Source organism: Polyodon spathula, chromosome 17 (genome assembly GCF_017654505.1).
Source record: "Polyodon spathula isolate WHYD16114869_AA chromosome 17, ASM1765450v1, whole genome shotgun sequence".
NCBI classification, from domain to species: domain Eukaryota; kingdom Metazoa; phylum Chordata; class Actinopteri; order Acipenseriformes; family Polyodontidae; genus Polyodon; species Polyodon spathula.
The window spans coordinates 31,553,799-31,625,887 of NC_054550.1; the positions used below are offsets into that span (position 1 = coordinate 31,553,799).

General features: G+C 34.6%; 1 long non-coding RNA gene across 1 annotated transcript; it reads right to left on the bottom strand.

The window, feature by feature from the left end:
* Positions 1-7,678: 7,678 nt before the first annotated feature.
* LOC121329785 lies at positions 7,679-35,656 on the bottom strand. Its single transcript, XR_005951811.1, has 4 exons — positions 35,591-35,656; positions 13,612-13,847; positions 12,751-12,930; positions 7,679-8,370 (listed from the first exon to the last, which is right to left on the bottom strand). It is a non-coding gene; the product is annotated as an uncharacterized LOC121329785 (long non-coding RNA).
* Positions 35,657-72,089: the final 36,433 nt, after the last annotated feature.

A 72,089-nucleotide genomic window follows, 5' to 3' on the forward strand; every position in this document is an offset into this window, starting at 1 on the left:
CCAGCTGCCCAACGTTTCGATATGTTGTACATATCTTTCTCAAGGGAGCCTGTGTTTGAATCAAAACATTGGAGGTATTTATAGGTGTATGACTAACAACTTGTTATCGTTTATATTCAAATCCATGATTTATTCTTAAATGATGTAATGGTGTTATATAGTGACATCATTTTTATTTAGATCTTTAAATCTATATTAATTCTCATTATCATTTTTTATATAAACTTATATTTATATTATCATGCAATGCTGGCTCTGAGGATCAGCCTTGATTTGGCATCAGCATGCACAACTTTTGAATTAATTTTGTTTATTTAATTATTACTTTTATATATTTATTGGAATTAATTAGTTCATTCTTTTCTGTTGAGTCCTGCTGACATAATCGTGTTCAGTCTTTATCCATTTACTTAATTTTATTCTTCTATATGTCTCATTGTCTAATTTTAGCTGTTCTAGTACTACAAACTTTACATAATTTATGTCATGTCCTTGACTGGTGAAGTGCTGTACTATTGGTTCATTCAGTTCCTTTATATGAAGTTGTTCCAGTCTCTCCAACATATTTTATTTCAACACAATTTTCACAGGCTATTCCATGAACAACATTGCTATTTTTACAGTAGATATTAGTATTTAGTGGACATGTGTTGTTCTTATGTTTAATTATATTTTTACTTTTGTCCATGTATTTACAAACTTTACATTTACTAGTGCAAGTATTTGTAGAATCTATTCTGCCAATTATTCTTTTATGTTTACTGTGAACAAAAATATCACCTAACTTAGCTTCTCTTTTGAGTGCTACAACTGGGGCCTTTTTGAATTTTTCTGAATTGAATTGAACTGTAGAATCCGCAAGTGTTTCCAAACTATCTATACTGAGCAAAAGTTTACACTACCTAAAAATTCTACTTTGTTTCTTGTCCATTGAAGGTCCTCCTTAATATTACTGTGTATTTCATTTGCCATTTTATGAAACTGGAAAAGAAATTCTTCTCCATTTGTCCAAACCCCAAAAATATAATCTACAAACCAAATATATTCTAAAGGTTCTCTTTCTGATTTTCTAAGTAATTGTTCTTCCCATTTCCCCATGTATGTACTGGCAAAATACATTCCTAATTTACATTCTATTGCTGTACCGTAGTTTTGTTTGTAATTCTTATCAACAAATGTAAAATAACTGTTGTCTAAAACTACGCTGATCGTGTTCAGCAACTCTGCTGTTGGTATTGATTTATCTAGTCTATTATCTAATGCTTTTTGACAAGCTTCTAAAGTTTCTTTACGAGGGACACTTGGGTACAAGGATTTTACATCCATGCAAAATAAAATTGTATTCTCTGGAAGGTTGTGCTTTAGTGATTCAAATCTTTTTAAAAATTGTGGTGAATCCTTAACATAGCATTACAACACCCCTATACAAAAAAAATGAAATCCATGGATAGCCAATAAACACCGGAAAACACAGGAAAAATTGGAAATGGTTAATCAATTCACTTTGAACTTACCCTTTAACCATTAAAAAATAAAACCTACTGCCTTCCTGACTTGCATCTATCATTGATTTGTTCTGAATACTTTAAATCCACTCCAACTACTGAGTGACAGCACATTCCTTCATTTCTATTGGAGACTCTGCTTATGAGATTTAAAACGAGATTACAATCAGGATGGAAACATGTTAGCGGGATTTAAAGATGTGTTATAGTTAAGATACGGAGGAATTAAAATAGAATGGTGGCGAAATGTACAAAAATGCCTACACACAAAAACCCCCAGAAGAATGTGCCCGTGACTACAGGGATTTTGTTGTGGAAGACAGCAAAGGAAAGAAGGTACAACTTAAGTGTGCAAGTACTGTTGAGTTACTACTATAAATATATTGACAGAAAAAAAAATACTCAAGTATTTTGAAAAGGAACCACAAATACTAATTTTATACAGCATAAGAAAAACGAAAGAACCCAGAAAAAAAACGATTTACATAAAACTCAAAAATAGGTAAAAATAAGCACCGAAAAATACAATTAATAAACCCCGAAAAACAGAAGCCCTATGTGAGTGTGTGCAAACACCCTAGGGTCTGTCAGTATTATTTTTTTGTTGGACAATATAGTTTTGACATTGGAATTTAGTTTCTTGAAACCAAGTAAACACTAAAAGTCTTGACATTATAGCAGTGCAATGATGCTTAAACAATACCCATGCAGATGCTCTTTATATAAAAATATGATGGCTTACATTATTATGACCTAGGGTACTCCTTTTCATTACATTATATCCAATCCATAAGCATTAACATATTCTTCAACATGCTGCTTCCAAAATAGTCAATTGAACAGTAAAACAGTAGGATTTTACTGTCAGGTGTATTTTCCAGGAATATATTAATACAATCCCACAAATATCATTAGGATGTGTTGACTTTTGTCATTTTGTAAGGTAAGTACTATTACTAAGTACCATGGTAATACTATTGTAAATCCAATACAGACTTCCTTGCACCAACTAAACAATAGTTTTGTTGCCACATGCATGTGTAAAGTTTTGGATAGACCTAGAAAGACCGCTTTAATCTTGGAAGGTAATATAACCTGACATTGATCTTAAGTTAATCTATTCTTTATATTGCTTCCATCTGATATTAGTGAAACCAATGCTTAGTAAGTTGTAACAATTTGCCGTGAACTTTAACAGCTAACATAAATCAACCTGATGTCACCAATACAACAATAATTCAACCACTGCTAATTCAAGAAAGGACAACACCTTCTGTCTTGCAAATATATTCCTTGACAGGCCGGCAAGGTGACAGACGTTTTCCTGTCACAAAGTGTACAGATTATCGCTGTACAGTATGCTGGTTAAACTGTTGAGAGAAACAACATTTTCTATAAACTTTTGTAATATACCTGTTATCCACCAGCCAGAAAGAATAGCCTTCAAATCCTGATCTGACGATAGCTAAGCAAAAGAAGAAAGAGACAGATATATCAGAGAAGCCGTAACCTAAAATCATTTAGGCTCATCCAAAACACACTACACTATTTAAAAATAAAATACATCCTAAAATTTAGTATTGTGATCATGAACTGGCAACAACAGCTCATCTTCCTTTACTCCCTTCAACAAAAACAATGACCATGCTGTATTTGCTTCTATCAAGCAAGTGCTTTGTTCTCATAATAAGCTTTCTCTATAATTACTACAAGTTAACTTGTGCAAGATAAAAACATTATCAGTATGTGCTGATTGTCGTACAACAGACAAAGCGATGACAGGGAACAATACTGATGGATCATTCATATATGACAACTGGGTGTTACCAGCTGATTGTCTAATTATATTTGATTGTCTGGGATTTGTACATTACATTCAAAGCCTTTATTAAGATTTAGAAAACATATTGTATCAGTTATGCAAGAGATGTGCACACTTGATGGTCCCCTTCCAGTTAAACTTTTTTTGTCATCCTCTGCATCTTTCAAAGTAGTCTTGTGTGAGTGACACCTCATGCTATACTGTTTTTTTTCTCATTATTAAATTAAATGAGGTAATCCTTAAACTATGAAGAGATAACAGATGTCCTAGTGGAGCAAAATGTGAGACAGAGGTGAGGGAGACTGTTGTATGATAAGTGATGCTTCTGTTCCTTTGATGACAGGTTGCCAAGATATGCTGTCAGTAGAAAATGTTGTGACATCCTTGCATTGTGTATTAAAAGTGAACAGTGGTTAGCTTGGTCAATCATGTGTTTTGCTTAAAAAGTGACAGGGCCAAAACGAATCAATGTGCATCTCTTTCGGATGAATAAAAGCACGTTTTATTGCTATATATTGAACTCTGTACAAATGTGCTTTAAATGACATCCTGTGTATAATAAAAAATGAAACAACATTTCAGGTATAACCATGGAAGTGATTTGTTGCATTTATTCTGATCGGTGCAGTGGCCACTAGCTCAGACCTCAGAAAGAGGTTCATTGGTCTGCTAGCAGGCATTCATGAGGAATTAAACATGCATTCATGAGCCAAAATATACTGTGTGTGTGTGTGTGTGTGTATATATATATATATATATATATATATATATATATATAATATATATATATATATATATATATTATAATGTCCGTCTGATGTAAAAACACAATACATTATCATAGCAGTGCCTAATATGAGGTGTGCTTCAGTCTGGGCTCAGGCTAGAGCATTATGGGAGAGATGCAGACATTCAGTGTGTGTTCCAAGGCAGGGTACTATTCCATCCTAACAAATTGTTGCCTTGTTTATTCATTTAACTGACTAGCTATCCCTGAACTTCAAATGACTGACAAAATAAACCCGTTTGCTGGTCCTAGCACTACTGTTTACAATTCCTTGCTGATGCTTTTTCTGGTTTGTAAAAGCCTTTCATTTAAAATATGAGCACATTGCATTTGGCCATCAGCAAAAGGTACAGGTACTGTATTGTTATTTTACCTTTTATCACCATCTAAAACATTTAGATTTTGAAAGCAATAACACATATAATGGTGGTCTTATTTTATTTTTTTTTCAATAAATGTAAAATACTGTTCATTGAGTTCTGATACGAGAACGACAAACTGATTTTATTGAACTTAATGATAATGGCAATGTGGCAAAACTAGTAACAAACTACTTGAGGTCTTCTTATCTTCCTAATGTCCTTCCTTGTACTGTAAAATAGTAATTGTACTTAATACTGACAGGCAAAATAATAAGCCATTAAACCACAGATGATTGGAAAAATTGTTTGTATTTCTGGGAGGAGAATCCGCTCACTAATCAACTTGTCATATCCAAGTGCTATAAAAACTCTGTGGCTTTCATTCATGTAGTTTCTTTTGTTTGGCCTCTCAGTCACGCGTGGCGAGGCCAAACAGGGAGACAGCAGTCTTTAGAGCCTGGAGGAAGGGCTACCCTAATCCATGGATTCGGTAAGGTTTCCTCATACCAGTGGTTCATAATAGTTTCTGCAGGGTGCGTGGCAGGCTGGAGAGGCCAGGTTCTCTCAGTGCATTTCGTGCTGTGGGGGCATTCATCATTTTACTATTTTTTGCGCCACTGCGGTTGTTGCGTTAACCATTCATCATCTTCATTTTATCCAGTCATGTTTTGGAGGGTTTGTCTTCTGGGGGGAGATAGCCATATGAGCCACTTCCTATATGTGGCAAAGGACTACATGATGTCTTCGTGTATTCACTAGTCAGCCAGCATTGCAGATAGCTGTCAGCACCCATGGACAAGGTCTTTGGCCAGATTCATCATCCATTACTGTTCAGTTGCAATTTAAATTTAAATTAGATTCTCCGTCCTGAATTCTCATTTCATTTCATGTTTACTTCCAGAGTGAAGGTTGTTTGTTTGCGGTTTTTGTCTCGGCCTGTTTATGCACAGGATTGGGTTGGGTTGGATTAATCACTGTTTGGGGCCTCATAAATAGCCTGTAAAAAGTGCACCTGTACATAACTTCTTCTTGTTTTCTGCTTTTCCACACTTAAATTCACATATATATTTTTAGGGGCAATGCATTTTTTAAATTGTAAGCCGTCCATGAGACGTTATTCAACCCCAATTCCGTCTATTGATGCATGCACATGATTTATCAGTACACACAGTAACCCACTCCAGGGTGTTCAGTAAGACTATTTTAACTATATTATTATTATTATTATTATTGTAGGAGTAAATACAGTAGAACTGAAATAAATATATATTTAGGAATAAGCAAGAAAAGTAATACATTTTAGTTGTAATTCACGAGCTGAATGATTAGTATTTAAGTTTATTAAATGCATTTCTGTTTTGGTTGTATGCATGGTATTTTGGCTAATAAGAGGCGCGATAGAATCAGGAAGTTCGGGCAGTGGTGGCGTTGCTGTTTAAGGGATAGTCACAGGATCAGCCGAATTGATAACCTGAAGGACAATCAACTCATCTCCCTCACCGACGCCCTACATAGGCTTAGGGTTTAGTTGTCTTGCTGGTTGAAGAGAAAGAAACGCATCGATATTAAAGAGTTTAGCCCTTTGACTCTTAGAAACAGCTCCACGCTATATATTATTATTATTATTATTATTATTATTATTATTATTATTATTATTATTATTATTATTATTATTATTATTTTATTTATTTATTTATTTTTTTATTTTTTAAAATCTTTTTTTTTTTTTTTTTTTTGTCGACTTGAGTAATGATAAATCAAACTGTCAGGATATAATTTGATCCAGGGTATAAATAATCAAGTTAGTATGTTATAATATTATTATAATAATAAATAATAATAAATAATAATAATAATAATAATAATTTTAAAATAGCCTAATGTTGAATTTCGACAGTACCAGCATGGCAAAAATTAACTTTCTGACAGGCTAAATGTGGATCACCAATCTGCAGGACCTTTGGGAAACATCTAAAGGAAATTATTTGTGTTAACAATGTGTCAACATTGCAAGTGCACAGTGACCTAGCATGTACAAACTTAAACTGCTGAACCACTTGACCTGAATACCACAGATACTCTTTGAAAGGCCACGGTCTTCAGAATGTATAAAAATGTATTTTCTCTTAGGCTTTCCTCGAGGGAACTTTAGGAAAGACTTGCTGAACAAATCCAATTTCACAAGTATAACAGGATCTTAACAATAAAACAAATCCTGATAAAATTGCATTGATCTGTTCAACAGTCTTTTGCTTCACCTTACTGCCTTAAATGATCTTAGGGAAGACAATAAGCAGAAAATAAATGTTTGCAAATTCAGATAATCAGATAATATTTTATTCAAGAGTCTTCAAGAGATAAACATTGCATCAAATACAGAATTCTAGACACAGCACATCTGGGGACCATTTATATGTGGCCACTTAGGCCTGGGTTAAATAAAATAGCAGGTTTGTAGCCCTTGAATTCCCGAAATGTGTTTATGACGACATTGTTTTCAACATCATGCATGTTTTGACACACATCCGTTAATATGACATTCAATATAACTGAACCTAAAAATATCTAAAATGGCAATGTGCTTTTACTAACGTACTTGCCTTTCGCTTGATCCAAAGAAACCTCTCTTTTATATCTATGTTTTTGGCAGGACCTTCCTTAACACGATCTTATTTAAAATGTTTAGCAGGCAAGCAGCAGACTGTTAATCAACTAATGTACGATTATTTTAATTAGCAATTGCTCCCTCATTTGATTCCTATCACTCGGTAAGTTTATGTGCACATCAATTTGTTTTCTTCTGATGTAGTTAACATTGTATTTGTTATAGTTTAGTGAAAGGCGCATATTGCATAGCTAATTAATGAGATGCTTGTTTAGAATCACTTTATCCCTTTATCTAAATTAGGTTTTAAAATGACACATGTTTGATTAAGATAAAAACAATTACTGGCAAATCATTATGCCCAAATTGTACTAAAAAGGTTATTAAGAGTTTTACAACAACATTACTGTAATTATGCATGGCATCTCTTAAACACAGAACTAACATTGCTGTTGGAATTCTACTCCCCTTATTGTATGTTACTGTAACAGAAACACCAACATCACATGCAGAAATATTTAATATTTTAATATTTGTGACGAATGAAGAGTACATATATTATAAGCAGTCAAAAAATGAGGATGTTTCCTTGTTGAAGAAGCAAAACAAATAAATAAAAAAAGATTTATAGTAACACAAGAAATTAATATGATTTTCTGATCCAACCTTCTTATCTAACGAATTCTTTCTTGTCCTCAAGCCAATTGTTCTCTGAAGAAAAAAATCTTTTTCTTGACTTTTATCCCAACATGTATCCAATGGTATCTCTCCCTAACATCAGTGTTGATGAATTGGATGGGATTTAATATGAATACTGATCTCTAACTGTATATGGAAAAGGCAGCTTTGCTGCTGCGTATGGTACAAATTATATCTGATATTTGTAGTACAGCATTTGTATATGGAGCATGGAAGGGGTACTATAACAATTCCAGATAAGCACCTAACAAGATAAACATGTTATTTTCAGCCATGTTTTTAAACAAATCACTGCACAGTATCCAATTACCTATTTAACCAAATTACCAATTGTTGTATCCTAATCAATCATTTTACTTATCCTACTGACTTTTTCACAATTCTAATCAATGGAACCAAACATATAATATTCATTTCCTCTGCGTCTTTTGTCTGTGTTCAATAGATTTTTTTTGATGGGCCAGGTTTCACAAGTTTGTGATCAGCCTTTAAGATGCAGTAAGCATTAACAGTGTGAAGGGTCATCTGTTTCAGGTTAATGCTTTGTCTCCCCATTGTGTGGAAGGGCTGCAGTCTGGATCAATTTCCACCTAAAACATTACACATGATCAGAAATAGCAAAGGTAGCTTGAGTATGTCAGAAAAGAACAATAAGGTTTTTTTAAAGGGAATGTTTCTAAACTGAGTCGAATCAATCAAAGCCCTCAGCACCTTATTTTCTTTTAGTAAAGGGATCCTATTTAGACAACTTTTTGTAGCTCTGTTTTCTCAGGGTGCTTCCATCTGTGACTCATTCCTCCAGGATTCAATGTTTTGCTTTGGGTAATGGGTTGCCTGACCATGCAAAATATTGAGGGGAAGAAAAAACATCAAATGAAATAAAGATGTAACCTGTATTTCAAAGTATGTGATCAACGCTGCAGCCAATGTGCACGATTAGAAGTGGTGCAAAGAGCACTGGTTTGATCTGCATCTTTATTCATATTAATGAACATTGGGTTGTTTCTGCATCTTTATTCATATTAATGTGCACGCCTCCAATCTTTCACAGTACAGGTTTTAAAAAGCTAATCGGATTGATGTCTTTTTATTTTTCATCATATGTGTTTCTAAATTGTTCTGAAGAAAACTTCATTCCAGGGAGACCTGCGTTGTTAGTGCTTGTTTTTTCTTTATCTAGAATATGTTTCTTCTGAAATGTTAAAAACAAATATTTCTCTTGTCGATTAGGGCCCTACAGTGTATATGTTGACTCAGGAACAGATTTGGTCAATTGCATTAATTGAACCTGTTCTAGAGGTGGCCAAAAATCTTTACCTGAACTTGAAATGTATACACTTTTATGTCATTGTATCACACATCACAAGAAGCTTACTGTATATACAAACTTATGTATTATGTATTGTGTATATCAGGTTTTAATAACTGTATTTACTCAACCCCTCAATGTGATATAAAATAGCCATTCTGAAATGGCCCTCACCATTTAATCTGCCTCATTTTACAGGTTCCCATGGGGTCTATTAGTTGACCTGATTTTTTTTCAGACATAAAAGACTAAGTTTTACATTCAGTTTAATTAACTGTGAATTTTGTCCCCAGGTTTGTTTCATATTATTGCATTTTTGTTCTGTGATGTATGGGTCCACCTGCAGTGAAGCTTAATATAATATTTGTTTGAAATTAAGTTAAAATTAATAATTTACAATGTATACAACCTAGTTTTGTCATAAAATATATTAAGAAAAATATCCTTTGTCTACAGTTTAGTTCTGAATATTGTACTCATTTAATATTGACTTCCCTTTAATTTCCTCCATACTGTGAATCTCCAGAATGTGATCCCACAACCAAATCATTATTAGCAATTCCAGTGTCTTATTGGGAAAGGCAAGAATCCTTTATGAAAGTGTTATATAAATAGTCCCTGCAAAGCTACTGCATATTACGATTCATCCCAAATTAGACAATCATCTCCAACGACATGATAATAAAAATGACTTATTACTTCTGATTTCAAATAAAAAACAGTTAATTCAAAACAGTCAAATTCATTTCTTTAATCTAAATGGCATCATTTCCTGACACCTTATCTGCCTCGTAGCTGTTGTAGCTTCGTTATAATTTTTGGTGACATGCCAGTGCAATTGAATACATAAAGCAGCACTTCCTTGTGTTCATAAAATCAAAAAAATGTAGGTTGTTGTTTTGAAAAGATGCATACTCATCTTAAAAAATGTGATACTTTAATGTTTTATTCAGACAAAAAAAACACTAGGTTTGACACAATCCACTGGAAGAACTATACAGAAGAGTCACTTCTGTCGACGGAGTTGAATTTGGTGTTAATCAGAGTTAGGTGGACATTCTGCCTGACCTACAAAAAGGGTACATTTGAAAAAAAGGGGGAGTGTGGCAGGGCAGGGCCCTGTCTGTAATTAATAATATTGTTGTGTGGTGATTTGGTGGTGGTTGGGAGGGATGGGATTAATTTTTATCCCTGCCAAAATACATGTGAGAATGTGGCTGGAGCTAATTGAGTAATTGATAATTAGGCTCCAGCCACATGCTATAAAAAAGTGGGAAATGCCTTTGTTGGATGGAGGTGTTTTGGGGTGAGTGTTACTAAATTTGTTTGGTGTTACAAAGTTCAGTGAAGGCTCTGCCCAGCCTGAACAGTTTTGATTAAACTTTTGTTTTGGCCCTTGTGCCAGTTATTGTGTAAGTGTTTATTGTGTGCGAGATTTGTTTTTGTTTGACCTTTTATTTTTGTTGATTAAAACAGCACAGCAGCGCTTTCACTGCAGCTTCCTTATCTCTGAGTCTCCTTGCCCTCTGATACCACCTGGGCCCGCAACGCTGTCCTGTCACAGGGAGTTCAAATGCCATTTAAAATCTGTTGATTGTTAGTCCAGCTAGTGATTCTGACAAGGTTGTTAATAGTAGTTATAAACTGTGCACTATACTATTTAAAAAGTATTGCCAGAAAGGACTGACAGTCAACTATAACCCTGTCCTTTATTTCAAATTGCTAACTGATGGCTATGCATAAATCAACTTTACATAAAAGATGCTCGGGTGACATTTTGAACTCTGTACAAGACACATCGACTGCTGTTGTTAATTATCTTTGCTGGCTGGTGGGCCCTGTATTTTGATTGCATCTCTATATTTAATATACCAGTGCAGACTTGAAGGATATGGGGTTCTACAGTGTAAATGAGGACAGCTGGGAGATGGGATATTAGCTTTACCCAACACCTTCTGCCTGGGATTGCTTCCAAGCAGCACAGATGCATTTCAGTAACAATTTTATGCATGTGTTGAATGTGTCAGTTTAGAAATAAGAAATAAAAGGGCATAGGGTATTGCGTGTTCTAACAGCACAAATGAGGCTTTAAAGATTTTGTTGTTTGCCACACTTGATTTTCCACAGCTGTCTCTGGGCAACAGGAAAAATTCTGGATTAACATTTACAAATGGATGATATTTATTTAGCCTTGTGTATAGCAATGGCCAGATGTTTTGCATCACCCTTTTTTAATTATGTCTCAATCCTAAAATTCTAAGTGATGCAAAGCTGTTGGCTGTAGCTGCAGTATCAGATGTCATGTTTGAAAATAAAAACACAGGTTTACTTTAACATGTGTTTCTTTCTCAGCAGCAGATTTGAAACCTGTATAACGAATAGAAGTGCACAACCGTTGAGATTGTTTTAATTATTTTGTTTGCTACAACCACATTAATATCTTATTATGAGCACACAGAGATCAGATTGCATTTTAATCCATGACTCAGCAGCTGTGCAAAACTTTCACAATAAGAAGCATGTATTTCTTATACAAAATACATATTTTGAAATGTTGGTTGGGGTTTTAAAAAGCTACAGGTAATAAGCAACCGCATTATTGACTGATAAATTAAATAATTTATTATACATGTGCCACAAAGGACATATTTTAACACAAAGTTATAGCTAATCTTTCCAACTTGGGGAGAAAAAAAATAGAAGTTTGTTTCAAGACTACGATAAGTAAACTCTGTGGCCGTCTGCCTTCTGTTGTTGTCTACAACAACTACAGAACAAATCTGATCGTCAAGGACTATATGCTCTCAAAAAACTACATTTGTGAGATACAAAAGGTAACCCAGGACTAAAGTAGAGCAATAATTACTTGCACACTAATGCTTAAGAGTTATTTTACACTGAGAACCCTGTAGGTTTGTAAGTTGTAAATACTGAGCTTATCCTAATCAATTTCATTTATAAATATCAGACATCTGTTTCTGTAAACAGGACACAGATCAATATTACAAAAAAAAAAAAAAAAAAAAAAAAAACATTCTGTTAAGTCTCCTTTCACTCACTGCTAAACAGTGTAAAATCAGCTGAAGCACAACCTTTTTCCGCTTGAGTTCCTGTAAATAACTCTCACCTCTGATTAGCCAGACTCCACTAACCCTTGACAAGCTTTAAATCCCACAACCTGATACCATTTAATCAATGACAAGTTGTTAGTGTGAAGAGCAAAGGACTATAATTGTCAGAATTTGGAAAACAACCAAAGAGAATGTTCTTTGGGTGAATAGTCTTAATGTTTTGTTTGTGTGTATTCCAACACTTAGACTTGTATAGCATGTATTCCTGATGGTGAAGGGAATTGTGTTGACCTATCTGTTTGTCTGCATGGCTGCATGAGTATAAGTGTCAACAATCTCAATAGAATGCTGAGTGCTACATATTTTTAATATGACAGCAAGATCTGTGTTATAAAAAAAAAAAATATCTGGAAACAATGGAAATTTCTAGCAAATAAGCAAAGTTTACCAAACCCCTGTTCATGCTACCAGTGGTTATTGCAAATACAAATTCCACATACTAGTAACTTTAAAACTAAAACCTTTAAACGACCCTCAGCTCACAGTCGATAAATACACTAAAATGCTAACATTCCCCCCTATTCCCTTACCCCTAATGGATGTAATAAATGACATATTCCTCTGTGGTATTTACTCTTGGAGGCCTCACGGCGGGCTGAGTGTTGCAGGGGGATATTCATTTTCTTCAGATGACACTGCTTACTGTTAAAGGGCTCATCAAACATGGTTGGACTCATGTAGCCAGGTTTTGTCTACTGTTCTTGTCTCCTCTGGAAAAAGAAAAAAAAGAATAATGAGATTCCTGGCACCCCATGGTGTTGCAGTGATTAAGCATTAGCAGGTATGCAAGTGCATGCAGATTGTAGATTTAGTGACATAGACTGAGAGCAGAACTCTGACAAAATAAAAATACCTGAGTCATTTGAGCCCTGTGGCAGGCATGCAGGGGATTATTATGTTACCCTTGGGACCACGATTCAAAAGTAAATGCTGTCATTTGCCAGGTAGTATATTTGAAGGGATTATTTCTTTCTTTCTTTTAATCAAAAACAGAAAGGTTCAGGTTCAGTTCATGCTTTCATCTATAAGTGAAACAGAGCTACAAAACCCCTGTCTTTGCTCATTTCTAATTTTAATCTTTTCTAGAAAATGAAACACAGGATTTATTCAGCTTCATTTACATTAATATTGAATTTACTGCTTTTATGTCCAGAACAGTGATCAAGGTTTTGGCATTAAATTGGGATTTTGCTTCAAACACCTTGGAACTATAGATCAGCATGATTCACAAAGTGGTGCATTTTATTTTAAGTTAAAAGCAAAGTTGAGTGCTGGTCATAGTGATTGAACACACTTGGATGTAAGTGTGTTGACCTACTTTACTGGAAGGTCAAGAACTACAACCTTTGCATTGATTAGTGAAGAAAGACTCAGATCATTTAATACCTTACCTTGTCAGTCCAATGAGTTGCCATATCCCATTTTATATATAGTGACTTAGTGTGCCCAATTATTTTACCCGTATTTTACTCCCCAATCGAGAATGTCCAGTTATGATCCCTCATTGCTTTAACTCCATACAACAGGAGAACTGAAGTTCGTTGGTCTTCCTCCGATCCCACAACCAAGTCAATTGCCTCTTTTTTTCCAAGAAACTCTACAGCGGAGGTCACAATGCTACCAGCCCCTGGAGGACAAAGGACTTCATGAAGGTGTCTGCTTGAGCTATCCTGGAAATTTCCTGGAAATAAAACTGAATAAAAATGTAGAAGAGCCACAGTCTCTAATTACATTTTAAATGGGTATGACAGTATGCCACATTAAATAAATTGTAAGCCAGATGAGTTAATCATATGGAGGAAAGAAACTACTGACCCTTCGAGCCAAATTAAATGTTTTACATATTTCTTCCCTTAGGATCCTTGTAGAATATGTTCAGTGGTATGAGAAGATAATTAGACCGAGGCTTCCAAAGCTGTCAAGTCAAGAAGAGATTAGTTCATGGAAGTTTTTCCAAGATCAACATTTTAATGCCACCTTTGTATCCAGATCTGTAGTAAATTCTTAAAGTGTGCACTCCTCTCCATTCTTGTAAACTTTGAAAATGTTACATGGACATGTGTTATATATTGGTACATTATAGAGTTTGATGATTGAGTTTTCAGTAACCAGCCTGTAAAAACAAAGTCCTGGAAAGTGAGATCATGTTCTTTGAATGCTGCTGGGTTACCATACTAATGTCAGCACTGGAGGTTTCATTGGGGGTTTCAACAGATTTCTTTGAAGTATGACCTATTTTATCATTGCATTTTTGCTCTGCAGCCTGTTTCTCAGACAGTCGATCAGTTTTTAAGATACATCAATAGATTAAATACATCTTAAAACAGTTGTAATAATAAATAGAGATGTGCATTTTCATTATGCTTCAGTCTCACCCCCCCAACTCCCACTTGTTATTTTCTAGGAACACTTCTAATTAAAACTGAAATACTTCATTTAAAAAAAAGCACACAAACCCAATCGTGTAACATTCAATTATGTAGAATGAAACTGCACCATATTCAAAATGATTACTGTGAGTGCACCCTACATAGACACGTTGGTGTGCTGGGATAGACTACTGTACGCTTGTCAGATGACATTTATTCATCTGCGCTCTGTATGCAGCTACTGTGTACAGCTTGAGTGCCCAGAACACTAGACATATATTGTGTTGTGCATTTGCCAGCTTGAGATACCAGCACTTGGGACATCTGCTGGTGACAGCATACCAATATTAACAGGAAGTTCTTTCATTTTGTTAATGGGTAGATCATTTCAAATGCCAACTGTCTCACTACAGTGCTTGCCAGTTTCTTTTTACAATTCCTGCACATAACTATTGTATAATATTAACGAACATAAGAAACATTTTAGTCTTTTTCCCCCCATGTGCAGGTAAATGTTTTATTGAAACAAACCTACACTTTCCATGTTGGCCAAATGGCACAGGCAGTTAAAGAGCTCTGTCTCATACACAGCACATTTTTTCACAGCCCTGTTTGTATACCTCCCCATAACATGTTACCCCACCTCAACAATCATAAGTCTTTTTTTTTTTTTGTATTATAGGTCAATTTACCCAAGTGTTCATATGTCCAAAAATCAAGTTAAATGATTTGCATCTATGAAGTTGGAATAATATAAACCATTATAGTCATTGGCAGTGGTCCAAGGGTCTGTTGTTAATATAAATAATAGATAAGATAAACGGGAATCTGTGTGTTTTTTATTCCCATAATTATTGTGCTAATGCCCACCATAATGAAAATAATAATGACATATAACAGCGCTCTAGTTAAAACACAGAATGTGTGAGGAGTATGCTTAATTTGCTTTCATTTTCAAAATATATGAAATGCACTGTGTAATCATTCTCAACACTCAGCAGGAATCAACCAATTAACTGCCAACTACTACAATTAATTAATCATATACATTGATATTTGTACTACATACTGAAGTTACAGATTATATATTTATGAATGCAGACAAAAGCATGACAACTATTAACACAAATAACTGGCAAAGTGTGGATCATTATTAATGACACTGGATGGTGCTTGTAACAGCGTGGCCTGTTGTGATCCATAAACTGATAGAGGCACACACAAATACAGCATAACAGATCTTACAAGATAAATTAAGCTTGATACAAGCAAGCAATCTAATAGCCTAAATGCCTACAACTCAATCTCCATAAAACATATTACTATGGAATCCTATCTGTAAATATTTAATTCTAATTCCAGTACTGGGAAATGCTTGTATCCAAATTGTAGAGATAAAAAAGTAAACTCTCTTTGTATTATAAAACCTAAAGCCTTATTTTACTGTTTAGTATGATACAAACAATCTGTTATTTTGTATAACTAGTGGTTCCACTGTTATTGTTTTATTCAGTATAACCTAATATCTATGCCCTGATTTTACACAAAATTGCTGTCAAAAGATATTCTGCTGAGATCCCTTTAGTAATGTCTTATTTGTTTATATTACTATTTTTTTTTTAAATGAGCTTTTTGTGTATTGGATACAGATGCAGCAGATGACAACAAAAAGGTTACAACTCAGCCTATTCAAAGACACAGTAGTATTTATGTTGTAAATCAGGTATAAGGTATATTCTTAATTATTACAAGATCTTACTATACTTTACAATTATGCAAATTGTGTGAACATAGATGACAGGTCTCCATGCAAATATCTGCTTTTAGTACAATATACAGCCTTAGTTAATTTGCAAAAGCCAAAAAATGCCAGTTTTCTGCTTGAATGTATTTTAAAAGTGTTTTTGTAGGCAAAACAGGTACTGTGTATGCATATATTGTGCAAGATTTATAGAATAGACCTATATTCCTTGTTTTCGGGCTAATGGATTTGCACCAGATTTTGAGCGGCTTTCCTCCAGGTTGTCATTTTGAGCTCAGCTCTGAAGTGATAATACGTTAGAAATACAGCACCACCATCAAAACTCACTCCTGTTGGAGAGTTCTACACCTGTCGGAATCCATACTATACAGGTAGTACATATCAAACCAGGTATGCTGCTGGATTCATCTGTAGCCTTGAGTTGAATATTAAACAAAGGTCAAAGGCAACATGTAGAAGTATATATGCCTGACATAGTCTGTGGTTGCTTACTGTATATGTGTTTACTTTCCTGGAGCTGGCAGAGTTTCAGGCCTGTTTGAGCTTGGAGTGCGGCAAATATAAAAGAAAAAATTCAAACTGCTTTCAGCTTGCTCCAAATGGCATGGAAACAAGACTTAACCCTTTGAGTAGTGAGTTCTTGATTATTATGAGTACAGTGTACAAACAAGCCGAAAGCTATATGTTTGTATGTATGTAATGAACACTGACAATTTTTTTTTTACTGTAAATAAATAAAACAAAAACACATTTTGTTTTGTCATAGGGAAAGGTTTTGACTAAAACAACTAATCCTAACCCTATTATACTTTGGCATGTTTAAATATCTAGACTGCTTCATTAAGACGCTATAACACAGTTGCTAAGCATATATTAGATATTTACAAAACATTAATAAGCAGCACCTTAATATAAAGTGTTGCCAACAATGGTATATCATTACTATAAAAATAAAGTTGGCATAAAGCCAGGCATATTTTTATTTCATAATTGTAAACATTACAGAAAATATCAACACTCATATTAAAACACTTAAGGCTTTTCTGAGATGATGACTTCATAAGTTAATGAAGATATGCCCTTCTTATTTCAGAGTGAATGGTAATTAGAGGTGTTCGTGCAAAGACACGCAGTACAGGTTGACAAGATGCAAGGGTTAGCCCTTGGAAACTCTTAATCAGCTTAAAATACCAGGTGTCTAACCTTGATTCCAGAAACATGTACCTCAAGGTGCCCATACTGTTTTCAGACTCGATTAGTAAAATAATGTCATATACAAGCACCAGTGTTTGTGAGCATCTTTAATCATCAGATTGTATTTATTATATAATCTTATGATTATATTTGAAAAATAACAAGTTTACTCAAATGTGTTTACTTTTCTTTCTACACAGTTGAAGAAGAGCTTTTGTCTGAAATGCCCTGAAATACCAAACACATTTGGGCGGAACTTTGTGCCAACCAATCTGCAATCTGACCTAAAATCAGAAATATCAACAAGATCGGTTAATGTTAACCCCTTTTTGAGCTGTGCATGAGAAGCTCATTTTTACCTTAACTATAGTGATGCTACCCCACCACTATAACATACAAACACAAAACAATACACATAGCTGTATAAACCTTGACAACTGCATTTATATTGCATAGTCATTGTCCAATACTTTTGTGAATCAAGTTACAAATTTACAAATCTCACATTTAACACAGAAAAGGAACTGCACCTAGAAAGTAATTACTGGTATGTATTTACCTCTTTTGAAAAAAGGGATTTAAAATGTATTGGAAACAGTCTCTGCCATCTGCATTATATATGTGGTTAAAATGACAACTTATACCTTGAATTGCCAAAATCTGCAGGACGTATCATACATTAAATTCATTAATTTGGTATGCTCTGCTGACACCTCCCCAAATGTGAATGTTGTCAGCCCCATAAATGCTGCCCCTTCCTGTTGTCCTAAGATTTCAATAATTCAGACAGATTAACAAGCTCATATAGAGTGGCCAGTCAGGAAGCGTGTTTACCATTTAGTGGTGGTATAAATCAGTGATTGCATTTATTGAACACTTATTAGCTCAGATAATAAAATGAGTTGCATGCACAACTTTTCACACTGAACTATAAATTACTTTCAATAAATTCACAAATGCACTCTGGACAGCAGCACTGCCCTGAAAGATTTGGAGCTGAATTGTCCTTCCACAGCATGGTGTTAAAAATACTTTATTTTCAATTTATTTCTTTAAAAAATGATTCAATCATATTTAAATTTTAACATATTTTTTAAATATTTGGAATTTTTAGATTATATTGGGGGTATATTTTAGTATGTACATCATGGGTGCACAGTGAGGGTCATTCTAGCCCACGTGTTTGTTCCAGCTAATTAATCCAGTTGGGGTTTCCCTTAAAATTAACCACAAAACCTGGCATAAGGATTCAGAACTTGCAAATGGTATATTTCAATCTTTTATTGGTAGTCTTAAAGTTATATCATGTCATACAGTTTCATGATATAACTTAATGTTTTCTGGCATATGGTTAAAATTGTCATCAGGTGGTCCTATACAATCTGTGAATGATCATTGGTTAAAATGACAATAAACTTCATCACAATCAGGACTGAAATAAAAATTCCACTGAAAATTGAACCTGTCCAAGACTGTATGTTGCTCAGGGCATAATGGTGGCCAGGTTTTTCCTGTTATTCATTTGGTTTGAAAAGCTTGTTGAGATGATTCACTGCATGACTAAGCACTATATAACTGTACAATTAATATTAGCATAGGGAGTATTCTTGTCGATTATTGTTATAATGGCCATTAAATGGCTTATCTTTCTGTTCAATGTCTGCGCTGGTTTTGGTCTGTGTGATTTGCATTGTTTCTGGTTTAGTTTTAAATATCTTACCCTGCAATACTTTTAAGCGATTGTGATGGAAACATACAGTTTAATGTTGGACTAGTCTATGAATCTGGCATGCCATTGTCACATCGACAACATGATGTGACAGAGGAAAAGCCCCACACAATAAAAACATGTTGTAAATGTATACTAGGTGGTATGCGGGATGGGTTTAAAACCCCATGCCTGGGTGCAATGGAAATCCATGTGCAGAATGTGGTTAGGTAAAATTGGTTAATTGTTTGTCAATTTACCTCACTAGATGTATAAAAGCGCCTGACTCAGAGAGCACACTTCAGTTCATGGAGGAACTAGCTGGGCAGAGTATAGTGGCTTGTGTCCTTCGAATAGCTGCTACAAAGAGGTTCTTTATTAAAAAGTACACTCTTTAGGCAACATTCTTTTGAATTTTGAATGTATTTAAAAATGTGTCAAATCCTGTGCTTAAAAGCATATTTAATACCTTGACTCCTGCTTTTACCTGCCTGATATTCATTAGCCCTGTCACACAAGACACTTTTTTATATATTATATTTAAATCTAAATATAATAAGAAGCCAGATCTCATGTTGCTGACCCCTTGATTCATATCAAATGGTAATTGTTTTCTTCTTTTATGTCTTTCTTGGGACTTTGTTCAATATGAAGGACTGCATATGCAAGCATTTTTATTAAGACATTTATGTAAGTTTAGTTTAAAATAACTATAAACATTCAAGTCAAATCCAAAACAGCTTTTCTTTGCGGTAGGTTTCACAGCATGCATTTCCTGCATATATAATAGCATCAAAGAAACTGAGCTGAGTTTATTGCTAAGACTCAGCCAGGGCTAAGATTATCAGAGATGCTTCAGTCCATGTGCTTAGATCCAAGAGTTGGACCTGTATTTCTATGGCTTAGTCCAGATGGCTCTGATTAGTGAAAAAAATCCTTTTCCCACCAGTCACATGACACAGACCGTCTGGATGCAGGATCTATTTGCAGGACTCTTGATAAGACTTCATTTATCACCCAAAAGCCTTTAGGTGTAATTAGATAGTAGTGTAATAACCTTACCTTTTCCCCTCTGTGACTGAATTGTAACCTCTGTTTCTCAAAGTAAAGGTTAAGTGTATCTTAGACGTCTTGTCAACAAATATATTTAAAGAAATCTTTGCTCTAAATGATGTGTGCCTCAGCTCTTTAACCCTTTAAGATATATACCATAAATCACTCTGAAGGTTCCAGTTGCAAAGAGATGTTAGATTAGTAATCTTACTGCCTGCAACATCTTAACTGTAGCCTTCTTTCACACCTGTTAACTTTCAGATTGTTAAAATCCAGGAAGTAAAAAGTTCATAAATAAAATTTTTAACTTAAATCTTAAACAACTTAAACACGATCTCTTATAAAAATTGGTACCTGAATATTGCTGTTTTTTGTTTTTTATTCCAATGTACTGTAGTGAGCAAAAGGGGGGTTGTTTGTAGAGGCTAATTGAGTTTGACTGTTTGATCATGCTTTACTCAGACTCTACTTCCCTTATGCGAGTGAAATCATGGAACACTCATGAAAAATCCCACCCCCCTACCACCCTCTCCCCCCATGAAAACATTGTACCTTATATGCATTTCTGAAATATTATTTGCTACATCTCACACATTCCACATTAAAAGACTGGAGGTTCCTGTAGTATGTTCTGTAAGTTAAAATATCTCTTATAATAGTTTATAGAATAGATTACATTGAAAAATCATGATGAATGAGAAGAAATGGCCCCAACAATAAATAAAATATTTTAGCAATATGTTTTGCATTCTATGCAAGGCCAGATTCCCTTGAAAATCAACAAGGGTCTATTTTTCTGTACAAGGTCTAAAATGCCTTATTTGTCAATTCTGTACTGGATATCACCACGAGCAGACACAGCCTTGAGCAAAAAGACAGGGCATAAAGGTAAATGCAATATAACTAGGCTGTTGCAATAAACATGTGGTACATCATGCACAGTAAAAATAATACAATTATGGTTGATAATTTTCAAATCTTCTTTCAAAGTTTTCAAAGGTAAATGTAACTTCATTTCCCATTGTCCAATGACGAATTTGCATTGATATTGATTGAGTTAAATAAAACAAAAAAGAATAAGAAAAAAAATGAATCAATAATTATTCTTCAAGGACTGTCTCTTCACTTGTGATCTTAATATTGTGTTTTGGACTTTTTGGGGATCAATCAAAAGAGGATTGTTTTACTCATTCTTTACATTTGTCCTTCTCCTCTACTAAAATACTTCAGAGACAATTGGACTAAAGAACATGCTGCTACTGTTACAACAATTAGCTAATTAAATTAGTGAGGTTTAGATAGTGTAAGAATGTATAAACTGTGTTACATAATTTTCCATAAGCCTAACGGTGAATCAGTCCATTTGCTTTTAAAAATTCAATTTGATTCTAGAGAGAAGTATGATCCTTTACATGACACTGAAAAGTATTAACAAGGAACAATATGTTAATGAATGTTTGTTTTTCAGTTTTAAATTTGAAAAATAAATGCAGTTTCACAGATCTACAGTCAACTTTGTTTATGTCATTACTTAACATTAACAACATATATAAGGATTAGTAACAATTCTTGAAAGGTAGTGTTATTGTAATTTGGAGAAAAATGCTGCACGGTTAATATAATTAATCATTATTATTAAATCAAATATGTATTAATTCATTGTATGCAAAATAGTAATGACTGTCATAATTGGCTCAGAAGGTTATATACACAGCATATAATATCTTATCAGCAGAACTATTAGATTGTTTTGTTGTTTTGCTGTAGGTCTGTTTTTTCTTGGCTCCTAATGAAATAGGAGATATGTGCATTGCATGGTTATGATAGTCTGCAATGTTCCTCTGACATTCTAAAAGGACAGGGTGTGAGCCCATAAAGTATAGTGATTCCTCCACTGAAACACAAAGTAGTAACAACCAAAACAGAGTCAATGAAGTACTGTATATCATTCAGAGAATACACGGTCCCCTTCTAAAAGAAGCGTACCAGCAATACATTGTATTTTAAAGGATTATAAAATTAATAATATAGAGAAAACCTGTGCTCTTAGAGAACACATACATATCTTCAAGTGATAAAGTGGCAATTCTACTGGTGATCTCAAAAGCTTTTGTATTCTGTGCTGGTTAAATTCACAGATAATCCATCTTCCTTAAAATAAAAAAAAAGGCTGCAGCGCCGCTATCTTGATGTGCGCATGTCCTAATGTTTAAACAGTAAGCAGTGAGACATTGAGAGAGTGTAGTGTGTAATGAAAACTGTTTTTTTTTTTTTTTTTTTTTACTTTTTAGATGGCATGTTTGGAGGGAGGATGGCTGTAATGTGATCATTCAGTTTTGCTGCATCAACCCTAGATGGAAGACTCTTGTTGCAGCAACAATCTAGTGATTGACTAGTTTATTTCTGTTTTTTTTTTTTTTTTTTTTTTTTTTTTATATTGACCCACGATGTCACAAACCTATATTAGAGTTTGGACGGACAGGCAGCTTCCATATATACCCCTGAATAGGATAAATGAAATAACAAAAGAAGGTCAAATTGTCAGCCTCCATGCCCCCCAGAATATAATACATTTAATAACCTTGATAAAGACGGTTCTTGGCAAGTTTCACCATAATTAGAGAAGCAGCTCTCTAAAAATACATATGTACTCCGAACTCCACTATATCTAGTGGGAATATGCATTTTGATATTATGAATTAGCATCTCAATGAACTGAATGAAAAGGCAAGAGCTGCATGTGAACCACAAACCATGTGGTTCAAAGATGAATGTCTTAGCATTCAACTAAAGAGCAAGCTCTCTAGTCAAGAGGTAAGTATGTGTGGTATGCTGATGTCAGTATGATTAGCTCATCAGCCGCTAGAAGAAGATTCATTACATTCTCCCTCCGCTTAACCAAAGCCCATTCTCCAGGGTATACCCAGGACTCGGAGCAACTCTACAGAATCACAAGTCAAGTCAACTATAACAATGCAAAGAACATGGATATTTAATTACCTGCTTTAACCACAGGGTTCTTCCCATAGGGCACCACTGTACCTGAGTGTTTCCTGCATAATTGAAATTGTAAACTGCCTTCTGTGGATTGTGGCTAAAATACACTTTCCTGTTTCCTTACTGTGCAAATAATGAGAGCATATGTAAAACAGCACTGTATTTATTTGCCTCATGTAATTGCACATGTGATTTTGTGTTTACAATGTATTAAACACGTAATCACACATATGCAATTACAGTGTAAATACATTGTAGTTAGAGACACAATGTAAAGGGCTACCCAAAACGGCTTACAGTTTACAATGTGTTAACGACGAAAATCTACATTAAGATTGATTACACTTTTTTACATTTATCACGGTTAGCAATCTGGGAGCAGGTGTTCGAGGAGCAAGCAATAAGAAACAGATTTTAAAAAGCTTTTATCATAATACTGTTGTAAAAAAAAATAAAAATCAACTTTGATCTCAGAAAACACAATAAAAAGAACAAAGGGATTTATTATTTATTTATTTGTTTTCAAAATGTATATTTCTCAAGTAGAATTATGATGAAATGTTTATTTGAGCTGAAAGAGGGGTCCCACCAGGTAAAAAGAAATATGAATCCAGCTCAGTTGTCCAAAACAAGCTGTCCACAAACCTTTATATAACAATTAACTTATCTCCATTAGAGTTTATGGTAAGAACCAAACATGCTTTGATCAAGAACTGTTCTAAACATTTTGCTTCTGTCATTGACAATTTCCTATAATCTCTGATGGCCTGACAAGCCTTGTAAATCAAAGATCAAAGATATTTATTTTCCATCTCTGCTCTATCCCATCAAAGCTTTATAACAATCTTGTGAACCTGATAAATCTTTAATCTACAATCCTACAGATACATACACTGTTCGAGGACATATCTTTTTTAAGTATTTAAGTATCTTCAGCTACTATTCTTAAAAAGTCTTACATAATCTTTAACAAATGCGTCTCATTGTGCAAGCTAGGCACTGTTTAGCTATGTTCATGAAGATGCAAGTAGGTTATGCATGCATTATGAGCTGCCTGCTCCCGTTGTCAAATATGCTTACAAAAATAAACTAACATGGAATGAATAGAAAGCCACTTAAATTTAAATTAATAAATTAATAAATTATTATTATTATTATTATAATAATAATAATAATAATAATAATAATAATAATAATAATAATAATAATAATAATATTAAAACAACCCCCACGTGAAGACAACACAATGTGCCAGTGGTGGAAGGCCTACCTCATCCATTGACTCTGCCCTGGCCAAATATTTTGTATTACACATTCAACATACATGGCTAAATGTGTGTTTGATTTTAAAATGGTATCATTTAACCATTCAAATTAAAAAAAAAAAAGTTCTTTTTTTTCTCTTTGCTCAGTTAAAAGTTTAATGGATCAATTTACAGATTAATTGGGATGAAGAAGTTGTCACTGTGAATCAATCCTACTTTCATAATATTCTAAGATTATCATTTGTGTTTAGCGTTACAGTTGAAGTTTAACAAAGAAAATATTTTGTACTACTTTGTGTCAAAAGTTTGAATATGTTATAGAAAGATGCTTTAGTTCTACAAAAGACAGACCCTCCCACAGAAAATAAATGCCACAAGGGATCTGTAAATGTCAAAATGACAAATGTTTAAATTTAGTGTATAAAAACGTAGCAGCACTATCATCTGATACAGATTAAGTAGTCAGACTAACATACAAAATAATCTGCCCTTTTTGCTGCATACAAAACTTAATCTGCCCCCTGGGGAAAATCCACATCCTGCTAAAATAACACTTTTTATAAGCACATTTAATATTGCAACACTACCTCCTTTACAAAAACACACTTGACAATGACTGCCATTTTCTGTCACCATTGTACACACTGTAAACTCTGTGTTTGTTTGAGGTTTAGGGTTATACAAAAGGGATTTACTTGACAGGTGTCACCAATGTAACACTGGTAGCACAATTCCATGATGCTCTGCCAACAGCCAAAGAGACATCTATACTAATTTACTCATCTTATCACCATGAACATGTGTATGATAATGCAAGATTTACTGGGGACAGCAGAACAACAGTCCCCTAATTGTTTATTTAATAACTGAATAATGGCTTTAGTGCAACATATATTCCACTATCAGTTTGTCAGTGTCCTTCTGGGAGATATATGTGTGGTTATGATATTGGGTCTCGTGCACTAAACAGCAGCAAAGTGTTTTGCACGCAGAAAGCCCCTTACTGCGTGCTTTGTGCACCTGTTGCATTCACTAAGCAGTGACACAAGATCTTGTGCGTGGAATAAATCGTGCGCAGGTACAGTGTGTGAGTCATTTAAATACAATTACTAATGTTAATTCATGCTTGATATGAAAACCATTTAAAGATGCTAAATTTACCAAGTGCCTCTGCATGTGTTAAGTGTACCGCTCATTGAAACCATGCAGTGTCACAGAACCAGCAGAAGAGCAAGAAGAAGAAGCGAGCAGGAAGAGAGTATTTCGGACCAGGTAGGCATTACTAGGGCTGTGTAAGGAGGCAGTAACATTCACGATATCACGAATTTCACAGAAATCATGTATTTGACATTTCATACTGTTATCAAGTAGAAGCAGCGCTACAGTAGCTGTACATGGTCCGGCATCAATGGCGTGCATTTGGTTACTATGGCAGTGGGGTCAAACAAACACCGGCTTCATGATTGGTGAATTCCTCATACTGTACAATGATGTAGCATGCGAGTCAGAGATGGGAAGTTTAAAATGGTTGTTTAAATGGTGTTGATTTATTAGCCTCCAGACTCGGGTGTTAATATCCATAATAAGGGAAGAGGATATGATGAGGCAGCTTGATACAATGCACAACACAAAAATTCTTTAAGCCACTCTCTAAATAAAATGTGGTGTGTAATTTTTCATGACTTATTTCTTGGGAACCAACAATACTACTCAATATTCCAATTCTTTATTTAGCAGAAGCAGTCATACAAGTCCAGCACAAATGATGGTGCTATATTTGGTATAATGAGATATAAAATAAGCTAACAAAAATGAAAATATCAGTGCATCTCTAATAGCAGGACTGTCTTCATATCACTGTTGTGCAATTCTTGCTGGCGGCTGAGGCAGCTGTTCCCATGCTTCGCTCACCATCAACAGCCACTGATGCCTGAACACCTTACGGTCCTGGCACAGATTGTGCAGGATACAGAAGGCAGTAACTGGGGAGAAAACTTGTGGTTCACTTCAGTATGCTGCAGTAGTATCCACCACCTCCCTTTCAATAGCCCAAATGCCTGTTCAACCACCATTCAGATTTGGCCCAGTTTATTATAAATAATAATAACCCCCCCCATACATGCGGTGTAAAAAACAGTGTGGCCATGCAACACTAAAAACAAATTTTAAAAAAGCAGCCACAATCCATCAGCAAATCAGAGCTTTTTTAACCCTACACATCAAACACAATATCACATGTATTTCCTAGGGAGAGACTCTCGTATAACCTTCTCTACACATGGAAACAATACTGGGTTATTGCAGCTACTTTAAATATTTTTCAGTGGCAGTGCTTGTGGTGAACATTGTCAAGATTAATCTCAGTGAGGTGATGAAAAACAGAAACTAGACAAGAACTGGAAAACAAATAACATGGAATGTTTGCAAGAGAATAATTCATTGTTTTAACCCTTTTCCATTCTACCGTTGAGTTGTACATTACAATTATTAAAATTCAGTAGGTTAACATCAGGGGAGTCCAAGACTATAGTTTGAAGTGGCACAGGAGTGATACGACTCAAGAGATGGACATCAACGATGATCAAGAATTCTCTGGTGGGGTTGTCATCCTAAATCAAGATGTATTTAGTAAAGAAATATGCTGTGATTTTGTATTAATATCAGTTCATTTTAATCTTTTTTTTTTTTTTTTTTTTTTTCTATGAACAATGTGATAAATTGTATTTATTTTAACAGGGTATTTCCTTTTTCTTACAATTGCTCCCATAAATAGCTGCATTGTAAATCACCTGACAGATTCCTGTCCAACTTTATCAACCAAGCACAGATTTCTTTGACTTCCTTATTTTCACAGGAAATTGTTATTGTCTAGATAAAGAATGCGTTACAGCCTATACCTTATAAATTTGCCAGCCAGTCTAGACTGTGCTCATTTGTTACTTACATAAAATAAATACCTACCAATCATTCTATTGTAAAAAAAATAATAATAATTAAATTATTGTATCATACCAACAAAAATCATAAAATTTAAATATGGTAAATGTATTTTACCTTCCTTTACTTTGTGAATATTCTTGCTTTGTAGTGCATATTTGATACATTTGTGAATTTGAGTTTTGTGTAACGATTGGACTCATGCTGTATGAGCATGGTACTTTAAGGCCTCCCCAGGAGTCCGATTTTCCACAGTGGGCAAATTGCCCATGTCATGCTATGGAGTGTGCAGTTTGCCTGCAATTTGTGCATTGTGGAAAAAATGGGACCAGATGTGTTCCGTCATTTATCAACAATCATCTGTAAATGTTCTAAGTTGATTGCATACCAGGGGACCTATTTTTACTGTAACTCCTTTTTTAAAAAAAACTGTGCAGCGACATATCCGGGATTACTAGCTTGCCTCATGGCTACACTCTAGTGCAGAATTCTTTACAAAAAAAATAAAAGTTAGACATCTGGGCCAAAACAACTTATTAAGGGTGCTGCCTTTTAATTGTCTGCCAGCACGTCTCACTTTTACCTCAGCACCCTGGAGGGTGGTTCACTCTGCGCTTATACAAGTTTCTGCCAGCGACTCGCACCTTGCCCCACACCGCGGTTCAGGATTCCCAGTCAGAGTAGATTTAACACACTCTTCGTTGCCTGTGGGACATACTGTATAAAACTAAAAGGCAACCAAGAGCCAGGCGGAGCTAGAGTTGCATTACGCTTAAGGCCACTAGTCAGTTTATTAGCTCTGCATTATCATGCGGTGTGGCCAAATAGCCGGTCCGGCCACAAGTATCTGCTGCATTCTTTTTTTTTAAAGCATAATCATTTTAGGAGTCACATGCAAATGGCAAATGGAATCACATTAACAAAAAAAAAATTAAAAAAACATGCTGAATAAATGGTTTCTAAACCTAAAGCCCCCTCATAGGCTTATTTATTCTTATTTGGTTGAAGAGGCTTGCTACCTTTTAACAGATTTCAGGTGTTAATAAAGTATTGCTTGGTACGGCCTTTTTTGTAGAAATATGCACGAGGATACGTCAGAATTAAGATCTTCTTGAAGTCTTGGGAACATATGGTGCAACTTTCGAACGTACTGCCATGCAAACAATATACATCTCTAACAATAAACCTCTTTAGTGTAGTTTTGTCTTTGAAAGTAGGTCTAAGCAAAAGGGCTCTATTTCAAACGGAGCTAACTAAACCACCATTCCACCACCATTTATATCAATTGAATCGACCCCTTTAGCTTTTCAAATGTTGCGACGATTTAAATATATTGTTTTAAATTAATGGACTCATCTTTTCAAATGTGTTTTCTGTATGGTAGGGCCTATTGTTAAGGTGTGGTTATACAGGTTTTGTTTATGAGGCATGGTGAGAGCTTGGTGTGATTTTCTTTAGATGACAGGCCATCTCCTATAAAAAAAATATGTAAAGCTTCTAAAGGAAACTCCAAAGGGAATAATTACTTTACGCAGTAGGTGTAGCTCATGTGGGTGATCTTTCATTTGATTTTATAAACACCTCAAACAAAACCAAAATGTTTTCTCACAAAAACCAAAACTTGAAGACAAGATTTTTTTTTTTTCATTAGATAGTCGTCATGACAATTCTGTCTAATTTTCAATACTGTATGTGAAGGGAGATTTGCCTCGCAATGGCTATTTATTTTTGTGAACTAGTAATATTTCTATTAAAACCCAACACTATATTATAACTTTTTTTTTTATTTTTTATAACTCAGATATGTACTCTACATCAAAGGTTTCTGAATTCCAATTGGGGTAAATACCTTCTGCTCTCTCTTCAAAGATTTATATTGACATTTTTACAACATACTAACATACCAATTTCTTAATAAAAAAGCATCAGCATAGTGTATGCAATTAAATATCCACATGAGTAAGACTGGTTAAGCGTCTATATTTTCCATATTTAAATATTGGATTTTTTTTGCCAAGCATCAGTAAATGGTGGTAATCCTGCAGTGTTATAGATGATGCAGTATATAAGATTCTGGTCAGTATTTTGTAATCTAAAGTATTCTAGTGTGAGTTTATTCTCTTTGTGACCATCCAAGACCAGCATAGGTAGGTTTTAGTTACTAATATAAGTACACCTTTCACATATTAGTATACCCTCCCTTATCTTTTTTAAATATTTACAGTACCCCTAGGCAGATATTCTTCACATTCTCTCAGTGCCACCATCCATTGTTATGAGACATTTGAAGTGGTTGATTCATGGCAAGGTCAGTAAAGAAACAGAATATCTGAAAAAATTAAAAGTCTGAGCATAATTCAGAGCCAAACCATACCATTTAACTGATTCGTGTACTACACATGGAATTCAACACAAGACAGCAGGGACTTCTTGTGAAGAAGTACTCAATTTGATGTGTCCATTGCGAGTAGTATTAATTACTATAGTTTCCATCATAGTTAAAATTGTGATTCTAATCTCTCTGTTCATTAGCTGCTCATTAAATCTAGGTTATTATAGCCAGTTTGGGTAATCCATTTTAAAGGGTAGCAGTTGAGTAAAGCACCCCACTAATAATATATGTTGATTGCCTATTCTATTTGGGATTACAATCACAATGTTCAATTAATACATAGGGTAGTTAGCACGAGTATCGCCATAGCCGCTTTTTGAACGGCTTTTGCAATTAAAATTTAAATATCTCTGCATATGTAAATATCTCGTGCATGTCCGTTCTTAAGTGTTATTCAATATTTGAATTAAATACCCATACAGTGTTTAAGTTGCAGAATTCTAAAAATGAATAAGCCAGACCCAGAGTTTTTTCTGGCATATTGAAATCAATACAATATAGCCAACAATTTAGTCTGGGCTTTGTAATAAAGTCAAAGTCATTGTGAAAGTAACTATTATAATCCTGTTGAGTGCTTGAAACACTGATGAAAGTCATTCTACTCATCATATATTATTATTATTATTATTTACACTACATTTCTCAGGCAGAATGACTGTGTCACTCTGAGTGTGATGGTGCAAAAAAAAAAAAGTGTGTATTCTATGCTCTCTGCACAGATCAGTGACTATCAGGACTGATGCTAAACGAAAGCCAGAGATTGTTGCATTTTACAGTGCAACGAAGTACGGTGTAGATATACTGGATCAAATGGCACGGCTGTATTCTGTCGATGGTGATACTCACAGGTGGCCTATGGCTGTTTTTTATAATGTTTTGGACCTGGAGGCCATCAACGCTTTTGTTTTGTACAAGGAGTGCACTGGCAACACAATCACTTGGAAGGACATCATTTTGCAGCTAGCCCTGGAGCAACGGCAGAAACAGTTTGATAAGAGACAGAAAAGCCATCTGGCAAACGGCCCTCAACCTTCAGCCAGCGCTGCGCCCACTGGCACACAGAATAAAAGACAATGCCAGTTGCTAAATGCAATAAAAACAGAACTTTTGATGTCTGCAACCACTGTGAAAAGGCAGTCTGTGGCAAATGCACTGGTACACTTGAAAAGCGTGTCTTCTACGTAGATTGTACTTGTTTCACTCAAAGCGCTTTTACGTTGCATAAGTTATGTTATATTTTATATGTGTATACAGCTTTCTACACCTGTTTACACAGAAGTTTATTGCATAAAGTTTATTTTATTACAGTTTTTCTTGTTTTGTTTCATGTTATATTAAGTTGTATCTCATTTGTTTTTAATTTTCATATTTTAAAATGGAGCCCCACATTTTGCGGGTGTGGCGGTTCTAGTATTAACACTGCATTCTGTCACTTTCACATTTTTAAAACACTCACTCACTTATTGCAAGCTGATATGTATTACTGTCATGTTGTTCAAACACAGTACAAGATCAAGGACTTACCAACATTAGTTTGCTGCTGGAACCAAACCTTGTAAGCGTAAAATAATAAAAGCTTTATTTTAGCACTCTTCATATTTAAACCCCATGTGGTAGATTCATCCAGTACTAAATGGGAACATCTACTTTTTCATTATAACCTGTTGCATTGCTAAATGTATCATTCACATCATTCGTATGCATACCAAAGCTCCCCAGTCAGCCTGATCTTAGACACACCTAAATGTACTGATCTCATCACTAACTCAGGGTTCTTCTAAAGGTTGTTGTGGTTATGCAATTTATTTTCATAATACAGTCACTTACAGTAGACCATGATTTAGGGAGGCTGTTGAAAGAGACAACCCCCGTTTTGGTGAGCAGTAAGCCTTTTTTTTCTGCTAGTTGAAAACATGAACCCTCAATGAATCATTCTGAAGAAGGACTGACGTCACAGCTGTTCTGACAAAGATTTTTTTTTTTATTTTAATGTTTTTATTTTACAGCATACTAAGTACAATTATTATGTAATATAAACTAATTTATGAAAGTTCAAATAATTTCATAATTTCAATGAAAGACCATCACTGTTTAATTTGAACTAGTTTAATTATTATTTCACATAATATATATATATATATATATTATATATATATATATATCTATATATATATATATATATAGATATATATATACATATATTATATGCATGTAAGTATATCGACTGACAATTAAATTCATTAAGAAGTATGTAAGCCATTAAATATAATTTTATCTTTTAGGTTGGTAAGGATCTACCTTGTATCTTTCTGTGAAATATAAATTCACCTTAAAACAGAAACATAGGGCATTGCAAACTGCCTGGTATATCCCTGTTATACTAGGACATGTAATGTGATTTTGACTGCCTCTTTGACATATAAATTATTTTGAAGTGCAGCCTTTGAAACATTTTCAGCTTTCTGATGGATCATGAAGGGTGGTCAAGAAATAATACAGCTGAACTTTCCGGCAACTCCGCAGCAAACTTCAAATATGAAAGGATGTAGCGAAAAATATTTTATTTTTGATGACTGTGTCTACCGAGTTACCAGTTTAATACATTTATTGAAAATATTCTTTAAAAAAAAAGAATGTACCTTTGACAAATATACAACAGCTACATTTCAGATGGATGTCAAAAGCTATGAACATATCAACCTTAAATTAAGGTAGTCTAACTAAATATATATATATATATCTATATATAATATATATATCTATATATATATATATATATAATAATACTATGTCAGATAAGGGTGCAGAGCATAAATGAGAAGTAAATGGTTGAACAAAGCCAGCATTGTCATATCTCAGCACACCCTGTAGCTTTAAGACTGATACAGTTCTATTCTGGGAATAATTCCTGTTCATGCTTAGAGTTGTCTACGTACACTAGGGGCTCAATTTTAATATGAACATTATATTTGTCTGATAAAGTTTTTTTTTTTTTTTTTTTGCATCTCCAAATATAGACTATTCAGCTGTTCATAATTGCAAATGACTTTGTTCGTATTGGATTTTTGTAAGATGTGTTTCTTAATGAGCTTTTTCTGTTCAGATCTTAAATCTGTGGGTTTGGGTTTTCAAGTCAGCCCCTGAAACAAAACAAAAAAGGTTTAAAAATGTTCAATGCAGAAAGTATTTAGATGTGCATGGGTCAGTGTGCATGGGGCAAATTACTAGCAGCGCGTTCATTGATTTCTAAATCAATTTTGACAACTTGCAAAACAAGAAGCAATTATGGCAACCAACTGAACACTTTTCAAACAGCTTTATGGATATGAAGCTGTAAAAAGTGGCAAATTGTACAAGTACCAGTAACATTCTGTACTCTACTGTGGTGCTCTTTTAGAATGCTAAATAATATTCACCCTTTTGTAGGAAAGTTCTTATTTAGGTCAGCACTCTAATACTGTCAAGCTTTGCATAGGCAGCTATACATTTACATGTCATTTTTAGGTTTTAAGTTTAAATTCAGTTTTGGTCAATAGTCATGATTATAAAGATCCTAGAATGTTATTAATATATCTTTTCTGTTTCCTTACTATTTCTGCAAGTCAGGGATGATCTGCACACTATTCAATGTGATAAAAGGTGTTCCTTTCCATTTCCTCCCTAGAAACACTACTTATTTCACTTGTTACTTCCAACTTGTTACAACATGTTAATGTTCTCACTTCAACAAATCACTGGATTTGACAAAAAGGAGATAAAGTGTTTATGGCAGAGGAAGTCATAGGATTTGAACAGGATGCACATATGCAATAACACAAAAAGCTATAGCTGACTCATTCTAACGTGTTGGAAATTGTTTATATGTGAAAGACATGGTAAGTTTTCGAAAGTAATTGATTTCTAGCTCATCAGGATTGCAATGGCAGCACCCTTGAGTCGATGCATCTTTTATATTTTGTTTTTCTCTTTGATGTTAATGAAATAAAACAGGAAGTGCTCTGAATGACGCTCTGTTTTCTGACACACCGCTACAGGTCATTATCATTTTCAATATGATTGATTTTAGTCCAGAAATTGCATTGTTTGCTTCCTATCAGTTTTATAACAAACAAAAAAACTACTTTGAAAACAACAAAAAAAAACAAAAAAAAAAAACATTATTGAGATTACTTATTGGAATGTAAATAAGTTTCCTACCATATACAGTGCTTTCTCTTTTGGAGAGCTGGGTAATTCATTTAATACTTCAAACATGCATTTTCAAACGTGTTCTTAGTCATGTGTTCCTGAACTCTTGAAGATTTGGCATGTTTAATAAAGTCACTAGCATATTTTACCTTTGGAGATCTCTCTGATCATGCAATGTATCTTTTCAATGTATCAATTTCTGTAATGATGGTAATTGACAATGATAAGTACTGATACTAGTGCTAAGTGAAAAGAGAGGCTCCATCCCTGCTACTCTACCAGTACCAGGGAAGCTGTGTATCCACGTACTTGTGTTTTAATGTTTCCTTTGTAAAGCGTGCAAACTTGTTAAAGATCATCTTTGTTCTGGATTCCTGCTTACATGTCTTTAAGATAAAGTACCTGGGACCTACCAACTGTGTTTTTTTTTTTGTCCTCTTAAAATCAATTGATTTACCCAACAGAATTATTATTATTATTATTATTATTATTATTATTATTATTATTATTATTATTATTATTATTATTATTATTATTCTTTAGCAGACGCCTTTATCCAGAGCAACTTACAAAAAATTATACAAAATATAAAAATGTATAAATTACAGGCAATAAAAATGCGAAGCAAACACATATATACAAAATAAATATAAATAAAAGGAAAAATTACAGAAAGATATATAAATGGAAATTTACAAATAAAGATTGCATAATTGAGTTTTGAGAAGACAGCGTAAAGCAATAAAAGACTGGACAGTCCTGAGGATAACTGGTACTGGGTTCCACCACAGGTGAACAAGGGAAGAGAAGGAGTGAGCATGGGAGAGTGAAGAGAAGACATAACAAGTCTGCCAGTAGAGGATGTGTGGAGAGGGCGAGAGGGAATACAAGGTGACACGAGGGATTGGAGATAAGAAGGGGCAGTATGGTGAATAGAGCAATGGGCAAGAGCAAGGGTCTTAAATTGGATGAGAACAGAGATAGGTAGCCAGTGGACAGTGAGAAGCAGAGGGGTAACATTAGAGTAGCGGGGTTGGGAGAATACCAGACAAGCAGCAGAATTTTGAATAAGTTGAAGAGGACGAATAGCTGAAGCAGGGAGACTAGTGAGAAGAGAGTTACAATAATCCAACCTAGAAAGAACAAGCGCTTGGATAAGGAGTTGAGTGGGATACCGTTAAGTAGATAGAAATGAGCGGTTTCTATATATGTTGTGAAGAAAGAATCAACAAGAATGTGTTAGTGAAGAGATGTGTTGGGAATAGGAGAGGGAAGGGTCCAAAATTACACTTCGGTTTCTTGCAGAAGAAGAAGAAAGATTGATAGCATCAAGGGAGACTGAGAAAGAGAGGTCAGAGGAGAAGAGAAGTAGAAGGAAAGTAATGGAGGTTGGATTTAAAAAGGTTGAGTTTGAGATAATATGAATGTGGCCAAGATGAGATTGCTGTCAACAAAACACTGAACAAAGAAACTATTCAAAATAAGCAAAATAGCTATCACAGTACCTCTCTCACTTGTTTCAGTCTGTTTCACTCCTTCTCAGCTCCACAGTCTCCTACACAACCCTCCAAAAACACATCCTTTGTTCCCTAGGGTGTGGCCAGGGGTGGATTGACAATGAATCATTCAACCCCCACCTGACCACATTCCACACTTTTTTTCCATTCACTTCTCAATTATTAAATTAAATAATCTCCATCACCACACAACACCCATGTGCAGAGCTTCTGCTCTGTCACTATATATATATATATATATATATATATATATATATATATATATATATATATATATATATATATATAGTGACAGAGCCATTGAATTGTGTCAAACCCCAAAATTCCTAGATTAGATCACCCATACTACTGCATTATGCTGCAAGCCTTCCAGATGGTAAGTACAGAGCTATTAGGAGTTCTTTTTTTATTTTTTATTCCTAGATCAATGATAAGAATTTCATAAGAACTGTCCTTATACTTTGAAAGAAAGTAAAAAGGTAACATGCATTTTTTTGAGAGCACTTAGAAAATTATATAAAAGTGACTCCATGGAGGATACTGTCATTTTCTGTATAACCAATTCTTTGATATTCCATACAGGAGCTTGTGAATAGTCCACAGATGATGCACAACATAGAAGGGCAGACATTCACAAACCCCAAACCTTGCACTTCCTATAATTACTCAGACATATGTGATATGTGAAAAAATGGTGTGTGTGTGTGTGTGTGTGTGTGTGTATATATATATATATATATATATATATATATATATATATATATATATATATATATATATATATATATATATATATATATATATATGCATTTTTAAACTAAAGTATGTGCAGACCCCAGGTTAATTGTGACCTCTTTAGAATCAATTTCATTCTCATCCAACATTCCCTTTTCTAAACTCAACTTTTATACATTTTTCTGTGAGACTACAAAAAGCATGTTGAACATGGGTGTAGGTATAAATGGAAGTGTAAGCTTTACAATAATTCTAGAGGTATTACATTTCTCATGAAGAATGGCTACCATGTTTTTGAGTGCTTGTAAATGTTTATTACCTTTGAGATGAACTACATGCTTGCTCACCTATGCATTCTAAACAAATAAAATGCCTTTATTAAGCAATAAAGTACAACAAAGATTCTTGTGTCAACCTGTTTTGTGCATCTGTTTTTAACATTGCATTCATTGTGCAATAAGCCGATTTGCATGTATAAGTAGATCCAAATATGGAGAGCACAAGCAGAGCCAGGAATAGTTGTCTGGACATATATAGCCAGACCAGAATGATTCCAGATTTGCTTTGTTAGTGAATTCAGTTTTCAGCAACGACGATGCATGTAAATATAGTATACTACTAGTTCTAGCTGCTGCTTCGTCGGTTGCTGGAAGCACTTGCTTTGCATGGAAAAATCACCATCAGTGTTGATTGAAAATGGATGACAGACAGAAATGATAGGTCCCTGGGAATGCTGAAGTTGTCAAAGTGAGCACTGCAATTGTCTTTCAGCTGGACAATAAAGTCTGTCATTGTTAAGAGTCATTTTGAGTTACGTTTCACTTACAACATATCAAAATGTTAAACTAAACAAATGTGTCTCTGAATAGCTACAACACAGAGGCTGTATTATTTTGCTAATATTTATTTGAAGGTTACAACGACATACTATCACAATTGTTACTTCTTTTTTCCTTTTTGATTTGACCGGCTTTTTTTAAATATATTGACGAGCTGGTATGCCTTGTGCCATGCTGCAACACATTTTTTTTTTTGGGGGGGGGGGGGGGGGGGGGGGGGGGGGCATTTGGCATGCTGTCAAATTTTATTACAGACCACTGCTGTACTGCGTGTTTCCATTTGTAGTAACATACCTAGAACATTTCCTGAAAACCATACCATTAAAAATAAACATCTGGAGATATTATACTGAAGCAAGTGATAATGTGGTTGTTGAGATCTCCTTTGCTTTTTTCTTACATGATGTTACACTTGTATGTTGATACAGCAACAATAGGCCCTAGCATACAGGTTTTACTGATTATAGTGGTATCATACTACAGGTATTGTTGACACTTTTTCATTTCAAGTGCTGCAGTAAATAATCTGGCTATGAACTAACTGCTCTGCTCATAACTGACTGAAATAAAATATAACCTTGGATACTTGATTTGAATAGAATCTCTAACCCACAGCTTCCTTAGCATAGGCAAATAAGCAAAATTTAAATGATGGAATATTTGATTTCTTGAGAGAGCCTGCTCCAACGATCACAGTCAACACAGAAAAATAAACGTGATTTTGTATTCCAGAATGAACCTCTTGCCAGTCACCAGACCACATGTATTTAAATATTTACACAGTAGAAATCTGACTGCTGGTCTAGCCAACATGAACCTGCTGTCCACTTACGAACAGAACAGATACTAGTCGGAATAACGTGGAAGAAGTAGGCGCCACGTTGTTTCATATCCGTAGACAGATGACAAGTCACTATTACAAAAAGCATAGAAATTGTGTTGCAAAGCTATTTGTTCAAAACATGTATAGTATGGGTTTGCTATGAATAATACAGTAAAACGCATGTCAGTAAATGAATATGCACCCGCATTAGCAAGGCAGTAATGCTCTTAAGCTTCAAGGCTTGACATAAGTCCACAGAGAAATAAGGTGATTTTTAAACTCTGGTTGTCCAACATTGCAACCCAGTGTCAGACAGAAACATAGGTGTTGAATGGAATGTCATTATTTGATTGTTGCTGGAGACAACTCTGTAAAGCAACAGCAGCAGGAAAGCAAATTAAACAGTTCTCATGGTTGAAGCGACCTATTCTGCGACGTCCATTAGATGAAGATGTCGGCTCATTTTAGTGCTGTACTGGAATCAGCCTTTTAAAATGCCTTGTCTGTGAAAGTCATTACTAGGGTCAATTCAAGCAGCAGTAATATGTTACCTACTTGAAATTCTAATTTGCAGAAAACAGGTTTCTAATTTGAGAGAGATCATTTTAAATGTACTTGTGGGGGAACTTTTCTGGCATGGTCTATGCTCATGGGGTATAAATCAAGTACAATTCAAGAGGGTAGGGCATTTTCTGTGTGGTAGTTTCATTAGAAATGAATCAGGTTTCAGTAATACATAAAAGTAGAGCATGAGTATGGACATATAAACGAGTTGAGGGTAAAATCAGAGCCTTTGCATTTAGTTTCAGACATTTTATCATATTTCAGAATAGCGTCATAATGCGTCTGTATTTTAGAAGAATATCCATCTAGCGGTGATTAAGCTCTACTTTGGGTTGATAAGATACATTCAATACTATAATCTTACCTTTAACTAATGCCTGATATATTAAAGATTGTTAAGGACCTAGTAGTGGTATCATGGTCAATTTGCAATGTACTATAATTTAGCATTTTACCTCCTAGATGTATTGCTATGCTGAAGTAACAGTTGTAGTTTTTGAGTAATTAACTCTAATTAAAATTAAAAGAAAAAATGTTTTGGAAAGAATTGAGTTGCTATGATTACACATGAATCATGCATCATTTTCACATAATTTGTTCTCATTGTACCTCTTGCACCATTTAAACTTGTTTAAACATTCTCTGATTAAAAAAAAAATGTTATCCAAGACAGAATATTTAGAACATGTGTTCAACCATAATCTTTACTCTCAATCAGCATTTTTAGAACAATTTCCTATAACACCTCTAGATATTATTTTCTATAGATAGAAGCTTAGTGTTCTAATTACAGCTTTTGTCTGGGATTTCGATATGTGAATAGGCCATAATATGGTGTTCATTGACAAAGGAAGCAAGTGATAATTAGTTGTTGATTAACACCATGGGAGATGAACACACAAAAAACTGCTGGGTTTCTCAAAAGGAAATTAGGCAGTAAAGCTGCTGTGAGGCTAAGGGAGCTAACAGTACCTTTGCACTAAGGTATGACTTGTAAATCGATACTGCAATAGGCCTGGGGCCTGTTTCCCTGGTTGAACATGTGTTGTTGGTTTTTTTTTTTTTCCTAGTCTCTGGCTATTGGGGGGGAATATTCATTCTGTCAAAATCACAAGATAATTTATCACAGGATGTTGATATTACCATTCTGTTATCTTGTGATCACGAGGTCATTTATCTCAGGTTCTCGAGGAAACAGAAGTCATTACTTCCGTCTTCCTGACATAATAGGGATTAAATATAGGGATCCCAAAATATAAGAATTAAGTTTAGCAATTACCTATACCAGATTACATGATCTGAAATTAACTTCCACTTTACTGCAGAGTACTAGAACAACAGGAACCCATGCCCCACATGTTGTTGTATTCTTTATTTTTTTTGCTGGTTTAACACTTTTAGGCTACAGGAGCAAAATAGATAGATAAGAACACAATTTAAGATGTGGGTAGAGTTACAAAGGAAATAATCAAGAAGCCGCGAGAATGAGTGATGATATTTATTTACACAGCACCACCACCAGTTCAAAAATTAAATATCCTTAATAACATTGCTAGATCCAGCATTAGTAAAACTTGCTGATGCACCACCAACTGTGTTGGTCAAACCTCGCCCCTACGTATAATTGGGGTCCTTCTTCCTTCCCTGTGCTGGATTGAATGCTATCAATCAAATGCTGGCACTAGGTATCACACTGTCAGCAGTAACCACCCCATGTCCAAATTTTAACAACCACTATGTATGCTCTGTGTAAACTAATTTACTACAAGGACTTGATCATCACTGGCACCTTTACAAGCCCCGTGAGATAACACCCTAGGCATTTCCTTTGCCTGCCTCTCACTGCTTTCTAAATTATTATTTTTACGAATGCCCTTTAGGAAAAAAAACAAAACAAAACAAAACAAAAAAAAAACAGTTTTATTTGTGTAGCTGTGATCAGTGTCTAGTTCAGCCCAGTGGGTATTTAAACCATAGTTCAGTTTCTCATAGCATCAACTGAGGCAACTTCTCTGTAAACAGACTCTGTTGTTCATAGTCCTTTTACAATGTAAATAGTATTAGAATTAGTATTTGCTTCTAAATGGAGCTGTACATAAATAAATAATATAAGTTGCACATCCAGAGCCATACTGTATATGCATTTCTAGGTGTGGAAGCAGATCTACAGGGAGCACTACAATGATTAGCAATTATTAGGAAGCAACAGAGTAATCAATTAAATCACTCAGGCGTATAATACTACCACGACTGCTACTACTACAACTAATAATAATAATAATAATAATAATAATAATAATAATAATAATAATAATGGCATAGTCTGTGTTATCATTTATTCAGACATGTGTGCTTTCTATAGAATATGCAAACGTAAGTATTATTCTTAATACACATCATTATGTTTGTTGTTTTTACTGCAGTTCATTTGTTTAGACATACAGTAAAAAAAAAAAAAAGCCATTTTTGATAAATACCAGCTAGATTGTGGAATAATGTGCTATTTCTATTTAAATGGTAAAGTACTTATTCTGTCAGTAATGGTACTGGAACTGACAGCTCAGTGAAACTGTAATTTGATTAATTAAGATTATTGTCTTGTCCCTTCGCAGAAGATATTTCCAAAGCAATTTTACTAACACCGTGAGCAACGTGAGTACAGTTACAAGAATGGCTGTTTATCACAAAAAGATACTTAGAACATGTTAATTGCTGGGAGAGTTGAACTTGTATGCATTTACTTTTTTTTTGTTTTTTTTTAATACATCAACATTTTACAATAATACCTCTATTTTATAATAACAACATGCATATCATGTTACAGTGTGTGATCCTGGTAGACCATTTTAATCAAAGTGATCATTATTAGGTTCTGGTGATTTATACCCATATTTGTTTATTTGAAGTAACCATGCATTAGTCCAACAGTTGTTTTATTTTTTATTATTACAATAGGCAAAATGTGACAGGACGCACCTTCCATGGATCCTATAACCTGTAATAGCTTCCTTGTTTTGTTAAAACTAAACTGTAGTTATTATCTGACATGTGTACACTAACCGCTGAGGTGGAATCCATCATTTTGATGGCTAACAGTATGAACAGTATGCTTTTTCCAACACAGTCTGAGCAATGATACCATGTCAAAGATCTCACCTCCCGGTATCTCTCTTGTTTTGACAAGACCAATCAAGCATGCACCTAAAGAACATTGGAAACATGAATTTAACTCAAATGTAATTAAAAGAACATTTTGATATGTGGTTATGGATTAAGAGTGACCCCTATCCAGAGAAACAGAGAGAGAGACTTACATTCATGATGTGTACTTTTCCTTCCAATAACATGAAATGATAATTGCTTTACCATTTCAATGTAACACATTCTGTTGCTTCTAAAGCAACATGAATGCTTTGATAGTTATTATGCTTTATCATTTATATTTTGCCAATATTCCACAAAGCAGTGAACAGGTTCTTAATATTTCTATCACCACTATAACTATTACTAGCTCATTTAGTAGGCCATCCATAACTCATGTCATATAATGTGAACAAAAGTAAATAGTCCTATTTAGTTTTGCTCAATATAGCATTAATTTTTTCCAATAAGAGTGTTATATACAAAAATAGATTTACAGTTCACATTGGTAGTTCTTGCACAGAAGTACTGTATGATAACATCTTATCACAAATGTACACCGATATGTCAGCAATGAAACCTAGAAGTAGAGTTCCTGGGGCAGTGGGTGGTTTTATAACAAAGTTGTCTTTCACATATATTTATCTGATAGATTTATTTTTAGTTTCCTGCTGCAGGAGTTATAAGATAATAATTCTGTTCAATTCACCCTTAACACCTAGCCTTGTACTCTATATTTCAGGAGATGTATTATTTTTTCTGTATGAAGACATTTTTAAGATAGCACAGACTAGGCAAACCTACTCCATTTTGTTATTTTCCATCTCAGGACCAGCAGTTCTCATGGTAACAAGCACCAGCTATCTCCAAAATTGCAGTTTATGTGCATATCAGTGTATACTGTATAGCGTGAAATGAAAATTCAAGAAATGTTTTCAATGTTATAGGTTGGGCACATCATCAACCCACACTGTAAGCTCGGGTAGGGATCCATTTACGATTTTTGAATACTGACTGCTCTTTCCAATACTGAATAAGAAATATTTGAAGATTAGTTATATTTAATTTTATCAAGAAATTATCAGACCAACTAACCTTGTCATGAATAAATAATCATATCAATTAATCAACATCTCAATTAACCTAACATTAAACAAAAAAAAAAAAAAAAAACATGAACTGACAAAATTGCCAAGTAATAATTCTACTGAACCTCGAGTGCACTTATATATGCTTAAAAATAAAATTGGAACCAAGCTGTGAAACTTTGGCCTCACAACACATTTGAATCTGGCCTCAAGCTAAACAAGGCTGTTGCAAACAAGGCAGTGTAATCAAGGCTTGCATTTCTTTGTCCTAAATAACTTAAACAAATGTTAAAGGCATTTAAAAGCAACGCGCACAGACAAAATGATTGTGTATAGCCAATTTGTCCATATTAAAAACATAGTAAGCAGTCAGAATTAATTGTATTATTACAAATACAATTGCTCACTGTCCATGCATGAATATAACCATATAATAACTACTGAGTTACCGAAATATTATTTTAGAATTTGATTGCTTTCCATTAGCTAGACAGTTGTAATTGTTTTAAGAAATATCCAGTACACAGAAAATGTCCCGAGCAGCATTTTATAATTTACAGTCCACAAATTTCCACACTTTCATTTTACATGTTATAGCAGAAAAGAAATATTAAGTGGTGCATTGCCCTCTATGTATTTAATGAAGGCATACAGTATCTCAGGAACCACTAGGGGTAGAGACATACAATTCAGGTACAGTTACTTGAAATAGTGAATTGTTGCCTGTTGCGCACAGACTAATTATTAAATAATGTGTGTAATTAAAGCCCTGTATTATGCAAAGTGGTGAACATTGAAAATTAATATTTATGGCCATAAATAAATAAATGGCTGGATTGGAATGGACCATTGGTTTCATTGCTTAAAATGTGGTGCAGCATAGTAATTACAGTGAATAGTAACATTTTAGGAAAAACTACCATATATATTATTATACTTTCATTGTAAAAATTAACAGTTTCCTATTTTTTATTTATTTATTAACAGCATGGCCAAGCAAATGATATCTTATGATTATCATTAATGGAGCTTAAGAAGAAAAAAAAAAGTTTTTGAATCAGGTTACAGATTTTTTATTTGTAATTCCAGTTTATACCTTAATTATATAACTGTGGTGACACACAGTCACCACAGTCACCACAGTAACATATAATACATTTATATGTTACTTTATCTACCATTGTAGTGGCTGTTTACTCTACTGACAATAAAAGTCCGAATTCACTGTTCTGAATGAATATCAATTTTAATTTCCACGTCGTCTGGAGAAAAAATTAGAAAATACTGAACAGTGCTTCTGATAACGTTCCTAAAACTACCTGATGCCCGATCTGTAAACTTAACTAAGAGCAACTTCTTTATTCTTTTAAAACACCTTTTCAAACTACTCAGGAAGAATGGCTATTGAATATGAATGTGAAATACTGTTGAAATGAAAATATACACAAAAATATGTGTGTTTGCCATTTAAAATGTGAAGCTGTGCCCTTCAGAGGCCTCTAACATAGGGTTTTGTTGTTCACAAACAGTAAATTCAAATATTGTTTGTCAGTATTGTGAAAAACTAAACTAAATGTTATCTTATTTTTTATTGTAGGGACTGTTCATTCAATTTCTTCTTCAAAGATTCCAAGGATAAATTAGAGATGCATGTTTTGTATTGGTGCATGTTTGAATTATGATGTCATGAGACATTGCAACCACAACCACACATTAATTGATGTTAACTGAACTTGGTGAACCCCCTCATTCAAATAGGGAAAAGAAAAACTTTCAAGGCCTGGTCACACAGGCGATTTTTATCGACAGCAACAAGAGGCACACATTTGTTGCCTCCGTGTTGTGATGGTCACACGAGAGACAAGCGTGGAGAAGACAAGTAGGTAACAGTATAATGCAACCCAATCATAATGCACGTTTCTGTCACAAGACGTAAACACTTAATTTAATAAAATGGTGTACATTGGTAGAATTATTTAGTTAGTAGGTCTACATATTTAATATGCCAAACATAACAAATATATAAGTATTCATTATCCTAAACAACGTTTTCAATGCTGTATTTTTTATTCTAGGCCCCTGTGACCAGGCCGTTACACTTATGTCAGAACAGGTTGTCTGTTTTTGATTTGCAATAGCTACGGCTCCTTTTTTAGACCGCCCTCCCCTCCCCAAGAAAGAAAAAAAAATACACAAGTACATGTTAGTCCTGTGTCGACTCCCCCCCAAGCTTTTCAATCAACTCTTTTAAAAAGTGGTACTTCTGAATCTGAATCTTTGAGCAAGCATCGTACAAAAAATATTAATGAACACTGAGACAGCAGGGATACCTCTGACTGAGGAAAGACACGCACTAATGTTTAAGATTTATAAGCACTATGGAACCTTGCAGCATCCTATAGAATAAACTTTGCCAAGGAAAGCCTTCAGTCCTCATATCTGTTGGGAACCAGTCTAAAGGCACATCACTTCTCCAGGCTGACAGCTCCGAACACGTCCCAGCAACTACAGAGCAAGGCCTCAGCTAAATTCACAGACAGCTGGAAGCCATTAAAATGTATACTGAAGATATCAATTCTCTTTGCCAGGCTACACATGCCACAGTTGATTGCTACCTGAGGAGGAAGGCTGCATCCCAGATAATCCTTTCCCATTCTGGAAATGCAAAATTCATTGAGGACATTACTCACCCTGGTGGCTTCAGATTATCTCAGCTGTCCTATAAGAAGTGTATACTGTCTCAGAAATGCTATTTCAGCATGGGCTATAGTTACACAATGAAGATCAAAGGTTTCACATGAAAGTATCAGGCTTTAAAAAAAAAAAAAAAAAAAAAAGTTTACCCTTGTTTGACATTATTTAAGGATAAATTCTGCCATTTTGGTAGCTCTCGAGAACAGTTTTATATTATGAAGATTTGGTAATGGTAATACTAGGATCAAAACCTACTTCCTATCTTTTTAAAAATAATTATTAATACAGATTTGTGTTTTTTTTATATATATGCATTTTTTTCCAGTGCCATAACATACAGCACATATATTTCCTATAAGCCAAAACTATTAATTATTGCTCTTGTTCCTTAAAATAAACAAATACATACATAAATAAATAATCAGTGTTGTTAATTAAAATGCAATGCCCAATGTAGTGAGTGCATTGACACTCTGCAATACATCTGAACTTGAGCACAGTTAATTCAGCACAGTTCATTGAAGTCTGCAATACATCTGAACTTGAGCACAGTTAATTCAGGCTTATGATCAAAGGACATAAATTATTTCCGGACACGAATGCAGACCTTTACCATAATGAGGAATGCAATACACTGTTGGTACCCAGTTTTTCGACACATTAATACCCAAAGAGCATTCAAAACTGGATAATAAAAAAGCCTTTGAAAAGAATGACTTGATTGTCATATAAATGTTTGTCTGCATAATATATATATATATATATATATATATATATATATATATATATATATATATATATATATATATATATATATATATAACTATATGCAGATGTTGACGGCTAGCAGTGTTTGAAATTATGCCATAATGTCTCTTTGGCTGGTGCTTTGTTTTATTGGGTTGCTATCCAATACTGTATTAATGATTTCAGACCATTTTAGATTATGTGGGTTTCCATTATGAAATACCTACCTACCACAGTGAAGTAACTGTAAATATTATTGTCGCCACAATTACCTATTTAATAATTTCCAAGTCTCTCTAATAACAAAAAAGCAATGTGATTTGATACAAGAACCTGTTTCATATTACCTTCAAGTAAATGGCTATAAATGGAGATACATTGCCTTTGTGACTCATAGTATTACTGTTATGTTTTATGGGCAATTGTGCAAGTCAGTGGCACTGGAACAATTTTTATAGTGGGGGAGCTGCAAGCCGTTGAGCAAAACTGTAACCCCTGTGTATGATGGAAGCCATGCATTCGGTTTCTATTATGTTAAACAGGTTAATAAAACGAAGCAGCATCAGCACCTGTTTACTGTATCTATTTAAGTAAAAAAAAAAACTCAGTCCTTGCTACAATGTTTACAATATGATTACCATAAAGCAAAAAAATAAAAGCAACATACTGTTATGATCCACGTAAATACTGCAATTTAGAAATGTTTCCTCGTAAAAACAGGTTGAGCAGACTTTTTTAGGTTGAACTATTTCTACAGTAGTTGTAGATGAGGACAGTCAGAAGGCTTCATAAGCTGAGTAACACTCCAGTGTCATGCTGATGATTTTTTCATGAGGAATATCTAGTGTGTTCAGAATGTCACGGCACAAACAGCTCATAAGATTTCCTGCAACTAGCAGGATTTATCATTGCACCAGCAGGTGCACAGCACCCCTGCATTCAAGCCAGGGGGTGCTGCTGCACTCCCAGCACCCAAGGTGCTAGATCAGGAAGCATACCAAGGTCATTTATTCTGAATTATAATTGTCACAGGATAGTTTATATTCTGCAGAAAATATAATGGCCTATTTTGCAGTGAGGTCAAAGTGAAACATAGCTAGTAAAATATGTACTAGTATGTAAAGTGTGCCTCATTATAATGTAACCTTTTGTAACACAGGCCATGGCACCTTATGTTGCTATTGCAGTTCAATTATCATATTCCACGGCTTTGTAACTATGGCACACTGTAACAGGGTGATGTGTTACGTGTGTGGGTAGTCACTGGAAAATAGTGACAGACAAGGACTGACATTAGGGTACCAGCAAAATGACACATAAAATGACGAGCACTAGTCCCTCTAAAAGGAACGTCCCGCTCCAGGAACTTACTACTTTATGGCAGCCCTCTCTCTACTGTTTTGGGATCCACATCCCCTAAGCTGACCTACTTCTGTTTTGTTGCTTCCAAAGTCCTGGCTTCCCTGAGACTGGCTGGACAATTGCCTTCACAGGCCCCGTCTTGCAGTTAAAGGGTTCCATGGTAGTAGTTCCTGCAGAGCAGACGCTTCCCTGCTGGACGTAAACAAACACGCTCTCACTCAACGCCCGTCTGTGTAGCAGTGGCCTTGCAGCAGCCCCAAGCTGTAGCGCAGCTGCTTTATGAGCTCTGTGCAGCATCCCCAAGTATGCCTCCCAGCCAATCTGGACCTCCCATTCAGCTGGTCTCTAGATTTGCGTCTCAACTGATTTCTCCCAGGTACACACACTTGCGCAGGAACCAATGACCTGGCTCCCTGTTACACACACCGTATAATAACCACTCCTCTATCACCACGCACAAAGGACAAGACAAAGAGAAAAATATGTACTGGCCAGTAAAGATAAACAAAATAAATATCTTTTAAGTACAGCCATGTTAAACCACCTTACCACAAAGTGATTGTATAAAATAAAGCATGAATGTTTAGATGTCTCTTTAAAAGAGGTGAACTCTCATTGATAGTAAACAAATTATAATGTTGAGTGCATTCAATTAAAATGTAACACTAGCCCCAGTATTACGGATAACTATTTTAAATTGGGTGTAGCAGGATAAACACCATACAGATGTTTAGCGATTTTCTTGGAATCGGATTACAGGAACACGTTTCATCTTGAATATAGTAGCATTACCTGCTTTCAATTTTATTCTGTTTCAGTGGCATGGCAATGGAATGTATTTTTCATTTTATAAATAGCATACTGGTCTAGAGGAAGGCATATTGCAAGGATGGGTCACTTGTGCAAGTGTTTATGTAATCTTGAAATTGTCTGCCTATTTCACATGATGCAGCAATCTATTCCTCATAACTCGGCTGCTTTATAAAAAAAAAAAAAAAAAAAAAAAGACGCATGATTCCTGTTTAGTTGTCTTTACTATCTCCTGTTTAGTCACTTGAATAACTTGTTTACCATCTGTAAATGATGTCTTTATGTATTCATGCATGCACAGTATGTATTATGTATCCATGTAGGTACAGTAATAAAAGTGATCATTATAAATTAAGAAAGTCCCTTTAACTTGGCATTGCAGTAAATGGTGCACCACTAACACAGCACACTGTTCCAGGGTCAGAATAATCACCACCAGCAGATGGATTAACAGCTCTACTATCCTAACCACATGCACTACCACTGGGATTTCACCTACTTTATGCTGCAAGTTTCACATTAATATGACCAATACTTGACCTACAATACTTTTGCTGTCTACTTTATAATCACCCTGTATATCTGATACTGTTTAGTGATTTGTATATGCATTCTTGCATTTATACATTCTTGAAAAATCTGTATTAATTTCTCCCTCTTCTATGGTAAGATGAATAGTTTCAACCAAGTACACATTTAAGACCAATGCTTTATATGCTATTTAGTAAGACGATGCTAATGGATAGATATGTCTTAGTTGCAGAAGTAGTCTCATTTCTGTTGGTCTCTAGACAGCATATTATTTAATTGCAACTGATGTGGTAATTTCAAAAGATTTACCAAGCATATATAGTGACCTTGCACCCTGTGAGTAAAGCAGTTAGTCACAAACCTGCAAGATGCTTGACTAAAGTCATATTTCTTCTAAATTCACTTGTGATATAATGGACTTGACCACAAATAGGAGCACTATTTATTGTTCTTACCTGTAGTGCAAAATCTTCATTGAGGAATCACAAATAATGTATGAATACATTGCTCCCCTTGCTGTTTTTGAAGGATCAAGATCAAGTGCAACAATATGACACTCATTCAGTATTTAATTTGTGCCAGGGCTTGCTGGATGCAGCCCCGAAACCTCTTCAGTTATGAAAGTTAAAAATCTCATACAAATGTTTGCTTTCAAATTCGTTTTCTTAAAATTCTCAACACAGTTATTACGTCTGCGCGAAAGAGAGACAGTCCACTGCCATGTTTGTACTTTCATACTTTACTTTAATGACACTGGCAACACAACAAGGACTGTGACTCTGTTGTTGTTTTGTATTCACAAATAAGCTTACTTGATTTGAAAAATGTCTTGTTACAATACTTGATTTTATTAAATTGACAACAGAACTGGCAGAAGGCATAGGTGTCATTGTCCATCCAGCAACAGTCCAAAGCACCTTTGACCGTTGTTCCATGGTCCAATTTCTGTGTTCTTGTGCATATTTTAGCCTTTTAGTCTTGTTCCCCAATTTCTTAACAGATGTATGCTTACTGCAACACATCCTTTAAGTCCTGATTTCAAGAGTGATCTTTGTACTGTTGCTTTGCTGGACAACGACACCTGTGCCTTCTGCCAGCTCTGTTGTCAATTCAGTGTTTGTCTTTCTATTCAATTCCTTAAAGATATTATCTTTAAATATTGCTCATCCTTGTTAGACAGCCTTTTGGGTCTTCCAGTCCTGGGTTTGTCAATTACAGATGATGTTTTTCCTTCTTATACATAAAAAAGTAGAAAACACTAGTGGAGACTTTGAGTAAATTGTTGATGCTCATAATGCGTCAGAGTAGAAAAATGCAAAATATCTAAGACTTTTGCACAGCAGTGTACTTAGATAGGAAAAGCACTAAACTCAGTTGGCTAAAACAGGTTGCATTTCTTAAAAATGGATTATCAGACAAGATAAAAAAAAGGAAAACAAATTGTTAGTCAGGGAAGAATACATATGGATCACGTACAGAGCTTCCACTGCATATCTACTTTGAAATATTGCACCAAACCCCATGCCAACTGGCTATCTGTGTCATGTTTGTCTGCTCATTTGTATCAAAATACAAAAAGCCTAAAGTGAGTTAAGCCTTGAAATACTTCAGTTACTTAATTTGTGTTACATTTGCCAGATGCGAATAAGAAGATGGTCGAATAAGAAGCTGGCGAATAAGAAGCCAACTACAGCATTGTTCTGAAACATCGGTTCACAGTCAAGTTCTCTGTGCTGTTGAAAACAAAAAAAAATTATTCAGAATAAATGTTGCTGAAAACACGTCCAAGGTAAGAAAAATGTTAAATTTTAACTACTAATTCACTGTGAGGAGCAGAGTAGTTGTGTTGTCGGTGGCAGTTTTTTTGCATTTCAAAGGTGGCAACCCTACTATGTAAGCAGGCTTTATTCATTCATGTATTTATTTATTTATTTATTGTCCTGCGGTTGCCTTGAATTAATTTTTCTGCACGTACTACTACATTATATATGAATGAAGTAGAATACGTGGTTGTAAACATCTAACACTAGTACATATAATACTCTTTCAAATACAACATGCATGATTTTGAATGTGCGGTTCTTAAGAACAGTATTATTGTCATTGCTTGCGCCCCGGCACCTCATTAGGTTTTAACTGCAGGGCTTCTGTAGCACTTTAATTTCTAATTTAAAAAAAAAAACATGTATTATTAAATTTACATCAAAATACCAGCAACATCTTCAGGGTAGTATAATTCTACTAATGACCCACTCTTGACAACCATGTTCCACTCGAAACACATTTGGAGTACTTCAGCTGTTTTAGGCTGTTCAGTAGAAGGCTTGATATGTTTAAGAGTTTTTATTTATTCAGTCTGAGTCATCTAATCACAGCTCTGGCAGAGTATAAGACACCTTTTTTTGTGCAGATTTCATGGAGGCCTCAATCCATTTGTTTACAGGGACAGCTGTTGCTGTACCTCTAATGCTTACCATTCTACTAAAATCTCTTTAATGTTATTTAAATTAAGTATAAATGCATTTGGTTATTTGATGGTTAAGCGCTGACAAAAATTGTGACCCGCAATTGTAATTAAAAGTGTATCAAGCATTTCAGTTAGCAATGCTGGTTGAAAGAAATACATTATACTTATACAGAACATAAATAAAAAGGAACCAAATATACAATTATAATTTACACATGGTAAATTTGTATTGGTAAGGCAGACAAGTAAACTATTTAGCTCTTCTCATTACAAACAATGGAGGCTGTGAGGTCTAGTGGTTAAAGAGAAGGGCTTGTAACCAGGAGGTCCTTGGTTCAAATTCCAGCTCACTCATTGACTCAATGTGTGACCTTAAGCAAATCATAACCTCCTTGTGATCTGCCTTTCGGGTGAGACATTGTTGTAAGTGACTCTGCAGCTGAAGCATAGTTCACACACCCTAGTCTCTGTAAGTTGCCTTGAATAAAGGCATCTGCTAAATAAACAAATAATAACAAAATGGTCAGCCTTAATGTCTCCTGTTTAGCTTGGAATGTGTCTGGTTTCTGTTTAAATTTAAATTACAGCTCAATGGAATACATTACAGGCTGAACATCTGTATGTTTTATTAGAGAGAAGCCAACCATGTCTTGCTTTGGCAACAGTTAATGATAAAAAAAAACATTAATAATTTATAGTTTTGTATTAAAAGCCTATGGCTCAGTTTTGACTCTCACATAATTAAGTCATGAGGTCAACCCTGTATACTTACAGTATGCAGTGATGTTGGTCCCAATATATCTTGTGTAGAGCAACTAGAAAGAAAACATGTGCATTGAATACAATTCTGGAACTTCATGTTGATATACTTTTATGGCCAGGAAGATGATTCATTAAGTCTTTTGCCAATAATTGAATTGATAAACAAGGGTGCGGATTTGGAGAAAATCAGGAGCAAATGCTATTAAGTGGTCTCAGAGGATTCATTTTCCTAAGATGTGGAGCCCCGTCATTTATGTATTTATTTATTTTTTGTAATTTTGTGTGTGTAGTTATAAACTTTCCCCCAATTTGCTTCCAATTTGGAATGCCCAATAGTTTTTTGCTTCACTGCAGCAATTCCCCAAATGGCTCAGGAGAAGATTCAGTGGCCGTTCTCCGATCCCACGACCAAGCCAGCTTCCTTTTTCACCCTGGAACTCTAGAGCTGATATCAGCAAGCTACCAACCTCTGGAGGACAAGGGTCAGCCCTGCTGATGTCCTCTCTGAGCTCACTGGATGCCTGGCCAGCAGGGTTCGTGCAGAGCGATGACGAGAAACAGTCCTTGTTGGTTTTGCCTCCCTAACCCATGTTAGTGCCTGGTTTGGAGAAGTTGCTGCCCAATACTATACTGAAATGTTCAACTAGAGTTGAATCTCTTCATCTTCCATCACAACAAAGAGCCATTACTTCCTGAAAAAACCATAACCTTAATTACAAAATATATTAATGTATGTAAAAATGCAAATAGGCTTACATTAAGTAGCTGAATGCAGGGAGGTGCTTTGATGAGCTGGGAGTACGGTATGATATTATATAATATAAAGTGTGGTCATTAAATGAATTGTAAATTATTCTAAATGTTCTTATAATCGTATTGTAATGCTTTCATCAGAAAGGAATTCCAATAATTTTACACCTCACTTTAAATAAGTCACAGACAATTAAAAATAACACAAACCACTAATACATGTATTATCATACTTATTATCATACTTTGATGTGACAGAATTTCTTAGTTCTCTTCCCATGGACTAAATCTTCTTCGCTGGCATCTGAAGAATTGAAAGAAAGGGAGCCTTTTACAGCTAAGAATGCCAGTTTGGTTTTATACACATTGGAATAAACTCAAACTGCCTGAATTCATTTGATTTGAAATTTACAGACCTAGTCACGTAAAAAAATATGTTTAGCAGGAAACATTGTTCTTAAATCCCTTGCAGCACCTGCCCTGTACTGATCATCAATCTGAGCTCTGAGCTGAATATCCCTGCAGCAGTTATACTCTGCCAATGTGCCTGCTTTCTGACCTGGAGAGCTGCTTTCATTAATATGTCTTCACTTGAAGGATTTTGAATGTTAGGATAATCATGTTAAATTAGTACCTATCTAAGGAGGTCAGGACTCATTCACCCAAGGACAGGAAAAGGACACTAGCGGATCTGATTTATTCCGATTTGGCATTTAATGAGCCTGCAAATTTATTTTTCCTTTATTATAAATTAATTCATATGTAATGTCAGATTTGTTGATTTTAAATTAAAATCTTGTAAGTTTAAAACCATGACAATGTTCTGTTTACTTATTGTTCACCATATACAGTTGATTGTTTAAACAATTTTATTGAAGTTAAATATTTGGGAACATGAAATAGAATGTGTGACAGAAACTGCCTTCTTTTATGGTCATGGGGCCCTATTTTCCCTGGGCATGTGCAAAAGCGTTTGCAGATCCCAAGTTGTGTCAACGCACACACAGCTGCCATGGTGTGCGAATCTGTGAGCTCCCGGTATTTTCCCATCAATCAGTAGCTACACATTATTGCTTCCCAATCAAATCTTGAGGGTTGGAACTTAGTAAATCATATGGTAATGAAGCTTTTACACATAAATGGTCAATTCAGCGCTGCATCCATGAGCAAAAGAGAAAATGGCACAATGAGCGTAGCATCGAGAATGAGGAAGCAGAGATATTCAGAGAGATCTAGAACTTTTATTGGAGGAGGTACAGAATCACAGTTCTGATTTGATTTGGGTCTGGTAAAGATCATCCAAATTATAAGAAGTCGAAAAAAGCTTGGCAAGAGGTTGCAACAATAATAAATGCCACTTCCACTGTTAAACGGACTTGGTCAGATTCTAGAAAAAGAATTACAATGCACATGTTTGCGCCGAGGGGAAAATCCGGCCCATGGAGTTCTGGATTCTATATATTTCTACACACAATTTAAAAATCAGTTTCAATAAAAATATTCAGACACCTATAAACTACTATATTTTGCATACATAAGGACCTATTATATAGTCAGCTCAAGAAGGACTGTCTACAGATACATTGTATTTAATTGAAATATAAAGGCAAATGCTCCTGTGGAAATCATTTTTCTCCAAATTTGTGATTGACCTATTTTCAGCTTTTTCTATATATAAAACAATAAAATAAAATTAGCACTGCTTATCTGGGATTTTTTTTTATATATATTATCTAAAAAGTTAATCAACTGCTTCTTTCTGAAATAATCTTATGCAGAACTGATCTAATTAAAATACTATATTTCTGTAATATGTTACTTCACAGATTGGACATACAGTGTTAGATTATCTCAATGTATTTTTCACAACTAACTTTCAAGTTGGTTAACTGCAGTATTTCAGTATGGCTTTTCATATTTCAATCTGTCACCTCCTTCCTAACCCAATTACAGTGGAATATCCAGTTACTCTCTAATTATCGGCATACATTGGGGAGTTTAAGAATGTACCTGATACATGAATCTTCTTAGGAGCTGGTTGATTGTTTGATGTTCTTTAATCATTCACGCAGGTGGAGCAACTAGATAATTAGCCAAATTGATTTTATTCTTGATAAATAGTCAACATTGTTAATGTTACTCATGTTAGAAGGCTTTAAGTATAGAGTCAATAGCATTTTTTCAGAATCCAAATGGCACTTCATGATCAAAGTATGACTTGAGTACCCTTGGAGGCTTTGAGGGACATACTCAGAATTGTACTTTGTAAAAAGTTCTTACTTATCCAAAAGAACTGAAGAGTAGAATACAATTCAGACAGTAGTATGCACTTCACTGGAAGGTTGCTGTCTACCAATTGGGAATTGTAATGTGACAGATAGAGATAATTGTGGGAGTCACATTGTCTTAGGAAATAAAATAAATAAATGCATAAACAAAGATATTAGCATGTTGCCAGTTTTCTCTCCAACAGCACTGCATATGTTAACAGTAACCAGCAGTCAGGTAAAGTGATGGGTATGTGTAAGTTGTGCTGCCAGCTGTGCAATGCTTTGGGGGTTCTTCTGCTTAGCGGGCTTCAGCTTTCTGCAAGATTACATGCAAGGTTACATGAAAGTCAAACAGTACCAGAAATCCATTATTTATTTCCTGACAAGGATGACTACTACCAAGACAACAATGCCCTTATCTCTCAATCCAGAGAGCCTAGGGGCTGGTTTGAAAAGCACAGCAGGGACTTTACACACCTTTCTTGTCCTTCTTAAATGCTAGATCTCAATTCAATAGCAGTCCTGTGGGATAATATGAAGTTATGTTGTGTTGTTCAGACAAGCTATGTTAACACTTTACATTATGTCTCTAACTACAATGTAATTACATTATACTAACATAGTAATTACACACATGATTGTGTGGTGGCAATGCAACAGCATCGTTAATTACAAAATGAAAAATGTTTTGTAATTATACTGTTTTCTAAGTGGTTGTTTATTTACAATGCATTACTATGTAACCACACATGCGTTTCCCAAGCTGTATGTATCCAAAGAGTATATCACAAGATTTAAAATTGGGTAAATAGGACTAATAATTAGTAGCATGTCTTTAAATATGAAGCAACTGTAGGTTAACCAATGAGAACCTTGGTCCTTATATACTAAGTGTAGGTTTTATTTGAATATAGGATTATGTTAAGCAGATAGATATTGTTTGTTGTATAATACCATTCAAAGTCTTAAGAAAAGTTGAAATTATAGCGTTGTATCACCTAAGACTGCATTGTTATTATAAATCACATCTTCTAATGCTCAGAACCTTGTTCCATGTTAACCCATTACTAATTTATGGCAGTTTACATTACAACCTGTCTCTTTATTTGTTACATTTTATACTAAAATATGATTTCTAGGTAAATGTTTATTGCAAATTTATGGGTTTTTTTTCAGTTTCTGCTACTCCTCCTTTCTTCATTTATGAAGTATGGGTAAGGTGTGCATTCCCTCTATTTCTTTGCATTCCCTCTTGACTCGGCTGCAGACACACTTCAGTGATCCACCTCCACCCTCTTGAGTCTTCTACGTTGGGAACTAAAAAAAGTATGTTCATGCTAGTGTCTGCATCAGCAATAGGTCAACTACAAAACCATCACAAAAGGTACATAACAACTCAAGATTGTCTATGAATATAAAATGATTACCTGTTACCTTTTACAACAACACTATTGAATTCCAAATAAGTGTAGCATACAAGCTATAAATGCTGGCTCTAATTGATCTAGTCACATCTTAGCACTAGTAACATAATCTGTAACTTATTAAATTAAATCCACATATTACACATCATTCAACTCGTAGGACTCATCTGCAGGAACTACATGGGTAATGAGATGTGCTATTTATAGTATTCACTGCAGGGTATAGGGAAGTGCTGCAGATGGAAAGATAACATACTGTACTTTGATCACAGGTCAGGACTCTAAAAGTCTTTGGTATGTTGATACAGATTATTTCAATAGGAAGCATAGTCCCCTCAGTCGAAGAGCCTAGACACCTCAGCTGCTAATAGTAATTCAATTCAACATGATTTTGCAGTAAGCATATTTAGCGCTGACCAGACAGACTAACCATTTGGCCTTTCGCAGCCAACAGATTAACATCATTTCAGTCACTGTGGTCTGGATTAGAACTCAAACACCCAAGATAAAGTAATTAAGTGCTTTAGGTAGCTCTCTGTAGCTGTACTGTTGTTAAACTTGGTGTGCAGATCATCTATCTTCTAAGAACTTCAAGAGCTCATGGGTAATAAGATGACAGGAAAATGAAATGAATAAGAAAGTGCCAGAAAGTGTTTTGTCGTACAGAATGTTAAATTAGTACCCCTTGCCCTCTGGAGAATCCCTGTTTGTTTATTCGGCATGTAGCCAATCGCTTCTCCCAGCGCTTAGCTATGGAGATGTTGTAGCACCAGCAGTCTTGCTGATGTCATTGTTTGTCACAGTAAAGTATACACATGGGGCTAAACTGGATTTGCATTAATGTTGCTAAATCCAGCACTTTATTATTGGAAAAGTGTTACTCTTTATAGAGAGACAAGGCCAGACTGGAGCACAACGAAATGCTGTGTTACCAACACAGGTTTTAATGTGAATAACTTCTAATTGATTTTCAAAATGTAAAAAAAACTAAACAAAACAAAACAAAAGCTATGCAGGACATTGATAAGGTGCTGATTGAATCCAATAAACAACCATGTGGCAGAAGAAAGCCCTAAATGTAGTGTGTGTGTGTGTGTGTGTGTGTGTGTGTGTGTGTGTGTGTGTGTGTGTGTGTGTGCGTGTGTGTGTGTGGTTGGCAGGGAGGGGTTTCCCTGACATAATACAAGTGGGAATGTGGCTGGAGCCTTAATTGAGTGATTAATGGTTAATTAGGTTTCAGCCACATGGGATATAAGGAAGTAAAACTCACCTACACACCAACCCCCAAGCAAAGGATTTCCATTTTTAACACAACGTATTGCACTTACTGAGTCGCCAACTTCGCTCGATGTACATATAAAACACCCCAGAGTATGAAGACAGGTGGGTGGGAAACAATTTGAAAAATCAATGAATGATTGGAGAGTGTAAATTATGTTACAGACCACTTTTGGTGGGCTGTGATGTGTAAATTAAACAGGATTGGTAGCACAGAGTCGACAGGATTTATACCATTTTGGTTAAATATGACAGCGTCAAGAACAGACTACACATTATTTCCATAAGTAGTGCTAAAAGAATGTCCTTTTTGCATATTATCTTGTGAGATATTAAACCTGGTTGAATAAACCCATATGCTAACATGGAGCTGAAATCGATCATTCACACTACGGTACAGTTCACAAGTCAAGCTACAAATAGAGCCTCTTTTTGTTTCACATTAACTTCTATTACTATATGCAGCTATCCTGTCCAAAAAAGTATAATATGGAAATAACAGTGATATTCCTATACCCCTGGCAACACTATAGCACATATTTTATATTGTTGAAAATGAAAAGTACTAAAACTGTGGTTTTAATGGTTCTTTTTTGTTTGTTTGTTTTAATTTAGTAATTCCAACTGATTTAGGAATATTCAATGCAGTGTGTTACTTTTATGTGGAGCAAAAAGGCTGGGACAGCTAGATTCTTATTTTCCTGAACAGTGAACACAAGTATTAGAATGAGCACGGATTAGAAAGATGTGCATTTACGTGAATGCTAGGTGTGTGTGTGTGTGTGTATATATATATATATTAAATAATGCTGTCTAAAAAAAAGTCAGTAATTTTGACAAACGTGCCTTCATAATGTGTAACAGTTATTTAGTTAGTATTTGTTTCACATAAAAAAAAAAAAAAAGTTTCAGTTAATGGTAGATTTGAAGGAATTGTATGGTATTGCATCAAGGAAGCTGTAATATTAATTTTTAAACACATCAGTAATAAAAGAAAACAGATAAAGGGGAAAAAATGCAGACTTACTACATATGTTATAATTATATATAATGTGGTTAACCCTTAAAGGACCAAGCATTTTTGATAACAAATTCACTAGTGACCTGGGGAACATTATAAAGTACTTCAGAAACAAGTATTAGAATTATTATTATTATTATTATTATTATTATTATTATTATTATTATTATTATTATTATTATTATTAGTAGTAGTTATTTAGATTATTATTATTATATGAGATACATGTATAAAAATGTGTTATTCTATGTCCTGAGGGACCTTACAATACTTCCTGAAAGTTTTGTTGAAAAATATTGATGTTTGGGCAAATTATAAGACATTGTTTCACCTGAATGATTGCAACAACACAATACACCTTTATTCTCAGGGTCTTTATGAGCAATAATGGACACTACTCTCGATTATTTTCTCAAAATAAATATTTATAAATATAATAATAGTTTATTCATTCCATTATGAGTAATAAGGAAAGACAAAATGTACCTGACAAATTTAGATAATGCAATAGTATATCAACTCATTTCTAAGATACCTATAAGTCAAATACATCAGATTTACAATGTTTTCCTGTTTTGTTTTTTCTTACCTGTAAAAAAGCTCTCGTGTCATGTTTTATTTCTGTGCTGCTAAAAATGTCTCCGCCCTTTAACAATGAAATGCTTGTCTCAGTGACATCACACGAAAAAACAAACAAGCAGGCAGTGAAATTCTATCCTCCCCTATTCGATGATTAACAAGTTGTACTGCAAATTACGGTAGCCCAGCAAGTCAAAGAAACGAAGTATGATTTTTGTCGTGTTTACATGATCGCAAGCTGTTTGTTGGGCTGCTTAGAACTGCTTAATCGAATTTTAGGAGTTGTTTGCGGACCATCTGGAGTTTATAGGTTGTGAACCACGGTGTTAGGCCTAAAGGCGGACAGTTTAAATTAATGAATTAATGTGTGCCATGCATGCAAGGATAAAATCCTGGAAAACTGCCAGTGAATATCCATGCGAGCAGTTAAAATAACCAATACTTAATTTCAAGAGAGTACAGTAGCAGCTGAAGGTTTTTTTTAGTATTGGGTTTTAACCTAAATCAAAGACTTTCATAATCAAACATATATGATAAGTCCCCCTTGCTTTATCAGGAAGAAAATCCAGTCCAATAGTAAGTCAGATTCATGACGTGCTATTACTGTGTCACACCTGAATATGTTTTTGGATCATATTCTTTATTGTGGGTTTAAATTCAGCCTTTGCCCAATCTTTCTCTTTTCCCATTCTTGTATTTATTTACTAGGCTGAACTTGCACAATTAAGCCACATTAGGCCATGAAACTGAAAGGAACATTGTTCAAACTAAATCTTGGAGCCAGGTCAAGATCAACATCTTTTAAAAGGAATGGATATCTTGCTGGACCCATTTACACTATGTAGACAGTGTCGATATACCTACATATCTGACTGAGATTTTTATCATTTTGACAGCTTTTGATAATCATGGATTTTTCCCTGCTTAAAAGGGGTATTGTTTTGCACAAGGTGAAGCTAAGTGCTGTTAAACAGCTTATGTCTGTGAATCTAGTGAAATGTAAATGCTAGACTAAAATCAGAACAGTTTGCCTTGTTGCAATGTTTCCTTTGCCACAATATATTTCCAAAACAATCAGAAAATATGTTGCTTAGTGAGAAAGATTCCACTTCAAACAAATCTATTCTGATGCTCACAATCCCATGCATTATGCTTTTTCAGGTTGACAGATTATTAACTGTACAGTGGAGCCCTATAATCTTGAAAATGCATTGGTGTGCATTTGTCTATTTAGCATAATGATCAAACACTAAAGTAGCACGTTTTCCAGTTTAGTTACAATATTTGAAAATATCGAAGTATTTTTTATTTTTTTTAATTTCTGTGTCAATTTACATTGATCCTTTCTTTATGAAAAGAGAATGCTTGGAATGTATATGTCCCCATTCTTTATCTCTTCTGAAACCCACATTATTACAACAACAATTGTTGTCTTCAGCAGTTTATTTTTTACATGATGTCAATAAGATTTCCAACTTACATTTTTATGCTGCCTTCACATTACACATTTAACCCTTTGTCAGCAGCAATAAAAAATAAATAAATAAATAAATAAATAAATAAAAATAATAAAAGATGCCCTGGGCAGAAGCATGGAGGTGCAAATGCACCCCACATACATAAACATGGTTAACTTAGGAATAAAAGCCAAAAAAACAACACAAAATGGGTTTATATTATAACCCTAGAAAATCCCCAGCAAACAGATTTCTAATCTGTGAAAATATGTATTTTTTAAACATACAGTTCCTATTTCTGGTGTTTCTGGTGTTTCTGTTATTTATTTATTTATTTATTTATTTATTTTTGTCCAACCCCTGTGTACTACAGGCACATCCATACCTAATTTTAGAAAATGAGAATTGTGAAATTGTTTTCTTTTTTTTTAAATAATTACCTAAATGTTTATTTTTAGAAACTGTTTAATTAATATTAAAAATGCTCTCACTTAGCCTATACTCAGTAATTTGCATACAATTAACAAATAACCTTACCATTAAACGACATGCACATTTATCTAGTTCAGACTCCCATGGCCCATGTTCGAGTCTGCTAAGCATTAACAATGTTAGGATAAGAAACGCTATGCTAGTATGGCTGTTGATATATAAGGTCAATGCTTGAGTGGCTGTCAAACATTAAATGGATTATACCGAGAGTAGAAGAGCATTGTTATATTATTAGTCATCAGTCTCTGGTCCTGTGATGTCAGTTTCAGATACTGCACATTAACAAGCAATGCAAAGAATTGCTAAAAATGCTGTTCAAAGTAGGCCATTATATCTGTGTAAGACAGTATTTTCTCAGTTGGGTCAATATTATTATAGCTGAATATAAAGTTTTCATTAATTATTTTTTGTATTTGTTTTACTATCAGCCCATTACATATAATGTGTGCTCATTATGTTTGTTTCTTTTTTTACTCTGTGTATATTCTGTTCCAGTTTAGCAGCTGATTCGGTTCTTTGTACAATGACCTAACAAGAGCAAAGTGTAGCAACATCTTTTAAATTGCACCTTCCTGGCCGGGCTTTGACACCCTCTTTTTAAATGCCCTAGAGACAGCAGTGCCTGCAAGAAAAGCAGAATCAAATTTCATTGAAGGAATGCAGTTGTTTGTCTCTGGGAGAATATAAGAGCTCACACAATAACAAAATAATACTTCTGTACGGTGGCCCAAAAGTGCAAGTCAGTGTCATCTTAGAAAGTGCAGGCGAATCTACAAAGATGCATGTTGAATTCACAGTGCGGTGGCGAATATAGAAAAACGTATGACGGAAATAAAAAGGGGCAGCATTTTTATTTCTGTCATACATTTTTCTGTATTCGCCACCGTTCTCTGTGAATTCGACATGCATCTTTGTAGATTCGTCTGCACTTTCTAAGATGACACTAACTTGTCTTTTGGTACTTCTGCCTCATCCTTTTCCTCACTGAAGTCCTCATTACTTCAAGGACATGCTTATTCATATCTATCATGTGATTTAAATGGGGTGTTATGTATTGAATAGATTAATACAAACAAAAGAAATGACACTGTTTGAAATTTCAGAAGAACAAACCTATTTTTATTTTGAGGACTTCAGACAAAGGCAGGAGTGTAGCATGTGTTGCATATAAAGCTTACATTTTACTACACTGCTGTTTCTAGAAACTTCCACAACTTAACTAACATAACTCTTCTAAAATGTATCATTCTATTACACAAACGGCCAGTAGAATCAATATACGTATCACCCAAATGAGTTGAACACCAAATAGTAGACTCTGTGCTTAACAAGGTACTTTTCAAAGAAATATCTTTCAGCGTTAACCCTACTACATGGAGCTCTTCAAATTATTATTTTATTAACTCTCCTCTCAAAGCATTAAAGGCAATAAAGGTTAATTTATATTTTATTTCCGAAAACTATAGAAAGGTTGTATTAAAAAATAATAATAATAATAATAATAATAATAATAATAATAATAATAATAATAATAATTCTAAAACCCCTTTTTCTAAATAAATAACAACACTATTGCTGATTTATTATTAGTAGAAAGGATCCTGACAACAATTGATCGTGTTTATATTAATTTACTTAAAATGAAAATGAACTATGACCACAGCTGAATATGAACCAAAATTGAAGTAGTGGTAGTAGCATAGTTAATTACATTGAGTATAATAATAATAATAATAATAATAATAATAATAATAATAATAATAATAATTAGGGCTGTGTTCGAAGGTTTGTTCGCTAACCAGTGATTCGAAGATTGTTTTAAACCTCCGAAGGTTCGTCAGACGCCATTGATGTTTTTTTTTTTTTTTTTTGTTAACAAAAAAACTGTTTGGCAATATATGAATACTGTAAATCACACATTAAGTGTCACTCACATGCAAAATTCAATCTTTTGATTTGTATAATGCATATTACGTAAACAAAAGTTTTTGTATTAAAATCCGCTACCAAAATGTTATATGTAGCAACTCCATATGGTGCCATATATGGAGCAGGGTATAGTATCCAAAGCACTGGGACAGTAAGGGCGTAGCGCTTCAGTAAAATAGGTCCTGAATATCTAGTGTTCAAGACACTGTAAGAGAAGTGTTATGGTAGAATATGTTTGAAACATACAAAATATATGCTAACACTAATAATTTCGAAAACTGAGCACTGTCTGTCCCTCCCCCCTCCAGCTTTGTTATCCAGAAGCAAACCTTTAATTTCTTCATTCTACATCTCGACAGCAAAGCGCTGAATAACGTAAATTGTATTGAAAGAAATGTCTAGAAACGCCACTACTGTTTGAGATTTTTTTTGGTAAATGCCCTGACGACCTAAAAAAGGTTGAGTGCAAACTGTGCTATAATGTACTATAATGTATTTTTAAACTACATGTGAATGTGTTATTCCATTTATATGGAATATATTATCTATAAAATAATAGGATTTTCAATCAAATATAAACAAATAGCGGTTTGGCCAGCAGGGTCCCCAGTGGATCACCTCTAGTAAAAGCTGTTTACAGCTCTCCTGGGGCGCAAGGTTTATTCAGACAAGCGTCTAATCCCAGCTTGCGCTCTCACAGAATATGGAGTAAAATAGTAAATTATAGATATCAAACCAAAAAGCCTAACCAAGCAGAAACAGTCATAACCATCACATAGGGATTCTAGGAGTATAAGTATGTTATTTTTCAACTCATTGCACTTGCCCCAGCAATTCAAAAGCCCATTCCTGTTTTTTGGAAAGCTTGTGGTTCTGCTCCAGGCAGGTGTTGACATTTTTTTCTAAATTTGAAAACCTTTATCCACAAGACATTTATTTATCAGTTTTGGAAACAGATGTTTTGTTGGGTGTGGGTTGTATGGTAAATGAGACCTGTATTCCGCATGAGTCATGAATATTTGCCAGTGAGATGCTAGTCCTTGGCAACCAATATACACTGACTTTCTATTGGCATTCTACATGAGGTCTGGATGAACATCAGGTGGGCAAAACAAGTCATTCCGTAAGGTCAAGGCACGTGCATGTATGAATTTGACCATGTATAGTATTACCTGCTATATGCATGACATTAAATGTAATGATCAAATATACTTACAGTGAGTACAGTGTAATAAAACCATAAAAATATATTCCTTTGGGAATAATATTTCTGGCTATAATAACTACTCTGGTCTGTAATTAGTTGGATATCAAATGCAAAACCTTAAATGCATTTTTGTTTTCTAACTTTGGGAAGGTAATAACGCAGTTTGATGATGTTTACCCTTGTGGTCCTCAATTCAAATGCATTCCCATTTCCTTTTACTGTTACTTGTTCTTTTATCACTTTCTATAATCTCTTTTCTATTTTCCCTAACAGAAAATGTTTCACTGTGGATGTTTCAATTTGCAGCCTATATCTGGGACCTTTTTTTTATCTGTTGACATGACATGAGCTATGTTTTAAATGCTGAATTTCCCTCAGATGTGACCTTGTCACAACTTTCGTTCAAGATAAAAGAGCACAAGGAAACTGTGGAGTCAAGTGGGAAATGAATGAGACTTTACTATTGTTTCCCATGAGGGAAGACTCAGTGAGGTTTTTGGCTGATGTTTCTGGTTTCCATATCAACAGATGGTAGATCACATTTCTGAAGTTTGCTTTTTATAAACCAAATTGCAGGGCACATCTGGGCAGGCCTCTTTTTAACAAATGTCTACAGATGTGGTCCTATATAAAGTACCTGACATATTACACTAAAATAAATATAGTAAACAACACAAAATACATTTTAGCCAGCATTATGTATTGTTTGTTCCTTAGGGAGAGTCATTACAAAATTGTTTTTGCTATGGGTTTTGGGGGGTTTTTTGTGTTTTTTTTCAGAGCAGAACAGATTTAAGTGTGAATTTTCTTTTTGAACTGGGTAATAGATCCTATGCATTATAATGTATTAGTAATTCAACAGTGTGCATTTGGACTATTTTATTCTCTGAAGTATGCAGAGGAAAAGCTTTATAACCAAGTTTATAAGGTGTAGCTATCTATAAATCCAGGGAGGGTCCTATTCACTACACCACCAATACAAATAATGAGAAGTGTGTTCATTGTATATACTTGTTCACAAAAAAAAGAATATCGCAATATATTTGCTGTGGCATAATTAGTTATTTACAAATTTGTACCCATAATTCCCTCGGTTAAATAGAGAATAATGCATGGGGTAGTGTTATGTGTGATATGATAATTTAATCTCAGTGAGATACGGTTGGAACTTCTTTTCAATTTCACAGCTCACGCTGGGTGTGTGCTCTGATGCTGATGTGAGTTTGTTTTCCATAAGAACTGGTTGGTTATTACTGGAAATATCAACTGGATGAGCCCATTGAAAGACATGCTCACCAGTTACTATACCACTCCTCATTGGAAAAAGGAACAGGAAGGTTGATCCCACACCTGTAACAAACACTAACATGATTGCGTCTGTAAATAAACATACATGTACACAAAGAAAACTGAAACAACTGATCCTACAATGTTACCACCTGACCATAACTAATCCTAATTGCAACTAGAACAATGTCATTGTGTACCCTTGCTGTTGCATCTATTAACTCTTGGATGGTAGTTTTGCTGGTTTTACCCCCACTGAGGTGAAGTAGCACTGAAGTTGCTACCAGTGTCCCAGTGTCAGGGTTTTGTTGTTTCTCATTTAATCAATTCATAAAGAAATATTATCGAATAACAAGACAGCAAATTTAATTTGCATACCTGCCTAAACAGCAGTTCCAGAGTTTGAAAACATTATGAAACAGGTCAACAAACTACACACAAGTATGTTATGTCACTTTTACAGTGCATCTGTTGGAATAAGCATATTTTTTTTTATATATTTTAATAATAATATTATTTTGAATAACTGTGTATGTATGTGTTTGAAAATGCATTTAATTTGTAAACTTGTTTGGGTGGGGGTCTTGTGTCCTGAGAATGTGTTTATCTCTGGCGGAAGGGATGAGTGTGTAAAATAGCAGGGTGTTGGTTCTGCATGACTATATATGGAAGTAGACAGAACAGGAATGTCAGTCCCGAAGGTAACCACACCCAAACAGCATCCACATCCAGCATCATCTCACAGCAGCTGAGACAGAGGCTATATAAAGCAAAGTGAGAGATTGCCTTTCCTGACAATCAACAAGCACCATTCTAATTTGGGCAGGAGGATTCATCCAGATGTGGTAAGTATTACTTTCATTCAGAATTAACTGTAAACTAATATGTTTATAAGTTGTCACTATTTTATCTATCGGTCTACAATACAATATGATTAATATTAATTGTTGGAATAAAGTGAACACTGATGAATATCTATTTCCATTTTGCATATGCTGATATGTTATTGTTTAATTGTAATGATCTTATAATAATGCCATAAGGGTGGTAAATAAAGTTTGATGAATGTTAAATTTTAATTTGCAATTACTTATCAATTTGAACATTAAACCTACACATGGAGATGGAATAATTATTGCAGAGAATAATAACTAATTATCATATTAATAAAATCTAACACATGTAACGATCTCTGTTTGAATGCCAGTCTGTCTTGTCTGGGTAAATGGCAATATTATGTTATGGTCTGCACTCATGAGGAGAAGAAGATCAGCACAAGCAGCATGCCTGCTGAAAGAGCTCTAAGATTCACATTTTCCTAACAGTTTTCATTCAGGCAGTGCATTCTTTTGTATAATAGATTCAAATGCTTTTTACATGGTCAGGACAGTGCTGGGAAAGCCAACAGATAAAAATACATGAACTACTATTGGCTAAGCCTGTGCTAAATGTCCTTGTGTATCTTTGACTTGGACACATCTCTAGCTGGGTAAATCAGAGTAAAATAACACAAGCACTAAAAAACAATAACCACATGCTTCCCACATGGTGTTAGAGAAAGTCCATCTTCCCTGCTTCAGTGAATTTATCATGTGGGGATAATACTTTCTGAGAAACAATATCAGGAATGCAAGTGTCTCTCCATGTAAGCCTGAAATACCTGCCATATTTTAATTTAATCCCAGACATGTACATGTATTATGCCAAAAAAAAAAAAAACTAATGCATCTTCTTCATACTCTACCAACACAGAACCAATACACAGAAAGCTATTTGACTGAATAGTTTTGTGTGTTCCTATGTAGAAAATATACCATAAGTTAATTAACGTAAGTAATCTGTTTTTTTTTTAAATGACAGGATGCCATTTAGCCCATCTAAGCTCATTCAGTTCCTAGTAGCTGATTGATCTCAGAACGTTGTCAAATTGGATCTTAATGGATCCAAGTGATTCTGGCTCAACAGCATGACTAGCCTGTACTGTATCCTCACCACTCTCTGTGAAGTAGTGTATCCTTCCATCTGTCCTGTCTGTCTTTGCTTAATTTCTAACTGTGTCGTCGTTTCCACTTGCATGTAACTCCTTGCATTCTCACAGATTGCAGTTTGAGGATTAACATTTGGTGTGGCACTTTGTCAAAGGTTTTTTGGAGGTCCAAAAATGTGATGTCATAGGCTCTTTCAGTCCATCGTTGCAGAAGTCTAGGAGTTTTTTTCTGTTAATTTGAGTTACCAGGAGGAAAATGAAACCTAAAAATGCACTAAAGAAATAAAATATTTTGTTTTGAAAAAGTAAAAATGTTGACATTTAATTTGTACTGCCTTAAATACAGACTATGTCCGTAATGTTAAGAACATTTTGAATGTGATAAAAACATGCAGAAAACAACAATAACACACTTCACTGTGTTATACAAAATGCCATAAATAACGACTGTCAAAGTTATCTTGTGAAAGACAATGGATTCAATGGGCAATTAAAACAATGATAATAACCTAAATCATTCTAATAATTTTTGAGATTCTATACCTAGAAACATTTTTCCTTTTAGCATGTAGTGTTCATTTTTGTCCGCCTCTCCTTTTAGCTTAGTGGCCTTTATAGCGTTTCCTGGTACTCTTTTTCTTCTGTTCTTTGTTTATTTGTGCTTCTGTAAGCCTCCAGTAATTCTGCTTAGGGTTTCTATTAGCAAATACTTTGAAATACCTTTTCAAGCTTTCCAGGGAGGGTAGAGATCAAAGAATGGAGGGAAAATGTGCTGAAGGCACATGCTGTGGCTGCAGTATCTTCTCTAACAAGGAAATTGTCCCTGGTTGCCTGCGGTTTCTGTTTTGTGAGATTGGCCATATTACATGATTAGGAAACGTTCAGTAAGATAATGACCATGGCCTCTAGTTATCTAATAAGTGATTAGCCCTTAATATTACATGATAAAGAGAGGAAGCAAGGCTCTTGAGTAATGTATAATAGTATCATGCTGCATATATCTTTATGATAGTTACCCTGTTGCAGGTTAGTTACCTCAGCTGTGACCTGCATTTCAGACACATATGGCCTTTTCTGGTCTTAATGCAGAGCCTACTCACCAGGCTCAAGAACAAAGAAAGTTACCATGGAAATTGAAAAACACATCAAAAGATGTGGCTTGAGCCATTCCATTAGTGGCCAATGATGAAAGCTCCCAGAGCCCACTAAGAGAATCTTGGTACAACATCAACCACAAATACAGGATAATTAATGCAGGGTTACACTTTCCAGGCATTTTAAACCACAATCTGATGAACTACTGTAGGTTTAGGTAAACAGTAGTGGGATTCCATATTTCAACTACACATCATTCGTAAATATCCCTTCGATTGGTGTATTATTTGAAGAATGACTACAGTTATATATCTTTTGTAAAATGAATTTCAGTGACTGTTATGACAGTGATTATAGTAATATTCCAAACCACAAACAACGCTTTTATTATTTATCTCAATGCTGCAGTATAGTCCAGCCAATTCTATGAGTTTCAGGATCCTGCTTTTCATTTCTTCAGAATATGCCTGTGGAATCTTTGGGAATTCAGCTTAGTTCTTTGCTGGAAATAGCAGACACCCCAAGTGACTGAAGAATAAGAGTGTTTTTAACTTGGCCTTCAAATGTTCAAACCTCTCAAAGTACTACTTTGCGAACACTTTTTGACAAAGCTTAAATTTGTCAACCTAGTTTGACCTTTATACAGAAAACCAATGCAGCACTCATGGACGATGCACCACTATGCAGGAATGGATTCTTAATATTGCAGTATACCCTACTTTAAATGCTGGCCAAAAAAAATCCAAGAACAACATATTGATGGTACAATCTACAGTATATGAGTCTCATTATGTAATATAAATGCAAAACCTACGTTGTCCATGGTTGGTTTCATTTATTTTTGGTTTGTTTGTTTGTTTGCTTTACTATCCAGATGTTACTCCAGACTTAAAAAGTCTTTTGCTTCAGATCTTCATATGATGCATTACCGGTATATATTATACAGGATTTTTTTAAATTATAATAATGCCTTTGAATCTGTCAAGAGGAAACCTCTGAATGAAATCTATAGTTAGCTTAACCTATCTGCCATCTTTAGTACAATGAACAATGATATATATATATATATATATATATATATATATATATATATATATATATATATATATATATATATAAAAAAAATTGGTTTCAGATGTCAACATATAAATGGAGGGCAAACTCATTGATATCTATGATAAAGCAATTAACAAGGCTACATCTCCATTTAACAAGAAAGTGATTTTGACAGCGCTTGTAATTTGCATGACTGGAGATGACACTTGAGAAACAGTGCATGGTGCTGCTATCATTGTAAATTACACACCATTAGCTAATATGAAAATTGTGGAAGTTTGACCAATATAGTATAATATGAATCTACATATGGGGGATCTGCAAAGAAGAAAGAGGGAGGAGATATATAAAAAAAACAAAACAAAAACCTCAACTAGCACCTCAGAATACTGTATAAAAAAAGCATAATAAACAGATTTATTTATTAAAAACTACTAACCCACAACTCCAACATGTCGTGCTGAGGCTTTACACTCATCAAGTTATCACTTTAAAATATACGAAAAAGGGAATTCATTGAGTGAAGGACAGGCTGCCAGGAACTGATTTGCTGCCGCTGAGCTCTTACATCAGTATGACACATTTTCACTGGTTGTTATAAATGAAGTGAAAACAGAATATGTCCTTGGTAGATTGAAAAAATAATACTAATACCCATCTTACTAATAAGAAATGCAGGCAAAGATACTGTTATCGGTTTATATAAAAGCAATAAAACTTTAGTTGGAAGAATGTAGTAAATGTACCTTTTCTTAAGGGTTAGAGGAGTGCTGTCTTCTGAGATATTGAGGGGCATTGACCCTAAATTAATTACACCCATGCGTTACTCAAGATGGAGTTGATCAGTATTAGACATTAGAAATCTCGGTCCATATTATACATAACTGTAGTGAAATAAAATAATGACACTGGTGAGCCACCTGTTTGTGTAAAGCACATATCTATGCAGTCAGCTCTGTAGCTGATCGGTTCATTTTCTCTTTTTGTTTCTCAAGATTGTAGGGCAGATGGGTTTACCACAGGGATGGAGGGTGCATTGGAGCAACCACAAACAGATCAATTCAACTCATGAAGTTATTTCCTTATTTAAACCTTGCATGTTTTTTTTTTTGTTTCCTTCTACCCTTGTGTATTTTCCTTAACAATACATTTTAACTACGGTTCTGTATCTTTATAGCATATATTATAAAGTGCCATATTACAAGAACAAGCAACTATGGCTACTATGATAAAGATAATGTATGATTGTGCTTGTTTTATGCAGTTTAGTATTACAAATATTTATTATAGTTTTGTTTGTTATTTTGTTCTTTTTATGATTCAAATTTAATACTGTATCAATGTCTTGAAATAAAATACTTTAACATGATAATTAATACAAAATAATCCAAAACAACTGATACATCTTGGATATTAAACTGTGGCATATTTCATAGCTACAGTAAATGTGTGTTTGTTTTCTCTTACCCTTGTGTATTGTTTACTGTTTTATATTTAATAGTTTCTACACTTACATCGCATTCACGTCACTCTTGCTGTGCAAAGCTTTCCATTAGCTTAATAATCTATAATAAAGCATGTAAGGTGCTTCTTTAAAAAGCCCCTCAGCTGATATGCACTTCCATTAATAGGAGATGCTAGATCTAACCACATTTTTTTGGACTCCGGGGATTTAAAGAGTGACAGTGAGTGAGGCTATGAATTATCTTTGATTTGCTATCCTGTTGCTTATATATCCTTTACTCCCGGTACTGTGTTTTAAATTGAATGCTGTAGGAATAGCTTGGGGAAATACAAACTGCACATGGGAATTATATTATTATATATATATATATATATATATATATATATATATATTTTTTTTTTTTTTTTTTTTTTTTTGACTTGACTTATGTTCAAGTTGTTTCCAGTAAACTTGTTTGTTTTTTTTAAACGTGCTGTTACTGTCTGTACTAACTACACAGTATATAATTAACAATGGGATTTTAAGAATCACTTGAACATACGCTCACTTGAAAGGTACTTGTAGCAAGGGAACTTTCCTCCTGTTGCTGTTGTGACATTTTGCTGTGCTAAATTCACCCATCTATGA